General features: G+C 33.8%; 1 protein-coding gene and 1 non-coding gene across 2 annotated transcripts; one reads left to right on the plus strand and one right to left on the minus strand.

Moving 5' to 3' along the window:
• The first annotated feature begins 11043 nt into the window (after nt 1-11043).
• On the plus strand, nt 11044-11179 carry LOC133079180 (small nucleolar RNA SNORA70). The gene has a single exon (XR_009698075.1). It is a non-coding gene; the product is annotated as a small nucleolar RNA SNORA70 (small nucleolar RNA).
• A 14215-nt stretch (nt 11180-25394) lies between these two features.
• LOC133091490 (transmembrane emp24 domain-containing protein 2-like) lies at nt 25395-52990 on the minus strand. The gene is given in 4 exon segments (XM_061190864.1): nt 25395-26163; nt 42860-42980; nt 48591-48897; nt 52905-52990. Coding segments are annotated over 4 exon segments (1185 nt in total). The 3' UTR covers nt 25395-25492.
• Between the last annotated feature and the right edge of the window lie 19099 nt (nt 52991-72089).

The raw sequence follows: 72089 nt of genomic DNA on the forward strand, positions 1-72089 counted from the left end.
TATCTATGTATCTATGTGCCTATCTACATTATGTATCTATTGTCTACCACCTGTGTATCTGTGTATCTATGTATCTATATGTATCCAATTCCCAGCTTCTCTCAGCTCACTATGTTTAGTCTGTGAAATGTAACAGAAATCTTTGCTGTATTTCTGAGAAGTGTCTTCAAAAGGGAAGTGTTATACTCTTCTTCCCCCTTCTCCATCATCCAGCTTGGAATACAGCATGAATTTAGGATTTGTATCAGCCATTTTGGACCATGGGGGTAAGTCCCATGCCTTAGAAAAAAATGCAGGGAGAGCACAGGAAGCAGTCAGCTCTTACAGAAATTGTATGAACCTCTAGGCTGGGTGGAAGGGACAGGGAAAGACACTGACTAAGTCTTGGATCCCTGATGATTTTTGAAGGTTCCAAGTGTGCCTGGACCTATCTACCTTCAGGTTTAATTTACATAAAAGGGAAATACATTCTGATCTTATTTAAGGGATTAGTTGAATGTGTAAATACTAAATTGTTGGATCCTCCGAATTCTTCTATTTTCTTTCCAAAAAAACAAAAAAGGAAAAAAGAGTCCTTGTACTTCAGAGATACATACTAATTAATGAAATGATATAAAGAAAATATTTTGTTCAAAAATAAATTAGTGTGGATGGTGGATATGTAGTACTGAGGGAAGTATGGAAGGATGAAATAAGATTGACCTTGTGCTGATAAGTGTTGAAACTGGGAGAAAGGTATGTAAGGGATATAAGGGTTCATTATACTATTCTTTCTACTTGTGTATGTGTTCAAAAATTTTAGTAATAAAAATGAGAGAATATACTTAAAGTATCCAGAGGTGGAGGAAGTGGAGGAGAAAACAAAGGAGAGATTAAAAAAAGAGACAAGCTGAGTGAGAGAAAGAGAGAGAGAGAGAGAGAGAGAGAGAGAGAGAGAACCAGAGGTCACATGCATAGAAATGGAAATAAAACACGAAAGAAAAATGGCATCAGATTTCTCAAATGTAACATTATTGCTTGTTTACTATAAAGAAATAGCTTCAAAATTATGAAAGAAAAGCATTTTAACTCAGAATTTAAATTTAGTTAAATTATTAATCAAGTGTAAGGGTAGAATTAAGACATTTTTTTAAAATGCAAGTTGAGCTCTTTTTCTTGGCAAGTACAAGGGAAACTGCTTTAAGAAAATGAGAAGTAAACACAGAGAGACACCAGACTCAAGAAACAGAAAAGCCAACACAGAGCAAAGAAAAGGGAAGTGTCAAGATGAGAGCTATTATCTGAATTTAGAAAGCAACCTGGCTAGATTAGGTGAGGTAGCAATTGAGAGATAGTTAGGAGGAAAAATATAGCTGATTGATTAGCCAACACGCTTGAGCTTTCAAAAATTATGTTGGTCACTTGAAACATCTGGTGGAGCAGTTTTTTAAAGTTAGATACATAGAAAACTAAGCAAAAATTTTAAATGCCATTATTAATCCAGTAAAAATAAAAAGTTCTGAAAAGAATATAATTCTCCATTTAGGAATGTACAGCACTTACATTGCCATAGATATGTAAACATTGACTTTATAGAACCCCAAGTTATAGTAAGAAGAATAAGGAAGGAAAAATAGAATAAAATGGTGTAACCATGAAAAAGTAAAATTAATAGATTATTTTTAAAATTGATAAATCAAAAATTAATTTTAAGTATATCATTCACTAATATAGAAGCAAAAATTAACACTAAGAGCTGAAAGAACAGAGCTGGGAATTAGAAAGATGTGGAGAAAGGTACTGCATTATTTTTCCAACATAAACTTTTAAGTACTGTTTGATTTACTTGATAAAATTGTTAAAACATATATTTCAAGTTATTTTTATCAATGAATATATATCTGTATCCAAATATATCTATATGCATTTATGTACATACATAACATATACACATGTGTTTATATATAATATGTATACATGTGACATATATGTACATATGATAGACATATATACACATATGCACACACTCATACATACACATATATACACACATACATACATGTATGCCAGAAAGTGTATTTTTCACTGTTGTAATTATTATGTTATTTTTTGTTTTATAAATTTCTGTATTAGCCAGAGAGGCTGCCAGCTGCTCTTTGAATTTGCAGAAATGGAATGTCATTCTGGTGCAGATCTTCTTTGTCCTGCTCTGGGTCATTTGTTTGACCCTTTCAGTTATGCAAATATGGGGCAAGAAGAAACTCATAGTAGTGGGATTAGGGTGTAACAAGATTTTTTTTCCTATGTGATTTAGCAAAATCCACCTCTATGCAGAGCTCTGGGTTAGAGAATTAACCTATTTGCATAATGGCTCTGGGGACATTCTGGCCAAGGTACCAAGCATGAAACAATGAGTGTCTGATACAAAATTTTTGTTGATGAGAAGAAGAAACTAAACAGGTGGTTTACCTTCAATACAAGAAACAACCTCAGTTTGTTGGTTGGAACGGATTTTAACCCAGTTTATGTCTAGTGCTATCTCTTCCAGACCACCTGCCCAAGAGGAACAGTGGCTGAACTTAAGCTGAACTTACATATAAGGTAAAATAAACTATAACTTGAAATCACAATTTGGGATTGTAAGAACATATTATGCCAGCAATGTGAACAAATGTCACACACTGATTATGCAGGATGAGTCTCCAAAAGTTCCCCTACATGACTGGAAGAAATATTAACAGTGGTAAGCCAATTAAGATCCTACTTCTGTCTCAGTTTGTCAATCAAAGAATTGTTGTCCTCTACCCTGAGTAAGCTGATAGGATCTTTGCCCAATATGAGGTGGTGGGGAGGTCTTGAGAGAGATTGTGAACCTACTAGTAGAGCATTGTGGGCTATAGAAGAGCATTGTGGGCTACTAGTAGAGCATTGTGGGCTAGTAGAGCATTGTGGGCTATAGAAATTAATTGAAAAAAGATCAAAAAGGTATAACTACATATGGAGCCCAAATTGGCAGGGTAGGTCCCACTATTTACATACATGAAGACATATGTTTATATATCCCCATGTCCTTACATCAATTTACCCTATGCCACTTTAGGAACTAAGATGTATAGCCACACCATGGATATCATTACCATTCAGAGTCCTAAACTCTGAAATGTCTCCTTTAATACTACTAACTCTTCTTTTTTCTAGTCACAGTAGTCAATCTTTGAGCCTCTTTCTAATCTTTAAATCAGCAAACTTTTTATGTAGGGTCAGATAGTAAATAGTAAATAGTTTATGATTTCCTATTATAAGGTGTCTTGCAATACTCAATCCGCCATTGTAGCATAAAAGCAGCCACAGGTATTTGTAAACAACTAGGCATAGCTGTATTCTAAGAAAACTTTAATTATCAAAGGTTATTATCCATAATTCAGTCAGGTCAGATTTGTTTGTAGGACTTCATACTGCTAGGAAATTTTTCTTCCAAGCCTGAAAGGGACATATATTATTTTCAATCATAATCCACTGGCTAGAAACCACTCACATGGCCTCAATCTGATTGCAGGAGAATTTGAGAAATGTACCCCTTGTGTGCCCAAGAGTAGAAAACAGGATTAGAGAACATCTACTCAATCTCTGAAAAAATACTAAATGTATCATTTTTTTTAGATTCCACATATTAATGATATCATATGATATTTGTCTTTCTTAGTCTGACTTACTTTGCTTAGTATAATAATCTCTATATCCATTCATGTTGCTACAAATGGCATTATTTCCTTCTTGGAAAAAAAAAATACATATATATATATATATATAACTGAATCACTTTGCTGTATACCTGAAACTAACAACATTATAAATCAACTATACTTAAAAAAATATTAAATGTAGCCCGAACTGTTTATCTTCAATACAATGTCATTATTTCTAAAGATAATTTGGGGTGCTAATACTTACTTGGAATTTTTAATATCCTCTAGTGTTTGTATATTTTGCTTATTAGCTTAACAGGTTAAAACTAATTTCTCCCTAAGATACAAGCATGAACTTAAAGCATGTTTGATTTGAGTCTACGTAAGATAATTTGAACTCAAGGCCTCAATAATATAACAAAAACAAACCAAAATAGTGAAAATTCTATGGATCCGAAACTAGATTTACAAAAGTATAGGAAGATTCTTGATGACTAAACTCTTTTAGTGGAAGATGGAAAGTGAGGGTACCAACTAACACTTCTATTACCGAGACCAAAGACTCCAAGTTCTTAAAAAAAAAAGAAAAAGAAAAAAATAGAGGTTAAATATTTTCCTTGTTGTGATCATTATTTTAATATTTAAGAGTATTAATTAGTCATTCCACATGGGGACCAGATTACATGAATTGATAGGAAAGCTTATATACCATAGAGGAAAAGTTCTAATCCTTAGGCCACCTCTAAATTTTCTGTGCACATCTGGATCCTGCGTATGCTCATTTGGATCAAAAGATGTTGCTGCTTATAAGGATGTGTGTTACATCTTGCATGGCGGACCTAGACGTCTGAGAGCTATTCTAGTTAGGCAGCTTCCCTCACAAATAAACACTGGGTGAGAGCTTCTCACCAAGCACTCATTAAAAGGTAAACTTCCTTGGGCTGGGAGTCAAGTCAATCATCGTTTTCTTGCAAACCCAAAGCTGCCTTTTTCTCTGTTAGAAGCTGTTATCATCTTCAAAGCCATATCAAAACAGTGTTTGTTCTGTGCTTTGATTTCACCCACATGGTGAATTCAAAGACAGGTCTACTTGAGAGTAGAGAGAGACTATTTCAGATGTTTAAGCATTTGTCTTTCCATGTTTGTAAACGTGATTTAAGTGCCTGACGGCTAACAAAAATTCTTTAAATGTAGCGGAATTTTTTTTTTCATGAAACATTCCACCTTCTGTGTTTCAAAATGTTTATGGATGAAATTTCATAATCTTAAACATAAAACTCCAAAAGATTTGTAGAAGGACAATATAAACATAATTTACCTCAAAGTGTTCGTTTTCCTTTTTTTACCCTGATGCAGTCCAGTAAAAACAAACAAAAAAAAGCTCTTTTTGAATGACAATTTCTAAGTACCTGGTACAAATAGTCAATTTTTCACTGGGAAACGAAAAGTCATTAGGAAGATAATGTTACTTAAGGTTCATTTTGCACTGAGGATATTTGACACTATTCACCAGAGATAAACAGATGCATATAATTTACATATGAAAACCTATCAGATAATGCAAAAATTTGTATGTGAAATGCTTCATTCACTGAATTAGCTTGTGATAATCTCTCATTATATGAAAAAGAAAATGATTACTAAAAATGTCTAAATAAATATTAATGTGGTTATATTGTTTTTAAATAAATAAAATATTTAGAGAGAACAATATGCAGAGAGAATCATTTAAAGGTACAGTTGCTATTTTAGCTTTTATTTATCTGAAGAGCCAATAAAGAAGACTTACAAAATTAAATTTGTTGATGAGCTGAAAATATGATTTTAAAGCTTCCTCTCTTGTTGCACCAATTTAAATGATGGAAGAGAAGGAAAAATGATAAAGAATTAGCATGATAAACCTTTCACATCTTGAAGGAGTTAAAGCAATTGTGAATATGGCCAACTTTTGATTATATTGTTCCTTCTCCATTGAAGTCAGAACGGTCCCAAGGATGTGGTAAACCATGTTTCTCTCTTAAACACTTTTCCCCATTTTCTCTTAAGTAGAAAACATTTTAAAGTGTTTAAAAAATCAGGCAGTATGAAAACTGAAAAGGTTTTGAACACAACATTTAGATCACAACACATTCCTACAAAAAAAAAGTAAATTTTGCCAATATTTTATCACTGACCATGTTCTTAATGGAAAGAGGTCACTGCCCTCGAGCAATCTACAGTCCACTCGGGTCAGGAGCAAAGACATGGGGGAGCAAATTAGAACCATAAATGGAAATCATTTTGTACTATTGTTTGTGATAAACTGTCTATATACTTTTTTAGAGATGCTTACCAAAAGATGTTTGGGTGAAAGATAATCTCTGGGATTTGCTTTACATACCTCAGGAAAGAGAAAAGTAAGAGCAAGAGAGCCAGAGCTGGAGAAGAGGTTAGATAATCAAGTCAGCAAAATCTTGATAAGGGTTGAATCTGGTGATGGGTAAAAGGGGATTCATTTACTCTTCTCTATGCTTTTGTGATGTTTGAAACTTTCACATACCAAAATATATTTTTAAAGACTATATTAAGTCATCTGTCAAATATACTAAAGTGTAGTGAGTATATTTCTTGGGTTATTTTAAAATTATTTATTTATTTTTGGCTGTGTTGGGTCTTCGTTTCTGTGCGAGGGCTTTCTCTGGTTGTGGCGAGCGGGGGCCACTCTTCATTGCGGTGCGCGGGCCTCTCACTGTCACGGCCTCTCTTGTTGCGGAGCACAGGCTCCAGATGCGCAGGCTCAGTAGTTGTGGCTCACGGGCCTAGTTGCTCCGCGGCATGTGGGATCTTCCCAGACCAGGGCTCGAACCCGTATCCCCTGCATTGGCAGGCAGATTCTCAACCACTGCGCCACAAGGGAAGCCCTGTTTCTTGGGTTATTTTAAAGGAAAATATTGGTCATTTCCCTTCCATAAATATCTCTCAAGAAGTCAAGTTCATAACCTTTAGTGTGCCATATATTTTTATGATGGTCAATAAATTAGTAATGCTGATGAAAAGCACTGTCTCGTTTTTTTCTCAAATCAACACTATCCTATCCCGCCAGTCTCCACCCACCTCCCCAGTAAAAATGGGTTCTAATGATGTGTAAATTAGCTAGGTTCCCACCTTGTTCTTATTTTAATACTGCTTTGTCAATGTACATGGGTTAGAGAGGAGGAAGTTATATTCACACATATATTAATACATGAGACTGACTTTTCCTTAGACAACCTCTTTATATATTAAAAGATGCTTTCTTTCTATGTTGGCTAGCCAAGATATTCTTTCCTCTTTATTTGCTAGGAATATATTTCAAATTAATGATTTTGATTTGGATTGTATCCAAATTTGTCATATCTGTCGTATTATTATGTGTGAAAGTACTATTTCAATTGGAAGACATCAGCTCTAAGATTACTTTCCCAATCTTTCCCTCTTCTTTGACTACAACTAGGTTATAGAAGAGTCAGCAATACCTCTCGGTTCCTAAATATTGACTCCTGTAAAATGTCATTAATCTGTACTAATTGGAGGAAGCTTAGTTTTAATTAAAGAAAAAAAGTCTGAAAATATATTATTTCAGAAAGGAATAGAGTTCCATTATTTCAAGTGCCTACATTAACTCACATTAACAAAGTGTTATCCGATATACATCCTTGACTTGATTTAATGGTTTGTAATTAACATATCAATCGTGTGGAAATGGTTCCTTCTAAAGTACTTGAGGTTGCTTAGAAAGTTTGTTCTACTAAGTATTTTGAAGGATCCTCTTGTAATCTTATTTACTTTATTAATTTACTTCTATAAAAAGAAATAAATTAATCAATGCAAAAATAACATTCCTGTCAGCCTCTGGTCAAATAATGAATTCTGAATTAGTGAAACACAATTATTAAATTTTTTTTCTCCACCATTAACAAGCTAATTATCATCTCACGGTTTTGCTAAAAAGTTTAATGTATTTTTCTCCATTCGTAAAGGTGATTCTATTGATTGGAAGAAGTGCCTTCTGATTTAATGTTCTTTCCCATTATACAGAGAGAAGGGTTTCCTTGAAACCAACAACACATTATTTGAGAGATGGTTAGTAGTCATATAAGATATATATATAAGACACCCATGATCTTGAAGAAGAGAAAGCCATATTTGGATTCTGCTTGCAATGGATTTGTATTAGTACCTAGTACAGTGCCTGGCATATTAAAGCAATACATTTATATTGACTAAATAATTAATGTTTAGCTTTTGGACCAGTAAAAAAACCACAATTCATTTTCCGTCATGCTTGTACAAGCTAATCCTGCTTTCAATGTAGTCTTTATTTTCACTTCATTTTGTACTTCATTCTATTTTTATGTGAAAAACTCAAATATTTTTCAAATATGAGTTAGAAGGCTAAAGGCAGCCCAATCTCAACAAGAGAGAGAAAGAGAAAGTAAAATTAGATTTCAACTTTGGAAGGAAGGTCTTGGTTTATATCTGTTCTCCTTTGTAGTAAGGCAGGGTTAACTTAATTATTTATGAGCCTTTCTTAATAAGCATCTAACCTCAATATTGGCTTTTCAATAATGACAGACACTATTACCATAAGAGTTACATATCCTTTATGTTTACATCCTTCATTGTTTAGAGATTTTCTTAATTTTTGCATGTCTTTCTTAGTTCATATTTTCTATTCTGTCTTTGTCTTGTTTTTTATCATTTCATTATATATATTTGTAAATAACTATCATATTTCCTTTTGGTATGTTCATTTGACTGAACATGCCTTCTTCTTTTAACCTTTCCTCATTCTCCAAACATTTCCTCAAATCTTTCTTATGAACTCTTCAATTTGTTCATCTTCTTTCCCAAATGTGTCACTGATGTATATACATTTATGTGTATGTGTGATAATGAATGATGCCCTAAGGTATGTACTGTTTTATCTGAGCTTTCATTCTAGTGAATGTGATTATGTGTATTCACATATTTATTATTCCTTTTAATTTCCTGTATTTTTCCTTGATATATTCTGAATTTTTTTCCTCTTTGAAACATTTACACTTAGGTTAACAAATTTACTTATGGAAATATTGATGAATAAATAAATGTGTGAAGTGAAGTGGATCCAAAGTTTATGTCATTTTTGCTCTTATGACCTTCTTAAAAGTAGGAAACATTAATTTTGGACAAAATACCTATATGTGGACTTTTTCCTTTTTTTGAATTTAAATGTTAATAACTGGTAGAATAAGACGATCCTTATTTAGCTCTTTATACCCATAAAGCAGTTCTCAGCACTTTTTAATAATTCATTGAATGTTTTGCTGCAGGGCTGCTGTGTTCTCAAAATTATATAAATCATATGATTGAGAGGAAATGCAAGAATTTATAGTTTTTCTAAAGGAATTTTATATGCATATTGTGTAACACAAAGGTGTCATGAAAATATAAGATCAACATTTTCATTGAGTATATAGTTAACTCAAAGAAAGATAAAAAATTAAATATCTACTTACTTTGTACTTTTTGCATTTATTTTGATTACACACATCTGAGAATCAAGTTTGAGACAAGAAATGTACTTTGACCAAAACAAAATGTTCTGATTAAAGTCAATGGGGGACAATGGAGTTACAATTGATACCTAGGTTTATCTTAACACCTCTCCCCACAAAAAAGAAAAAAGAAAGCATTGATTTTTCAGAATATGCTGCTTCTTTTCTGGGATATATTTAAAAATCTGAAATATCTTTCTCTAAGAAATACTGACTTTCTGAAAATTAAGACAATATACAACAATCTTTCCAACTGATATATCCTAGGGAATCCTCAAATTAGTACCATAATGAACAAGCTACCTTGTAAATCAGTTTATAATCCTGGATGCCTATACATTCTGATGACAATACATTCACATTGGAAAGCATGATTCTACAAAAAAGCAAGCTCTTTTCTATCTTCAAGTGTTTGCTTAAATTCAGATTTTATAAACTGAATTCCCCAAAATGATCTTTTTATCCATCTGTATTGTAATAATTAATACATACCTAGCATCAGAATATTTTATCAAGCAAGAGTTGTGTTAAAGTATAAATGTTCAAAAAGATAAAACCACAATTTTTGTATGAATATAAAATTAACACAACTTAAAAATAAAGTCAACTCTAATTAATAAAGGAACTACTAAACTCTTAAAGGCAATTCAAAGATTTTCAAGATAATGTCTCTATTATATATTCCCACACATAATACATACTAATATAATATGTATTATATATAATATATTGTACATATATATATCCATACATATATATAATCATAAATGCTTAAATGAATTTGCTAAAAATTTAACACTGATTAACATTATAAGGTTCTATTAAATATATTGTTTCAAGTCATAATTTCTACAAAGTAGAAATCAATTGTATCTCTACTGAACAAAATTTATTTGCATTTCTATGGACAAAAATTACTTGGGTTACTATCAGTTTTCTACATCTTAATTTGTAGAGATAGTCCCATCGAGTTATAAATTAACCTAGTCAACAGAAAGGTGATCTAATGTGCGCATCTCTGTAGAATCATAGAATACCCAGAGAACTCAGTAGATAACACTAAGTGCTCCACCAGAAGGACATCTAGTACCTTTGATTTTTCTCTTATTTTGCCTACTTTCCTGGCAGTTGTAATATACATAATCAAACTGTGCAAAATAATTTAGAGTTTAATGATCCCTACCCACCTCACCCTTCATACAACACTTTTTCATTTGAAGGGTAAGTAGTTTAGCATAAAAATCTCTGGGTCAGAAATATTTTATAAAATTCTATCTATTTCATTGTTCTTTTTCAATTTCCCTTATCTTCTTTGTTGTTCTCACAATATAACCATGTTGATCAAACTATTCCTTACAGATTTCTTTTGAGTTCCATAAAATATGTCTTGATATGTTTATCCACTTCTCCACCTAGTGAATGATATTTTTGAATTATGTTTTGCTTCTTTGATGAACCAGTTGGTAGTATCATTTTGAAAATCCTAGCAAGCTTAAATATCAAACCTTCCAATCCCTCATCTTAAGCTATCAATTAAATGTTCTCTGGGATAAGACATTAGGTCAATGACCAAAAATGTATCCCATAAATTTATGTATCATTATTACTTTTTTTCCATATTACTGACCACTTTTTCTCCTCTCACTATCCTCACTGCATTTAACTCCCAAAATTGTGCCCTCTGCTCAACTCTTTTTACGATTGGGAAATTGATCCAAAGTAAGGGCTTAAATTTGGTTAAATCCAACCTTTATCTCCTTCTCTGGTTTATGCTCCAGTCTCATTTTCCTACTTTCTTTACAACAAAACAAGTTTCTTAGTTGCAGCCAATTAAGCCAACCATGGTCTTTTCCCCGTGGGGGGCCCAGCATGCAATGGCTGCAAACAGCAGCCTCCTCGGTAGTGTGTGCAGCCTGTTGCCTGTACAGGATGCCCTAAGGGACCTTGGAGACAGCCCTTTCCAGTGGACATTCATGACTGGCATGCTGTCCTCCATCTAGGCTCCAGGTAGGTATGTGCGGTGCCTTTGGAAAGCCCCAGGACACAGTGGCCAGAGTCCACGTTGGCCAAGTCATAATGACCATTGGCACCAAGCTGCAGAACAAGGAGCATGCGATTGAGGCCCTCTGTAAGGCCAAGTTCAAGTTCCCTGGCCACCAGAAGATGCACATCTCCAAGAAGTGGGGATTTACTAAGTTTAATGTGGATGAATTTGAAAACATGGTGGCAGAAGAGCGGCTCATCCCAGATACCTGTGGGGTCAAATACATCCCTAATTGTGGCCCCCTGGACAAATGACAGGCCCTGCACTCATGAGAGCCTTGGTGCTGTCCTCTCCTTACTCATGCCCACCAATGAATCCTACTTTCCTGTCAAAAAACAAAAACAAACAAAAAAACAACAGACAAACAAAAAACCCCAAGTCTCTTAGAACCTTAGGATCTTAGAGCTGAATAAAACTAGATGAAAATTAGCCCAAACTCTCAACAAATGACAATTCCTAACAGTGGTTGTGGTAGACAGAATAATGCTCCCTCCCCTGAAAAAATAAAATGTCCACTTCCTAATCTCCAGAACCTTTGAATATGTTACCTTATGGGACAAAATGGACATTGCAGATGTGATTAAATCAAGGATCTTGATGCATAGATTATCAGGTGGTCCCAATGTAATCACAAGAATCTTGATAAGAGAGAGGTAAGAAAGTCAGAAAAGACCGAGATAGGGGTGTGCATATCTGGGGGAAGGGGAGTGGTGTGTGTGTGTGTGTGTGTGTGTGAGCTGGAGAGAGGTGGAGAGAGAGAGAGAGAGAGATTTAAAAGTGCTACCCTACTGATATTGAAGATGGAAGAAGGACATAGCCTAGGGAATGTAGGGGGCCTCTAGAAACTGGAAAAGGCAAGGAAACAGATTCTCCTCTTAGAGTCTCCAGAAAGAATGCAGCCTTACCAACAGTGTCTGGTTAAGCCACTAAGTTTGTGGTAATTTGTTAGAGCAGCAATAGGAAACTAATACTATTGCCAAAAATTTGAACCCTTATAGAATCAGGGAAATCATCATTTTCTAAATTAGCCTTTTCCACCATTGAAAGTTTAAATGTTCAGGAAATTTAACTTGAGTTGAATTCTAACCTAGATAGCTACCTGTTACCTCAGATGACAGCTTCTACGTGGTCTCATTGACTTCACTCCTAAGGCGTGTGTCATTTCACAGTGTGGTCATTTTGTATGTGTTACGATCATTTTCTCAGTCTTCCAGTTAAAACCAAAATGAAACAAAAATTTATTACCATGTTTGTTACTTTTGGGAGGTAAAAATCTGTCATCATGCTATATATGTCAGATTTTTCTTTCTTCTTCATTTCCATCTCCACCAGGCTGGTACAAGCCTCTCCCTCAGGCTATGATGATTGCAATGGTCTCTGAACTCTGAATTCTGAACTCTTCTTCATGTCTCCAGTCTGAGGTCTTCTCGATTCAGCCTATATGCTGCTGCCAGTAAATCTTCCTAAATAACTAATTTCAAGTCATTCCCTGGCTTAGGAGCCTGTTTTCCCCTATTGCTCATCAGTTATCAAGCTTTTATACCTAAATCTCAGGTTCCTTTATAATGTCCTTCAGCAGAGCTGGCTTCATCTGCCCGTGGCCTGTGCTGTGCTCAGGGCCACGTGCGTAGAAAGGCCTGATTCTTGCTTAAGGCGCTGCTATCACTATCCCAAAATTCTTAAAAATTTTTGAACACCCACCATTTTTATTATGTATTGGAAATTATGTATAGTATAGCAAATTATGTAGCTTGTTCTGTCCCTGAGTTTATCTACATTTTATTTTGTGATCTCATTCTGTCTCAGTATAGCCTTATTTCTGGAAGGCAGATATTACTTTTGTTCCTTGAATTTACCATCTTTAGCCAACTCCTCTTTCCTAACAGTTGTTATTTTTCTTGGAATGCCCTTTCTCTTTCATTTCATGCTTCTAGGGCCAGCTCAGGCACTGTGATTGTGCCCAAGAATACTGCATTGTACATAGTCTGTGTTCCTTAAATGTCATTTCTCCTTCTAGCTCCATGCCTTCTTCCTTTCCTTACTGGCAACTTTGTCAATGAAATCTTATCCACTTCTTCAGTTCTCACTAATACCTCTTCTCTGAATTTAATTTGCACTTTACTGTTTCATAATTACTCCATGTACTGTAGTATTTTCTCCTGATCTGTGTCATAACTGTGTAAGAACAATAAACTTATCTTGCCTTATTGTGTATCTACCCTGGAATAAGGGTAGTAGTGGATGTATACAAATAATATGTATTTGCTAATGCATTAATCATCTACCAACAGTTTTCCTGTCACTGAATACCTTAAGAATATGGGAAGCTGCTTAAAAACCTTTCTGCTTATATGGAAATTAAGTTAGTTCCAGAAAGGTCACTTACACTTTTACTCCCAGGAAGTTAATATTATTTCCTAACTTCTCCCACAATAAAAAGACTAAATGGAAATACATATTTTTTTGAGCAAGTATCATTGAAACACTTTAACTTGAAGCCATAATATCCTGGAATTTTCTTATAAGTGAATTTATTTTTGGAAAATTAGGAATTACATCTATCTGATTGCTAAATATAACAAAGTGAATTATAAGTTTATATAAAAATTTATATATAGTATACGTACATATGTGTGTGTACATACTGCATATCTGTACCTATGGCAACAGAAAGTAGGGTTGGAGAGTTTTGGTTTTTTCCCCCACATTTCCTATAAATTCTAATAATACTTCCCCTCATGGAGAGCACTATATGTGTGAAGTGAAAGATTTTCATCTGTAATTTGACCTCTATTGTAGTTCATAATAGTGGAGGATCACTGGTTAAAGGGAGAATCAAACTTGAGAAGGTCGGCCTTGGACAGAACTTACCTTCTAAAATAATGGCTATAGAAAAGAAAGGCTGAAGGGTAACAAGATGGAGAACACTGAGGGATTTTCAATTATTTTTGGTGAATAGATTTTTCTTCTGATGCTAACCATTCCTATTGTAAAAGACCTGGCCATGTAAGTGAGATAGAGGAAAAGGGCAGGCTAGGCCATTTGGAACATAGGAAATGAATATAAAGGGTCACAAAAGCTCAGGATGGCAAAACTAAAAAGAAAAAGTTGGTCTGATACTTAAAACACTTCTATGCTTTAAAGAACTTTCTAATGTTATTGTTTGAAAGAAGCATCAATAGCTTATACAAATATGTTCTCTTATGCATTCAGTTTTTCTTATTTTGAAAGCATATAGTTAAATTGGTGTTAGAGTCAACTTGGTGGATTTACTTGTGGTGAGTCTATGCACTTTCTGTGTGGTTTGGTCATCCTTTAATTTTTAACCCAACCGTTAAAAATGTCCTTTTATTCATTGTCATATTGATTTAGGCAATAATCAACTTTTAAAGACTTCCTAGAAAAGTCATCATATCGTTAAAAATCCAGCAGTCTACAAAGCTGGAAGTTGTGCTGATATTCAGGCAGACTCATAATGTAAAGAAATGAGAATCAGGAACTGGGTCAAACAAGTGTTTAGTCTTTCAGGAGCCTAATTCTTTTAATATAGTTATTAAATTTTTAAAATAGGAAAGCTATTGAATTTGTATATTAATTTCATATCCAGACATTTTGGTAAATTATCTTTTTGTATGTAGTGGAAGCAATCTCTGATTTTGGTTTGCAGCAATAACCCTAAAACTGTTCAAAGAGAAAGTCTTTCAGCATGGTCATTAAAAGGCTCTGCATTTCATTCTCTGCTTTGAAATAAGAACTTTTATATTTGAGATTCTCCTTCTCTCTCTTTGAGCTATCCAATGCCATCCCAAGTAACTCTCTGAAAGCACGATGTCAACATTCTTTATTCATTTAAAATTTTTTTATGGTAGTGCTCCCTGGTTACCTAGAATTTTACTCTTAGTGGGTACTTGGCCTAAATAAAGAATCACAAGCTCCATTATTATCTCTTTGACACTACATACCAAGGACTCCTAAATTTTTAACATCTCAACTCCTTTCAGCTACCTCAGCTTTTAAACCAACATCAAAAAAACCTGCACATTTCCCTGAAGTTCTCGTTCTTAGACCCAGCTCCCTGACACCTCTTTACTAAAACAGGGTGATTTGCCAATTAAAAAATATCAACTTAAATGAGTGTAACCACTACCATTACAGTGAAGACATAAAGCATTTCCATCATTCCATAAACTTTCCTCTTGCACCATTGCAGTCATTAACCTTTTCCTACTTCATGGCCTCTGACAAATGCTGATCTGCTTACTATCACAGTACATTTGCATTTTCTAAAAGTGCATATGAAAGGTGTAGGGGATGAAAAATAATTTTCCCTCTGTTCTTCTGAGTTCTTAGCTGAGCTTCCTGTAATAAAATACAGATTATAAAGATAAAAGCCAAAACTTAATAACATATATACCTTATATATGCATGAGAGATAACCAGGGAAAAAATGAGTAACTCAGAGAGGTGACTTTAGAATTCAGACTTAATTACCATTTTAACAGGGACATGCGAGGAGGAATGTAAGTCTCTTAGGGGAAAGTAAATAATTTTTAGGACAGATGAATGGGCCTTTAGAAGAATAGATGGAAGATATGGTAGTTAATCACAAAGTTTGTCTGAGTGTGATGTCAATGTCTAGACTCTCCTTTGATAAGAGTCAATCTTCTGTGGTTTAATGAAATTCCCAAGAAATGGATTTATTGACAGTTGAGTTCCTTTTGGAGGATCTGAATTTAGGCAGATAAGGGGAGGTCAAAGAAAGCCTCTTCCTGCATTTGCTGCTTTTCAAGTGCTTACAGCTCAAAATAAACAATATATTGAAGTGGCATATTTTGAATGGCATGTCCTGAATTTCTACAGTCATTATTTTGGGATGGCATATTCTACTACCCTTCAAGGGACTCACAGTAAGTATGCTTTTGTATCTGGATTCTTTCATTTAGCATAATTCTGTTAAGATCCATTCATGTGTTTGCATATATCAGCAGTCCTTTTATTTTAATTGCTGAGTAGTATTTCATTGTATTCATGTACCACAATTTGTTTATCTAATTTAATTCAGACTTGGGATTTTTCTAGTTTTTTTCTATTATGAATGAAGCTGTTAGGAACATTAGAGTAATAGTATTTTTGTGAGAATGTGCTTTCGTTTCTCCTGGAGAAATATTTAAAAATTGGATCCTGGATTGTAAATTGATTAAATTAATATTTTTACCTATATAACATATAATATTTTTACCTATACTAATTATCAAAGAGTCTATATTATTTTGCACTCTCACCAACAATATATGTGAGTTCCATTTGTTCGACATTTTTAAATACTTAGTATTTTTGGTCTTTAATTTTAGACATTCAACTATATACTAATGATATCTCATTGTGGTTTTAGTTTGCATTTCTTAATAATAAATGATATTGAAAAACATTCATGTGCTCATTAGTCACCTTTATATCTTCTTTAATGAAGTATCAGTTCAATGATTTGTTAGTCTGAATATTGAGTAGCAAGCACTATTATTTCTTTTTCTTATCTTATTCCAGTGGCTAGGACACATTGTATAGAAGTGGGATGAAAAGAAATCTGTACCTTGTTTCTGATATTAAGAGGAAATCATTTGATATTTTATCATTAGTTACAATGTTAGGTTTAGGTTTTTTATAGATATCCTTTATAACTTTGAAGGAGTCGAGTTGCCTTCTAATGTTAAGTTTCTGATAGTGTTTTTGTATTATGTTGAATTTTGTCAAATGACTTTTTGCATCTATTTAAATGATTTTATTAACTTTCTATTTTAGTCTTTTAATATAGCTTGAATTAAATTGATAAATTTTCAAGTGTTAAATCAACTTTTCATTCTTGTGATAAATCCCACTTGTTAATCTACTTTATTTTTATATATTACTGTACATGTTTTCAAATGTCTGCTTATGGATTTTTGCATCTGCATTCATGAAGGATTTTGATCAGTAGTTTTACTTTTGAGTAATGTCTTTGATTCTGATAACAGAATAATATTGGTCTTCTACAATGGTTGGAAAATGTTCCTTCTTTTTTCTGGAAGAGATTGTGGGGATTCCTTATTATTTCTTCCCTTAAAGTTTTGTAGAATTCACCAGTAAAGACCTCTTGGTCTAAAGATATTTTTGTAGGAAAGTTAACTATAAACTCAATTTCCTAAATAGATGTAGAACTATTCTGGTTATCTACATCTTCTTGAATAAGCTTTAGTAGTTTGAGTCACTTAAGAAATTTGCCCATTTGTCTAACTTTTAAAATTTATTGTTATAAAGTTTTTGATATTATTTTATTATCCTTTTACTATCTTTAGGATCTATAGTGATGTCCCATTGCCTTTTCCTGTTAGTGGTAAATTGTTATTCTGTTTATGTTTGATTAGCTTAGCAAGCAGTTGATTAGTTTCATTTACCTTCTTGAAGAACCAGCTTTTAGTTTCATTAATTTTCTCTGCGTTTTCTGTGTTCTATTTCTGCTGTTTGTTATTGCCTTACTTCTACCTGTTTTGGGGTTTAATTTGTTCTTGTTCTGATTTCTTTACGTGGAAGCTTATATGGTATGTAACTTCAGATATTCTAATTTTTATCTCTAGTAGTTTGTTTTTGGACTATTTATATATTCATTGCTTTCCTCATCATATCAATATTAATGATTTCCTCTAACTTTGTGAAAGCTACTTGTGGTACTCTGGACTGGATCTTGCAACAGAAAGAGGACCTTAACAGAAAAACTGGTGAAATCCAAATAAAGTCTGAATGGTAGTTAATAGCAATGTAAAAATGTCAGTTTCTTAGTTTTTACAAATGTGCCGTGGTAATGTAAACTGGTAAAAATGGGGGAACTGAATGGGAGATATACAGAAAACTCTGCACTATGTTTGCAACTTGTCTGTAAATTTAAAATTATTCAAAATGAAAAAATTATATAAAAAAAACTTTCATTGACTTCAATCTAGTTTTTTGTTGTTTGTTTTCACCCTATTTCTCTACCCACACTCTCAGCAAAAAGTCTCAGTTGATGAGAAATGTCACTATTGCCCACCTTTCTCTTACATATACTCTGATATGGCTTCCATGCTCCCTAATTCATCAAAATTCTTCTTATCAAGATGGTCAATGACATCACAATGCTAATATAGAGGTGAGGTACCTGGTATGGAGAACAAGCTCAATAAAGAGATTTTTGGTGTAATAAATAACATTTACACAAGATATTAATTCTACTTAAACAATACTTGTAGTAGTAGACTATGTTATAGTAGTAAATAGGTCTCGAACTCTATGGACTTAAGATAATAAAGACATATCTCACATAAAATTTGATGTGGATCAGGTAACCCTTTACAACTTGAAGCCAGAGGATCTAGAAAAATAGTGTCCCAATTGTTGTATCAGGGCTAGGGAGAGTCGGAGAATTGTGCTATATAGTTTTCAAGTCCAGGCTTGAAGTTCCTACATCACGTGTATCCATATTCCATTGGCCATTCCTGAATCATACATACACAATCTAACTTAAAGGAGGACTGGACAATGTAGTCATCTGTGTGCCCAGAAAGAGGAAATGATTTGATTAATATGTAATATTATCTCTTGCAAAACGTAAACTTTTCTGAGATAAATTTGGAAAGCCAGCCATGCCTAGCTAATAACCAATTGTATGACTGATTGACTCGTTGATAGTTGATCAACAAATTTGGCAGAAATTTACAATTTTCTTCCAATGTCCGTTCCTTTCTTCTTCCACAGTAATAGAAAGCCAAATTTTTTGGTAACCACATGGCTACTCTGAGAAAAGACTACATCATTAGCCTTCTTTGCAACCTGATGTGGTCCTATAGCACTAGGCTATAACGAGAAATGCTCTGTACATCAACTGAGAAGTGGCTTTAATGGAAGGTCATGTGTCTTTATCTCCTACTTACATTTGGCCATGATTTTTAAAATATGGCCAAGTCTCTAGCAACTACACTGGAACATTAGATGACATTGGAATGGAAGCCAAACATGGCAAAGGCATAAGAGATAAGAAGCCTTATTCCTTGACAGCATGTAGCATCTTTCCATCTCTAGTATTTTCTCCCTTGACTCTCTGAATATGGAAAAAATAACTTCTATCTTACTAAGTCAAATTTAAATTTTTTTTCTTCAGTTACTTTCAGACAAACTTAATCATGAAAGATACAGCAAGCAATCAATTGATTAAAAATGATTAACTATACCTACATATAGACTTATATGTTCTAACTTAGGATTTTCAGGTCTCTCATTCATTTACATGCATTGTCATTCAATTTTGCATCAGACCAGAGTGTGATCTCTGGGCTCAAATTGTCTGAATTAGATGATAGATTTACTACTAGCTAGAAGACTGGCAATGGGCAAGTTTTGTAGTGTTTTAAAGTTTACCTTACATTTCTTTAAATAGTAGTATTTTAATCCACATAATAGGTTTTTACTTTTTTTTTTAATTAATTTTTATTGGAGTATGGTTGCTTTACAATGTTGTGTTAGCCTCCACTGCACGACAGCCATACACATACAGATATCCTCTCCCTTTTGGATTTCCCGCCCATTTAGGTTACCACAAGGCACTAGGTGAGTACCCTGTGCTATACAGCATGTTCCCAACAGTTGTCCATTTTATACATAGTATCAATAGTGTATATGTGTCAGTCCCAGTCTCCCAATTCCTGCCACCCCACCCCTTTGGTATCCATACATTTGTTCTCTACGTCTGTGTCTCTATTTCTGCTTTGCAGCTAAGATCTTCTATACCAGGTGTCCCCAACCCCCAGGCCGTGGACTGGTTAGGAACCGGGCCGCACAGCAGGAGGTGAGCGGCAGTGGAGCGAGTGAAGATTCATCTGCCCTCCCCATCACTCGCATTACACCTGAACCATTCCCCCACCCCCGTCCGGTCCGTGGAAAAATTGTCTTCCACAAAACCAGTCCCTGGTGCCAAAAAGGTTGGGGACCACGGATCTATACCTTTTTTCTAAATTCCACATATATGCGATATTATACGATATTTACTTTTCTCTTTCTTAATTACTTCACTCTTTATGACACGTTCTAGGGCCATAATAGGCTTTTAGAACGATTAAATAAGTCAATGCCTTTAAGGTGCTCGCCAGACTTAACAGCACAGAGAAAGTAGTCCTAAAATGATATTTCTTTCACAACAAGTGAAGCAATGGCACTGCCTGTTTAGATTCCTTCATTGATTTAAACCAAGGTTATATTCAGATAATAATATATTAATATGGAAAAATTAACAGTCTTTTTTTTGGCTTGGATAAATTTACTAATTTTATGAGGCCATCTGATGCTACTAAGTTAGTCGTATTTATGCTATTGTCCTTAGAAGTTTGAGTAATACATGGTGGTGCATTCCTTTATATCTCAAAATAAGAAAAGTATGCACAACATTAAAGATGACAAATCAAAAACAATTAGGTTTAAAATTAGATTCGTAATAGAAAAATCTGATCCCTGGAAAAAACTTGTCCCGCTGCGTGTGTGTGTGTGTGTGTGTGTGTGTGTGTGTGTGTGTGTGTATGACATCATATATACCAGTTCTTCTCAAAGTGCGGTCCCTAGACCTGCAGCATAAACAACATCTGGGAACTTGTTAGAAATGCAAATTCTCTGGCACAACCCCAGACTTACTGAAAGAGAAAACTGTGTTTTAAAAATCTTAATGATTTTAGTGCAGGCTAAAGTTTGAGAACTACGGATGTCTATCTTTAGCTAAAATACTAAGGTTAACAAAAGATTTCAGTTTATACAGAGCCATCAAGCGAATTGGTGATCTTAATGAGAATTCAGCTTGAGTTCCAGCAATATTTGGTTTTCCTGCATGAATTTAACCCAGCTAAACAATTTATATTTTATTTATTTGTTTTCTATTATGTCTTCCTTCATTATGTCCTAAATTTATTCAAAACTTTACGTGATAAATTCTTATGGATACTTTGGTAAAAACATGTTATAAATATCAAATGATTTAAATTACATGCAAACAAATAAATTAAAAAATGATATTACTCTAACCCTGATCAAGCTGCTTTGCTTTTCCACTGGTCTTAAGATACACCCTGCATGTAACAACTTGTTAAGATCATCCAAGAACAACTTCTTCATGACTTGATAAAAATTAAAGAGATAATAGAATAGTATAATAAAATACAACAGTACACGTAAATACAATATCTAAAACAATAGTCTCTACTTGTTGAGTATCCTAGAATTTAGGTCTGAGAAACCTCTCTGGTCATCAGCTGCCTAACAGGATGTAGCTCAAACAAGGTTCCTTTTAATATATTCCTTCAGTACATGCTAGAACATATATTATTTCAGAATATAAAATTTACTTCCCATTCAGAATATTAGTTACAGAAAATATTTTCCTCATGGCTTTTCCCATTCTTTTTCAAGCGCTCCATAGATCTATGGATTTAATTTCAAAGTGTTTGGAAATTTTGATGGAAATCTTTAAAACTTGAATAAAGTAAAATGGGGCAAGCAATAATAATATGTGGCAAAATGTCACTAATATTAATGTAGTTTGTCCAAAATCTTCAAGCATTTTGATATTCTCTGAAAAGTGCTTTTAGTTTACTTAAAACCTTACAGCAAAGTTATTAGTGTTTTCTCTATCACTACTATATTTAACCTGCGCATCCTGGAATACTTCCCTCTGTGATTACCAAGGAGGTTGCAGGGTGGGAAATGGTGAAGATAAATTATACTTATCAATCACTCCATGACTGGTGGTTTGTTCCAACCTTTATCCCCAAGGCACTGCTTCTTGAATGTAATTAAACATCCTGTATCCATAAAGGCAAAGTATTTTACATCAGTTTTTAAATTCAGTTTAAGAAATAATATTAAACATCTTTTAAAGTAAAAGTTTTAGTATGAGGCAAGTGTTTTAATATTTTGTTTTTAAAACCACGTGAGCTTAGGTATTTAATATAACAGATATATATATTAAATATGGTAATATCAATTTTGCATAAAAAGCTAAATATGTTTATATCTGTATATAGGCATATGCATTCTAAATCCAATCCAACTTTTGATATGGTTAAAGGTATTCAAGCTTTTTCAATATTCCGAATTGAATGTATTACATATAGACCTCTATATCATGTAACAATACTCTTTTGTATGTTTGACAATCACTTTTCTAGCTCCTTTAATTATTGTTTTCTTACTGTACATCATAGAGGAGATGTGGAAACATGTTAAATAAATTTGTAAAGCACAAACCTGCAAAATATTCCTATTTGTCACTGACTATGTGATAGCAAAATTATAATCAGATATTTAATTAATATTTTATACTGCAGTATCCAAAATTTGCCATGAAATCAATATAACATATGAGATGCAACCAGGTTACATAACACCGCATTGCTTTCCTTTTTGCATATAAATAAAACAAATCTGAATTATACAAAATCCAGTAAAAGTTTTCATTCTTTGGAAGAAAGACTCCATATTCTTGGAACTGAGGGTATTACAGTGAAGAACTTAGATAAGGTCCTTACTCTCATAGTCTACAGGTTCTAGTGTCAGGTGGGGATGAGGCGGGGGGAGTAAATAATTGATTATTTAAATGGGAAACGTTGAAAATGATAAAGTGCTATGAAGAAAATAAAAGGATAATAAGTAGAGAATCAGCGGTTGGTGATGAGAACCTTAAAAAACTTTAGATGTTTTGGTCAAGGAAGGCTTTTCTGAGGCAGTGAGAAATGATCTGAAACTTGAATAATGAGAAGTTAGCCACACCGGTATTTTGTGGAAGAGTATTATAGATAGAAGAATAACAGATAAAAGTCTATGGAACAGGAACAAAGTATCAATGGAAAGAAGAGTAATTTAGATGAAAAATAATTATTATGAGAAACAGTACAGAGTCAGAGCAGTACCTCATATTCAGTATTGGGAACAATAGAAATTGAACTTTTATATAAACTGAAGTTAACCTGAGCTCACTTCTAGCCCTATCCATGACCTTGACAATTATTATGACAGTGATGGCTTGAAAGGAAAACCAAGCCCCCTGACCAAGGAAAAGCTTCATGGAATGTTTTAACAGTATTTTTACAGCTATAGAACACTCTAGTCATATAACACAAACATTCAATATCAAAACCCGGAAAAAGAAAAACTAAACCCAAATAATTAGACCTGCAGCAGGAAGAAAGGGGATTACTAAAAATATAAAAGGAAGAATTGAATTATGAAACAAAATGTTAAGAGTTTCATGTTTGGGTCATTATGGAATTAGATATAAAAGCCAACAAATAAGCAAACAGTGAGATGTTAAGGAAAATAATTCCTCAAAAGTTGGAAATGAGTACCAAAGTTGACAAAAGTAACATTAGCACCTGAGACTTCATAGAAATTCCAGGGAATCCACTGAACATCTCAGAAAATATGAAATGAAGTTTAAGATTATTTACTATGAAGGAGGAGTTAACGTTTATTCCTTGTTAACGTTATACTTAATACAACGTAATCTGACTAATTTTGCCAAATGTCCATTGTGTCTACTCATGTCAAATATCAATACTTGTGGATTGATATTTGTAGGAAAGCAATTAGTAAAATTCATAATTAAATACAAATAGTGATATTACCTCAATAGTTGCTAAAAACATATTGCAAGATTCAACATTCATTCCTGATAAAATTTTTGAGATAGAATGTTACTTAATACAACAAATGTATTTATCTCAAACTAACAGCCAATCTCATGCTTGACACTGAACTTTTGCATAGATTGCCATGTCATAAGAAGTCAAGGGGGCTCTTTCATGGAACTATTTTTAAACCTCATTTGAAACTGATGTTAACCGCATTTATTTATTTGTTTTTGTTTTTAAAAAGAATTGTTTATTTACTGAACCTGGGGCCGATTAGATACACAACCAGTTTTAAATTTACATCTTTTAAATTAATTTTGAAGTGTTTTCACACACACATGCACACAAGTTGGCATGCAACAGTTGTCCTAAGGTAAAACACAGTCACCTTAAACTGTTGAAAGTATTTTCACCCAAGGTTGAAAAATTGTTTATCCTGAACATGAAAACCTGTAACAAATTTAAATTAATTATATAAAATTCGTTACTAGTGGTTTTCCCCTTGCAAAGATCCAAAAAAAAATGTACAAATAACTAATATACATCAGTCACAATATAATCCTGGATCATCCCCACACCAAAAGAAAGACCCAAGGAAAACAAAAACAAACACACTAGTACTGACAGTAATGTTCAGTGAGCTAATTAAACAGTGGCCAAAATGCCACTGATCAAAAATAAGATAGTGGTTGTATATCACTGCAAAGAAATCAAGAGGCTTTTAACCCTTTGGCATCAGAAGTCCAGATTTTTCCAATTATGTGAAGGCATACCTCCCACATGCCAAGAGTAGAGAAAGTGGATGTGCCAGCATAGAAAGAAAAAGGACTACTGTTCACTGCAACACCCAGAGAACTGGCTTTAATAGAGACTTCTTACAAGGTTAGGCAGAAACCAAAAAATGGTTCTTAGCTGCTTGTGTCAACAATTTTAAGTGGAGGTGACTGAGTTCTAAGGTTCAAAGTAAAACTTTAAAGGGGAAAAAGGTTGTTGGTTTAAGTCTTATCTTTAAAGCAAAAACAAGATAGACAAAGTAAAAAAGTACCAACTTTGTAGCATCCTCTAGTCACAGAGCTCTGCCATTAGGCTGGATAGAAAATGTCAAGATTCAGATTGTTGTTTCTGATAAGGACTCAACAAAATGAATCTTTAATGACTTGAACTGCAGGATAAGGGATCCCAAGAATGCAGTCATTTTTAGTAAAGTACTGTCAATAAAGTACTATCCTGAACAAACTGCATTTTATTATGAAAGCCAAAGGATATAAAAAGGACTATACATCTATATTCCACTTACAGTGTTTGAGTTCTGGAAGGACCTGTATAATGGAGGAAGAATTCAAATATGAAATCATGCCAATCAAATGTCAAATTTTCACTATAACTTTCCTAAAAAAAGTGTTTTCCCCCAATATCTATTAATCACAAAGAAACTGAAGCTGTGAATGTACAGTTTAGAAAATAAAAACGTTGAAACTAATGACATTATTATGACCAAGACATTTGGTAAACAGTGAATTATGAGTTTGGGATCATCAGGAAAAGGCTTCTTTAAACAACCCTCCAGACTTCAAAAAATCTCTTCAGGTAGTAGATCTGTCCCAATGTCATGGCAACTAGAACAAAAGCTTCAAAGAAGGACCAAAGGACCACTCTGCTGTTTGTGTTGTCATTGATTGCCCTGTGTATTCTCTCCCGAACTTCCATGTATTCCTGTTCATGCTTTACAGCTGTCATCGCCACTGTGAGCTCATTAATCATTTCTTCTAGCTTGTTCTGGTGAGCTTCTGTTCCCATGTCTTGTCCTTTGGGGGCCTCCCCAATATCAATGGCGAGCATCACCATCTCTGGAGTCATGGTGGACATCCTACCGCTGAAACAAAACTTAAATGTTCCATCCATGTGAGCAGCAAAGGTGTATTTCCCACCGGACTCCCGGTCTCCTTTATAAATTCCTTTATTATCAGGCCCTGCAATCTCCACGTCGATGTCCAGGAAGCCGCCCTCGGCCACCTAGAAGATGAGGCCCATCTTGGTGCCCGGGGTGACCCGCTCGAGGAAGCACTCCTCAGTATGCGCGTCGATGCTGACGAAGTAGCCCGAGACCGTGGCCAGGAGGGCGGCCCGGAGCGCCAGCAGCCCAGCGAGCGTCACCACGGTGGGGCTGGGGCCGAAGCCAGGACCGGGACTGCCGCCTCCAGAGCCGCCGTCGCCGCCGCCGCCTCAGCTCAACCGCATTTATTTGAAAAAAATTAACAGAAAGATATACTCGGAAAAAGGAAGCAAACTACCATCATTTGTAGATAATATGCTTATATTCCTAGAAAACCAAAAAAGAATCATCTGACAATGGCTAAAAATGAAACGAGTCAAGCAGAGTAGCCAGCTTATAAATGATGTATGAAATCGGTAACTTTGTTATATATCAACAATAAACCACTAAGTATATGCAAAAGTTGATATTCTTAATAGCAACACAGAAAACCACCTAGGAACAAAATTTCCAATAAATTCATGGAAACCATACAATACAAGAACAATAAAGATACAAAATTCTACTAAGAAAAAATAAAAGTAGGCTATATGGAGAGCCACATCTGTTCTAGATTGGGAAGACTCAGACTATAGTTATGCCATTTCAACTATAAATTAGCCAATAAATACGTTGATTCTAATGCAAATATCCAGCATGCTTTAAAAGAGTAGACAAATTGATTCTAAAATTTGTTTATCTGTGGATATAACCAGGACATTTTTGAAGAGAAATATGGATTAGCAATTGGAGATGAGGCAATTTTGGAGGAGGATTGACCTGTCAGAGTGAAACTGAATTATAATACTACAATAATCAAAACAAAGTTATTCTAGCACCTGTTAGGTGGTAAACAAGGCAATTAATTAGAAAAATACTGAAGCGTATTTAACTATTTATAAGAATTTATTATACAAAAAAGGTCTATTTTCAAAGTCCACAAGTATTGATATTTGACATGAGTAGACACAATGGACATTTGGTAAAATCAGTCAAATTACATTGTATTAAGTATAACTGTGGCAGGATAGAAAGTAATAGTATGTGTTTTGACATGGAAAAAATCATCTGTGAAAACATAAAATATAAAATTTGGTAAGTTTTGGGAAAAGTATTTTCTATTTTAATTTAATTTTTCTTTGGCCTTTTTATTGTAGTTTTTGGCAGTATTCTTACACTGTACAACTATAAACAACAAAAATGGAATTACCTGAACAGCTAGTCATTTATATCCATGATTATCACTTACAAGTGTTCCCATGTTATTTCAATCTCTATATTCTAACTAGGTGAAAATCATGCAAACTATTTCAAAATGACTTGATCTGAGAGCTCTCCCGTCCTCTTACCCTGACTGCTAGTGGTTGTCTATTTCAAATACGGAAAAAAAATTGAAGTTCATAATTTTAACTTCTTAGCAACCTTCTTATATCTGGGAAATGTATATATCATAGTTAAGATTAATTCTCTGTGTCATCAACCCTGTCTTTCACTAGTAATGACATTCTTTTAAGGAAATTTGATTATACAATTTCCCTTCCATATTGATTTCCATCAACAATCTGTTAGAATGGTGAATGAAAGAACTGAAAATACTTGGTAAATTATTAAATGGGCTGTGCACTTTGCACCAAAAACTTAACTATATATAAGGAAGCATGCACATTCATTTCAAAGAAAGTCAAATTTGAATTAATGATTATAGAAGAAATGATAAATGATTGAATAAAATAAAATTCTCCTTGAATGGTAAGTAAAAGCTATGTGCAAACATGGATTGAAATGCAGTATAGTTTTTTTTCAACAAAGAAATATGATACATTTAAGACTTCCTTATTGCCATTGAAAAAAATGCTACAAAGGGGAAAAAATGCTTTATCTGGAAAAGTCTGGGGTTATAATGAAATAATATTAGATTAATATTTCAAAATTAATGTTATATAAAGTTTCAATTTGGATTTCTTTGATGTCAAATTTTTACTAACATATCTTTGTTTCATCTTTTATTTTGAATCATACTCGTTTGTCTACTAGCAACAATACTTGTTATAAGATATTTAAATATATTTATATACATATAATAAGATATATGGAATATATGTATTTGAATATATTTGTGCATATATGTATATATATAAACATCATCTTTTGCCTCTGTGATCCCATTAATCATTTAGGTGATTTTTCTTTCCAAACCACATCGTTTTGTCATTACATGGACATAGCAGCAAATATAAATACACTCACACACATATACACACACACACACACAGATTAAGGTAATCCTATAAAAATCATGAAATTAGTGCTGATTCTCAAGATTTAACCCACTATAAAAAAATACTTTACTACAAAGAAGACAGGATCAGTTCTTAACTCCCCTTGTAAAATGATGATACTTTCTCCATACCTGAGAAATATTTTTCCTGAATGAATTAGAGACAAATTTGGTGACTTAAAACTGATCCCTATTCAACAAAGATGATAAAGGAGTTAACTACAGGCCAGACATCTTATCTGTAAGAGTTCTCTGGGGGTCAAGAAATCACATTCATTTTGCAGGATTATTTCAGGTGGCACAATTTCTCAATTACTGTTAGATGCCTCAGAATAGAGACCTAAATCCATCTAAAACTCCTGCTGCAACGATGACAATTCTGCTGAGGTTATCTCTGCATCTGCTGTGTGACCATGTTCCACATTTACCTTTAAGTTTAAGCAAATTATGAACAGCAACCCTGCTAAAGCTGTCATCAGTGAATATCATCATCATCACATAACTGTTTGGACTTAAGAAAAAAGTTCAAACTGTAAAGGATTTTGGAAGCAGATGGTTGAAGAAGAGAATCTGGAAGGACTTCCCAGGTTTCTCATCTTTAAAATGTCATGCCATGGCTCTAATGTCAATTGTGCTAACACGACAGAGAATGAAATCTAGGCTCAGAAAAGAGCACCTGTAGTCTAAGGTCACTGAGGTAGTGGCAGAGTTGAGGCTTGCACCCAATTTACAGTGGCTCCAAATTTCACTGCTCCTTTCTGTGTGAATGACTTATTGCATATCACAATCTGTTCTTACAACATATAATTTATGGTTTTATGACTCCTGTTGACAGCCTGTGAAGGTTTAAACTCGTCAAGCACTTGTCTTTGACTTTCCCTCTAGACACAAACTAAGAGTTGGGTCAAACTAGCATCTCAAACAGCTAATCATGCAACATGAAAAGCCTGCAGAGGAGTCAGAAAGTTCCCCCCACCTCTCAGCCTTTACAGGGGTCTGGAATAGCATGGTTTCAGATTCCACATAGAAGATGACCTGGGCATTAACATTGCTCTGCCAAGTTGATAAATTTAGCAAGACTCTAGAGGTGCAGAAAACTTGCCCAAGAAGACTTATAATTCTTAGAAAAGATTTGGCAATAGTGGTGTTTTATAGAAAAAGTTTAGAGGTATAACATGGTAACTTCTAACTTGGTATGATACTGCCAAAAAATCGTCATAAAACACAATCAGACATCTAGAGTTTTGTAAAACCATTAATAACTCAGTCGTTTCATTTGGGTTGGAATATTTATTTAAATATTAAAACACGTAATATTAGCAAAATGGAGTTCACAAGAAATGGCAAAAGAGTCATATTTGTTGAATGATATGAAGGTATTTGTTTCAGACACTTATTCGAAAATGTTCGTTTCACCCTCAAATGGTATTTTTTAAAAAATTTAAACTTGGCCCATAACAGCAGTTCAGAAAGTACCGAAAGAACTTTTGAGAAGCAAGAAGCTGCATCGGCCATATCTGCAGAGCAATGGAAGAAATCTGTACTCCCTAAGCTTTCTGCATAGCCAGGATCTACATAGTGGCAAACTGAAACAGATTTGTGGCGTTTCCTTAATGTAGTTGACTAAGAATTTGCTTTGAACCATTATATAGAGAATTCGATTCCTCTAGTCATAATAATAGGTGAGACACTGTTAAATGGACTGGGAAGTGTGGAGCAGTGATAGCCAGATGGAGATAAATGAACTGTACAGAATTAGGGTGATAAAAACCAAACCTAGGCTAGACCTAGGATAGAGAGAATTCTATTCATTACTTGAGACAAAGGACCTCATCAATATGAGAAGGACGAGGAATTAAAAACAAACCTCATAATCTCACTGTGTTTACCTCTATACATTATTTAAGACATTTACATCAATAAGCATAATATATATCACCGTATAAGAAAATGTATATACTTTGGTATATAATCTTTGTAAGCCTTATGATCTATAGGGCTAGCTAAATCATTCTCAATGTTTGTGGTGCTTCTAGCAAATACTGAATAAAAAGAGTTTTGTCTGGTGTTGTTTTGCGGAAGTCCTTGAACAATTGTATACTCAATTATAAATACATTTAAGAATGTGGTTTCCAGATACGTAGATGAGGTAAACTAGAGCTTTTGCTACATAGTACTTTTGAGGAAGGCATTTTGCATACCAACTTCTCTGTAATTTGAGTTACAAAAGAAGCCCTGAGTGCTGTATTGAAAGATACCAGATAAAAACGAGAAAACACCCTAGTAGCTTCAAACATAGAGATTTTGATACAAATATTTGATTATATGTGTGATACAAGAGTTGGAGAACCAGTGAAGCAATCTAAAGACTAGTAAACAGAAGGAACTAGATATCACTCCAAAGGCTAGAGGAAAACAGGTAGAAATGATGTTACTAACCTGGAAGCTAGGGTCATTCTATGGGATGTAGAGCCATGGTGGAGACTGCCAAGTAGGTGCCATAAACACAGGGAGAGACATTATCTGGCAGGAACTAGAGCCACCATGGTGACTCAGACACTTGTGACAACATCAGTGGCAGCACGGGAGAGGAGGTATACCTTGATTTCTCTTCTCCTAGTCTCTAATATTCTACCAGTGCCTCGCATTGGCTAAACCTAACTCTAAGTCATTTGGCAAAAGTCTGCATGAATGCAGTTCCCTGAAATAAAGAGCAGAGCAAATAAAAGACTGAGATGTGAGAACAATACGCAAATGGCTGGCCCAGAGGTTGTACAGTTACAAGGGGACATGTCAAAAGTATCTTCAGTGTTACACTTATTGATTATTGATCTGTTCCATCAATAATGGATTGAATTTCATATTGCACTCACAGCTATTAACAAACATTTGTATCTTTTCTAGCCTGCCACTTTGAATATGAGAAAATTCCCAGAAGTTATCCAATGACTGATGGCTTTTAAGTACCATATGTTCATAAGGAGAATTTTTTTTCCCTTGTAGAATTATTTACAGACAGATTGTATGTGTAATTACCTATAGATTGACCAAAGTTTGCACATATGGACGGGTTTTTGGATATTTAAAAACTTCTCTTTCTTATATTTTTGGTTTTGATTTAAACCACACTGAAGAAATGCTAATTTATAGATTTTTCTTAGATAATGGGGATATGGTGTTAGCTTTCAAGGAATTCAGTGGACAATTAGGCTTGTTATTAAATACTGGCTCTCATTCTGATAGGTAACCTTAAAAAAATAAAGACAAGTAGATTGGAGACAAAGCAGTATGATCAAATTAAGCTGCAAAATTCCATGCAAGCTTCTCAGAGGAGAAGATGTTTGAATTGAGACTTCAGGCATGAGTGGAGTAGAAGAAATCATAATTCAGAGACATGTGGAAGTGTAATTTTAATCTGGTATTTTATAGTTTATTTTTACTTTATTTCTATTACCCAAATATTAAATGTTCTTTGTAGAATAGCTAAATAATACACATATGGGAAAAAAAGGCTCCATTAATCCTACGAATTGGAAGCAAACATTCTAACATTCCAATGTGCATCTTTCCAGATTTTTTATGCGTATATCAATTTATATGTAGAAAAAAATAAAGTAATTCTTACAAATGAAACTAAATTATGCATTTCATATTGTGGTTGTTTTCAAATGAAATATATTATGGATTTATCTGGCAATACTTATAAGCTCTGTGTCTCATAGATTGAATAGTTTTTCAATGCATACTTTCTAAAACTAATCATATTTTGTTAGATATTTTGGTCACTTCTAAAAATTCAATATTATGAGCAATGCTCCAATAAATTTCCATATTCCTTTTAAAGTATATAATTAACTATATTTTTAGTATATATTCCTAAAAGTATCAAAAATATATACTCAGAATAAAAGCATTTTATATACCTTGCCCTAAGAAAATCTTACCAATTTATAGACAAGTGTGAAATTTTTTAGAAGTTAGGGAAGAGGGTGATCTTTTAATTACACACATCAAAACTAGGCATCATAGCTTATTGGTATGTTTTCTTATGCAAAAGTAATTTTTCAACGTTCTTAAGCAAATACTGTCAAATTTCATTTTTAAAAGGGATACCTGGTTGGAAACTTGAACAGTGATTTTTACAAGCAAAATGTTCTTTAAAAATCTGCACTATTCACAGTTGTTTATGCCCAGTTAACCAATGCTGAACATTTAATTACAAAAGCTTTGCTACTCTATATTTAAAGGTTTGTAAAACTTCTTGCTGTAGCTTATGTAAAAAAAAGAATTGTCAGATATTTAGAATTTTGAGGAGAAATCATTGTAAGATTAAGCACATTGACACGAGATGGTAAGAAATGATCAAAAAACGTTAACTCAATACTTCTTTTCTAATAATAGGACAGGGGTATTAGTTACTTAACAACATTTTTTCACACTGCATTTGCCTCCACATTCCTGTCTATTCCTCATGCCGGGCATACCAATTGGGAAAGCAAGCTACCTTTGCTTTGAAAGCATTCTTCTATTTCTTCTTTCCTTCCTTCCTCTTTTCCTTCCATCCTTTCTCCCTTTCTCCCTCTTTGCCTCCTGCCTTATGTTTTCTTTTAATTAATTAATTCATACTATGTTTTAAGTACAGAAAAAAATTAAAATAGCCTATAATCTCACCAGCCAGATAATCTCAGTGATTAATTTTAAATAAAATGAACAACCTGCCAAGAAGGTCAAACAGCACACAACAGTACCAAATGAGAAGCAAATATGTCTTCTTTCCATTTTCCAGACCCTATTTTTTGTTTTCAAAGTTATTCATCATCAATTTTTTTCTTTTACACCTTTCCAGAAAAATAATATGCATGTACTAGCATATATGTAAAAATAATCTCTCTATTCCTATGTTTATCTATAGGTGGACATGCATATCTTTTTTTTAAAAAACAGAATAAATCATACAATGTGCACTGTTCTAAGCTCTAGTTCTAGAGAACGTTGCATAACACAGATAGATCTACACATGCTTTTTACTAATGCCAAATTATTCTGTTGTACAAATATATACCATAGTTTATTTAACTGTATCAAGGGATATTTGGGGATGAATTCTGATATACCCAACACCCTGCTGAGAACAACTTTACTTGAGAAAATAAGGACGCAATTTAGGGCAACAAATGACAAATAAAAAATAAAAATTATGAGCTCTTTAAGAGTAAGTTTATTTTGTTCAGGATGGGAATTCCAAACCATTATCTTGAGTTTCTCATTACTACGTTTTTGCCTCAGATTCCAATGAATAATTTTCTTAAGTAAAATTTAGATCTCTAAATGATCCTGTAAAAGTATGTCTTCAATGAGTCTGCAAACTTACCAATGTCTTTGACTTAGACAAAACATAATTGATATTACTTAATTTTTGGATCTCACAGGGCATAAAAGGATTCAATTTTTGGTCTTAATCAGTATTATCTCCAAATCAAGAAAGTTAACTCCTCTCAGCATGAATGTCTTAGAAAATAGGCTAATTAATAGACTTGAACGTATGCTCTAAAGCAGATATTTTAACCATTTGGAAGTGGCATGTTAGATTTTGTTTTAGTACAATTGCCTAGGTAAGGTTTTTGCCTCACTCTCCTATGTTAAAAGATTGAAATTTAGATGCGGTCTAGATCATGGATAGTACAGCTGTATCTTTTATAGCACCCGAAGCGCACTATGCTTTGTGTTTTTAAAGACCAATTCTATTTGCTGTTTCTTGGCATTAAGAAATACAGTAAAACAGCATCCCCAATCACGTTACTTGTTCTGCTATGAATTCTGTTTGCTATGCTGCTATTGCATTCAATATGTGCATTTACATTTAAGTTAACATCTAGAGTTGGATAAAATGATTTGGAACATTTTACATTTAGTGCTAAAGAGAAGACATTTGATATTTATTCGCACTTTGCTCGCCACCAGTGATTTCCAGATCTAAAATCACATTACATTCTGTTTCACATATAGTGGCATTTCCTAAGTGTCCTGTCATCATACTTTACTATTATTAAACCAATAACACTGGGTTATAATCTCACTAGAAGTCCAGAAGGAAGACTCTAAAAGAAAAAAAAGAAGGCTGAAGGGCTTAAAATATAGATGTAAATTAAATTATTACAGACATTTTTGTATAGTTCTTCCATAATATTTAAAAATTTAGAAATAACAATATGGTCCTTAATGTATGCTCAGCCAGGGTCAATGTCTTGACAGAAATGTCACCAGCATATTAAATAAAATTCCATTTCTTTGTATAACTACTATATATGTTCTCAAGGTCCTTGTCTCAGAGCAAAGTTGAATAAGACACATTTACTGCACGTCTGTAGAACTGATAGAAGAATATGGACATATTTTAAGTGTTCAAATCTCTTTAAGAAGATTACAGGTATACTGAGACAAAAAATTCATGATCCTAAGATTCACTGTGAAAAATACCACTTGGAGAAAAAATACTGCCCTTAAGGATGTATACAAAATCAAATAAGAGGAAGGAAAAATGATAAACAAATAACAAACAAAAAGCAGCTTTTCTATCTTAATAGAAAAAGTCAGCTAGAGAGAATGTAATAATTAGCCATAGTACTTACCAGCTACACATTAGAATTTTCCAAGTATTAAATCTGCATATTCTATGTAATTACTTATTTTAGAACCCTCTATAGCTTCATAGTGCTCTATGTTTTAATTAGAGCTCTAGTTAATTTTAATAATGCTCGAGAAAATTCATATCTTCTCATTTTAAATGTATTTACTTTGTATTTCTTTGTCTTTTATCTCTCTTCTCTCTACCTCATAAACATCTAATCTTTTGACAAAAGCCCTTAGATATATATCCACCGACATATAATATGTAGTGCTTCTTTGTTTTTTACATTTACATAAATTTCACTCTGTTTCTAATTTCATGCATGCACACTCTCTTTGGAGAATGTACCCATATATTGTTTTATGTTCTTTTGGTCCATTGCTCTATTTGTCACAGATTTTGCATAGTATACTTAAGGTATACATTTCTCTAGTGATGAATATCTGAGTTGCTTATAACTCCCTACTAACACAGACAATGCTTTGATGAGTGTCCTTGTTCATATTCCCTTATGAACACATGTTGGCATCTCTCTGGGATATATATCTAGAGATGTGGACCAGGAGCTGCATGATCGACATATAGTTAATTTCATTAACTAGAACCAGATTTCATTCCAAAATAACTGTATCTATTTGTTCCAGGGACACATGTCCCACTGCTTTGTGGTATCAAGTTTATCGTATATTAAATACCAAAATATATACATTGATCTCTTTTTGAGCTCTTTATTCTGCTTGAGTTGTCCAGTGTACCCATACTGTTTTTAAAAGTAAGGTTTTGTAGTATGGCTTAATAGCTGGTAGAGTATATTTTGGAAATTAGCCTGGCTGTTTGTGGATCTTTGTCTTCATAATCCATATAAATATATACAATTTTGACCATGATTTTATGAGATATAATATCTTTATAAATTTATTTTGAGATATAATATCTTTAGTATATTGTCCTTTCTATAAGCATGGTAAATATCTTTAATTATTCACTAATTTCCTTTAATTGAATTAATTTTTTTTGTCATAACATATTTATACTCCTAGAAAAACATGATATTTTATTTCTCATATTTTCTAATTGGTTTTTCTAGTACAGAGGAAAGCTATTAAATTATTTTTATTAGTTCTGTAAGTTTTTCTATTGTTTCTTTTGGTTTTCTACAATAATAATTACATGACCTACAAAAAAAATGAGACTTCTATTTCTTTACTTCTAATTCCTGTACCTTTTACTCCCTTTTCTGACTTCTAGTGTTTTCGAAGACCGCCAATACTAAATTGTGGCAGTGATTCTAGGCTTCTTTGTCTTGTTTCTTATCTAAATAGGAATACATCTAATTTTTTTTTATAAAGATTGGTATCAATATTCTCCATATACTTATTAAAAATACTATTTTTCAAATTCCTTCTGCTTGGAGAACTTACTTTCATTTTACTTGCAGTACAGATCTTCTCTTAATAAGTTCTCTGAAGTTTTGTTTGTTTAATTTCTCAAATTTCTTTTTCCTTTTCAAAAGATACTTTTACTGGGTTTTGAATTCTGTGTTATTTTTTCTTTCACTACTTTAAGGATGACATTTAATTATTTTCTGTATTACATAGTATCTGAGGAGAACTCTGTTTCACATCTTATTCTGTTTTTGTCCGTGCAATATATCTATTTTCCTTTAATTTACTTCACAATTTTCTTTATATTTGTTTTCAGTAGTTTGTATGTTATATGTGTGTGTTATGGTATTTATCCTGTTTGGAGTTCTCTGAGCGTATAGATATTTGGTTTAATATGTTTTGTTATTTTTTGAAAATACTCAGCCATTCCTTTTACAAATATTTTTTCTCCTCCATTTTCTTTTTCCGTCTTCTCAGACTCAAATTATACATAAGCCATTTGATACTGTTCCACAGATCTTGGATGCTCTGTTCTAATTTTTGTTTTCATTTGTTTATTTGCTTATTTATTTATTTATACTTATTCCCCTTTGTATTCCAGTTTGGATAATGTTTTTCAATCTATCTTCAAGTTCACTGACTCTTTCCTCAACTCAGTTGAATATATGGATAACTTTGACTAAAGCAATCTTAATCTGTTACAGTGTCCTTTACTTCCAGTATTTCCATTTAATCTTTTCTTTCATATTTCCATTCAACTTTTGTTATAGTTTTCAATTGTCTGCCAAAAAGTTCCAAGAGGATTTTGACAGAGTAATCATAGTATTTTAAATTACCTGTCTCATAGTTCCAACATACACATCCTTTACTAATCTTTTTCTGTTGATTGTTTTGTCTTTGACAGTGTATTTCTTGCTTTTATTTATTTCATAATTTTTGCTTGATTGTTGCATGTAATGTGTCGAACTTTAGAGCCTGAGGTGAATGCTATTTAGACCCAAAAACATACATTCTTCTTCTCCTTAGCCATTAGTTCAAATATAGAAGGCCAAATCCTTTCTTCGCTTACAGACATATTTTAGCTCCTAATCTGACCGTCTTTAATTCTGCCTATTTATTTCAGAGTAAAATATAATTGATTAGATACAAGCTTTCTTGGTTACAATCACACACTAGTGCATCCCTAAACTTACTATTTTGTCACAATTAGTTAGATGACTCAGCATTTTTGTCACCTAAAGCAGGGGTGAAATGTGTAGTTTAGAAATTATTTTCTAAATTCATGCCTTAAGAAGAACTGTAACCATTTTGTTTTAGCAATAGTGTGTATCATCTCTATGATCAGCCCACATTGTTAAAGATACCATGACTGTGGGATGTATTAATAGCAGCATCACATGTAATAACCAGATTCTCTGAGCTTCCTGGATCTGTGGTTTGGTGTCTGATATAAGTCTGGGGAAATTCTCAGTCATTATTGCTTCAAATATTACTTCTGCTCCTTTCTCTCTTTCTTTTCCTTCTGATATTTCCATTATGCATATGTTATACCTTTTGTAGTTGTCCCACAATTCTTGGATATTCTGTTCTATTTTTTCCAGTCTTTCTTAAAATGTCCATCTGTTTGTTTGTACTATCCATCTGTTCTTATATGTTATCTACTTTTCCCATTAAAACCCTTGCCATATTAAGTTTTTTTAACACTTGGTCTAATTCCAACATCCCTGCCACGTCTGGGTTTGACTCTTATGCTTGTTCAGTCTTTTCAAACTGTGCTTTTTACCTTTAATATGCCTTACAATTTTTTGTTGAAAGATAGACATCATGTACTGGGTAAAAGGAACTGCAATACCTAGGCCTTTGGTAATGTAGTGGTAAGGTGTTGGGGGAAGGGAAGCATTCTATAATCCTATGATTAGGTTAGGTTTCAACCTTTTGGTGAGCCTGTGCCCCTGAACAGTGAGCTTCACCAGTGCGTCTCAGTTTTGTTTTTTTTTTGTCCTCTGCCTCTCCACCTCTGTTAGGTCAGACCAGCATTATTAGAGGGGTCTAGAGCTAGAGTTTGGTATTTCCCTTCCCCCAGATGAGTTAGGTTCTGATAAAATCTCTGCAGGTTAGGCTTTAGTAAAATAGTTTCTTCTGAGAGCAGGGCTTGTTAAGAAGAACAGAATACTTCAAAAGTATTTCAAAATACTTTTCTCCCCCTCCTGCTGGAAACTCGAGGGGATTTTTCCTCAGTATTTGCTGTAAGAAAATGGTACAGCTCCTGCAGGTAAAACTCATAGAAGTGTGAGGGAGTCCCTATGACTGGGTCCCCCTGGAGATCCAAATAGACTCACAGATTCGGAGGAGAAACTAGTGGTTGCCTGGGGTGTGTGTGGGTGGAATGGATGAAATAAGTGAAGGGGATTAAGAGATACAAACGTACAAACTACCAGTTATAAAAAAAAAATAAGTCACAGGATGTAATGTACAGCACAGGGAATATAGTCTGTAATATTATAATAACTTTGCATGGTGTGTAACCTATATCAAATCACTATGTTGTGCGCCTGAAGCTAATATAATATTGTAAGTCAACTATACTTCCAATACAAAAAAAAAAAGGAGCTGTTGATTCTTTTAGTTTTATCAGCTTTTTCCTTGTTGTTAAGACACAGTGGTGATTTCTAAACTCCTTACATGCTGGATCAGAAGTGTGAAATCTGACAAAAGGAAATTCATTCTTGAATAACTATGTTGAATGAACATTGTTAATTGCATGGTTTAGATACTGTCTGGCCTTCAGGAGGCAGTGAGACTAGATGGATTTCTGAATGTAATTCCCAAAGGTAACCAACAAGTTTTAAAGGAAACATTGTATAAAAGAATTTTAAGTTGTAAGTATTCTTACTATTGGGCAGGTATAACCAAAATTCGAATACAATGTTTCTGATGTTCTAGAAGGATTCTCCAGGAAAGTTTTGAAATGCATACCTATACATATTTTTTAAGAATTACAAAGATAATATCACAAGGACAGATGATTATATCTCATACTATCAACACTAGTAAAATAGTTCTAGTGTCTTCTTAAAATTCTACCATAACATTGAAGCTTGATAGTTATGCTTTGAGGACAAATCATTTGTGTCAAATTGTGTCTTTAGAGTAAAAGCAAAACTCTGTGGATGACTAAAAAATATTTTCAAGAAAAAAATACTACAAAATAATGAATCAAATAGCATCGTCACTGTTGTTAGTAAATAGAGATACTTATCAGAAATAGTGGGGTTAGAATTGTATCTGCCATAAACAATAGAGAAATAGGGGTGACTTTATGAGGATAAAATTTAACTCTAAGGAAGAATTATTAAAATCCTAGCACTGGAAATTAAAGTATCTGAAATAAAATATTTATTGAAAAGGCTTAACAGCAGATTAAACACAAATTATCTAAACTGAAGTCAAAGAAAAAAAAAGTCAGAGCACCAGAGAGATATTTAGGGAATAAATGTACTTGGGATCAGAGGGAGAGGAGAGAGAGAATGCAACAGAAAGAATATTTTGAAGATGTCTGAGAACTCCCTAAAATCGCTGCAGGATCTCTATTCTATAAAAAAATGTGTGCCAATAAAACTCAAAAAAATTGTTTTTTATTTCATTTAGTGAAAAAAATTATATAGCGTTATCTTTGCCTATTTCAGTCATGTAAAAAAATTGGCTATTTTCATCAACCTAATATTATTTCTTCAGTCAAACAGAAAAACCAGCAGAAGTAAATCAAAGCTAGATTTAGATAATTCAATTTGTTCATAAACAAACAAATAAATAAATAATCACAACAAACAAAAATCAAGAAGCCTGGGATATATTTCTCTATATTGTCTTGTTCCATTTGGGTTGCTCTAACAAAATACCAGAGATTGTATGGCTTGTAAACTACAGACATTTATTTCTCACCGTTCTAGATGCTAGAAGTCCAAGATCAGGGTGCCAGCATGATCAGGGTCTGGTGAAGGACCTCTTCCAGGTTGCAGACTGCCAACTTCTCACTGACTCCTCAATCCCTCCCATGTGGGAAGGGGCAAGCAAGCTCTCCAGTCCTCTTTAATAAGGGTTCTAATCCCATACCTGAAGGCTTCACTCTCTACTCTCTCCCAAAGGCCCCACCTCCAAATACCATCACATTAGGCATTAGGATTCCAACATATGACTTTTGAGGAGACAAATTCAGACCATAGCACACATGTGCTACATTCAGTTAATTAAATCAAGTTCTTATACATCTTATGTATCTCTTTAATTAACCATTTTCTCTCCATACCTACTAAAAATTATTTATGTTAAATTGTCATCAACTTTTTCTTGGATTAAAAAAGGAGGGGGGCAGGGTTAGCAACTTGTCTCTGACCTGTCATTCCAGTTGGAACTGGGAGAATGACCAGGGAGAAATGATTTGGTTAAATCTTGTGAACATGCAAATCACCACACTTGACAGCATTAATTAGTAGAAAGATAAAGGAAAGTCCTTGTCTATGGCTTGCTTTTAGCAGGACTTGCCTGTCTGTCTCTGATTGTTGTGAGTCTGATTTGATAATCCGATTCTGTGTTTCTTAGATTAGTGCTGTTAGCAGAATTATCTTTATTTTTTACAAATAATGATAGCTAAGACACTTTTTAGCAAGAAAAAAAGGGATTAGAAATGCTTTAGGATAATTTAATGCCTACTTATTGTTGGTGGAAAGAAGACTTGAGGTAGATTATGAAAGGCAAATTTTATCAAAGAATTCAGGAGAAATAAGCTTAGAACCATGGGCTAAATGAATAGAGTTCCAGGCAAAAGGCAAATGTACAAAAAACGTTTTCCCTCGATAATGTGACCATCTCTGGTGAAAGTTAGATCTCTAATACACAATGCTGGAAAAATGAGAAAATAAGAAACAGACTTTTTTTTGGAAGTCTTTCTGGTCATATATTACATACTTGGTGCACTAAACAGCTCAGAAAAAAATGCTATATTCAGTTGCAAAATAACTCAGTTAAGACCACTGGTTACTTAAAACAATTATACAAGTACCTGGAAGCAAAACTTAGGTGACCATAGAATTCCAAGCATATTCTGTGAAAGAACTAGACATTTTAAAGAGAGACACCAGTAAAAAGAATTAACAGCCAATAGACACTTCATCAATTTAAGATACTGCCAAGTAGAATAGACTAATGGCCAAGTGGCCACATACCTTTGTGATAGATGTTTCTCCATGGTATAGCAATTATGTTGCCACAGTGGGTGAAGATGATGGTTTGGGGAAAACCTTTGGAGGGTTAATTGCCTCAACTTGCACTGACTCACAAGTGGAATTCTCCTAAAGTGATAAGAATGTGCTGAGCATCCACCTAGCTTGGCTTTATCATGATCAAGGGTAATGCACTGAACTTAATGCCATTGATACAGACTATGATACAGGATGTAATAAAAGGACTATCTATCTTGAGCAACTTAGGTACCTTGCTCTTAGTAGGCTAAGAGAATATTCAGGAAGTACTGTGACTTGGGATGTGTGATGAGAAAATGATACACATGGTCCAACTGAGATATGGCACAAAAAGAAGAAATGAAAAGACTAATGATGGTAACAATAACCTATTCAACTGGTGGCTTTTGAAGAATGTGTTGAAATAAAGAACACTGACAAGACTTCTACGAAGAAATTGATAGCATATTTTTAATGCTAAGGAGACGAGAGATCCACTCTGACCCAATCCCAACCTATTAAAACATGATGCCAATTGTGTCTTATTTTTTTCTAACCTGGAGGAGTTAAAATCTAATTAAGATAATCAGGATTTAGACTGGAAAATACTTGAATGGGGTGGGAGGGTCAGTTTACTCTTTTTCTTAAATCTATTGAATCTAAAACAGATTGAGGGGATGAGAGTTGCTTTCCTCATCCATGGGTGGTGTGGTGGGAAACATGGGCAGCATCTTAGGCCTTATAACAATTTGAATGGTATTGCTTGGAAATATTTTATAAAATCATTTTAGGATTGATGGATATGGGGCTGTATGTACAGTAATCCTTACAGGGAATAGAGATGGCACTCTGAAAGGTACAAGTTAAACTGGCAGGGCATATCAATTACATAAAGAAGGGAACTAAAGTTACAAATTGAAAAGATTATTCTCTAGTCCAGTCACCTTAACCTGAAGGTATAACAGTATTGGACATTTTGGAGCGTGGAGCATTTTTTGCCATTACTCTTTTCATGGGAGTTATCAACTAAGCTTCTCCTTTGCCTAGTTTTAATTGGCCTTGCTAAATGGGACGTTTTGTAATTATCCATGCCCTTCTAGGTAGTAGAAATTAGGCAATCCAGAATTTTAGGGGGCAGCATAAGATCTGTGTTCTAATTAAGGAAATGGCTGAAGTTGGAGTTTGATTCTCCCTAATTCTCTTTTCAACCGTATTTTCCAGTCAGTTTACAAGGCAGCTCCTGGAGACTCATGGTAGATTGTCAAGGATTAAAAACTTTATTCCTCTGAACATTTCAGTTGTACGGAAGTATACCCATATAGTGCCTACATAGTATTTTTTTTTTTTTTTGGCCACACCTCGTGGCTTATAGAATCTCAGTTCCCTGACCGAGGATCCAGACTGCTCACTCCGCAGTGAAAGTGCGGAGTCTTCACCACTGGAGCATGGAGGAATTCCCCTTACAAAGTATTTTAAGTACTATATAGGAAATACAACAGTTCAAGCAGAATTGGTCAGTCAATATAGGTATGGTTAATGATTTATTTAAAATGCCAGTTTTGAATCCCATCCAGGCACAATTTGCATTCTCATGAAATGGAATCCACTACGCTACAAGGTTATTTGAATTCGCCACCATAATGCCATAATCTAGTGAGGTGGCACTTGGACTTGATAACCATAAAAAGCAAGTTAGTTCCCTATGTTGATAAAATAATAATTGCTCTCTTCAAAGGAGGAAATGTAGGGGGAGTTAGAAACTGTAGTCACTCATATGACTAATAGTGTTTGTGAAATAAACCCACCTAGAATTCAAGGGCAATTCATTTTGTGAAATTCCTGAGAATTATGTGGTGATGGCAACCAGAGACATTCTTCAAAATGTGGGGACTCAGTTACCATCTCTCAGTGAACTTGTTTTAAGCAAGAAGCTCAGGGATTAGCGGTGTCCAGACTTTGATAAAAATGTATTCCTTATCCAGGAATCCTTTTCACAAAGCTAAGAGAATAATAGCAGAACCTGAATGGGGCTCTGAGCAAAACTGAACATTAAAAGTCTTATTAAGAGTGACAGCATAGGCAGTCCCAATCAACCCTTATGGCTCAACTGAGCAGGTACTGCTAGATCTGTTTAAAGCTAGAACACGTGAAGACTAGAGCACTTGGCAGAAATTGAATAAGGCTACCCCGCAGATACCCCTAGGTTTTGAACACAAATGCTGCCATTTGAATGAACATTTCTAGCTTGTTACTGGGAGTTGGTCAAAAGTGCCCCCATCAGAGATGTGCATCAGGTAATTGTAAGGCTAGAAATAATAATTATGTCTCGGGAGAGGTCAGAAAAATATTAGAATAGAGATTGAAGTACATGGAGAGGGAGTGGAAAAATTCAGTGTTAGTGCATCATATATATGAGCAGATTATTGCCTCACTGCCAACAGAGCCAACAATTGAGTCTCTTAGGTCCTCCACACCCCTTTCAATTTGTAGTCTGAACCTTCTGACTTTTCCCCAGCTGAGGCAAAGCTGACTGCTTGGTCCATGGATGGGAGTTCCTGAATTGAAGGGACACATTGCCATTTGGAAATCAGTCACACTATCCCCTGCAGAAGGTAAAACCTTGGTGGAAGAAGTCAAGGGAAAGCCTGCAGTGGGCAGACCTGAGACCCACTTAAAATGCAGGAAAAGAGAAGTTAGGCTCATGCCTCAGGGGAATATTTGAATATTTGTAAGCTTTTAAACTATAGTCGATGACCTTGGATTATATACAGGCAAATGGGTCTTCTAAAAAACATGGCTTCATATGGGACTCTTATTTATGGAAATCCCTGTGGAATTTAGAGGAATAATTTAGACGCACCTTGTAGATGCCAAATAAAAATACCAGTTGCCAGTTCAGAAGTCAAATGGAATGCTAAGGCAGAAATAGCTGAATCCCTAGGGCAGGGATGCAGATGCTAAGGCCATGCACCCATGGGCTGAAATGGCATATTCACCTTGCCCCTGATGAATTCACTAATAAGAAACTACACCCACTGCCAACAAGGAAGGAATTACTTGAAAATGTCTGTGAGTAAAAATTTCCCCCAATAAAGCCTATATATAGTTGACAAGTATATTATATTAAACATCTACACGAAGGGTTACAAGCTGGGTTTAACTGTAGTTGATATTTAGTCTAAGTTTTGCTTACCTGTGAAAGGGGTAACCTTGGATAATATGACATAATTAATAGTTAGGAACAGCAAGTTTCTATCAATTTACCTGGATACATTTCTTATAATCAGGGTTCACATTGTTATGGGCAAGAACTATTCTAAGCATTTACATATATTAATGTGTAATACGACAGCGCTTCTCCGAGGAACACACTATCACTACCTAAACTTTAGAGCTGAAGAAACTGAGTCACAGAGAGGTTAAGTGATCTTCCCAATGTCATGCAGAAAGTTAGTGGTAAAGTCCATAAAGGCTGCTTTGGAGTCTCTGCTCTTAAGCAACATGCTGTACTGCTTCTCCACAGTCAAACACTGATCAGAATTTTTAAAAATCAGTTTAGCAATATATACTGAGAATCTTAAAAGCAATCATTTTCTGATACATTTTTATTACATCATTTTTTGTTACACAGGAAAACAAGATTCAAAATAACGGCTGGTGAAATGGAAAAAATTATGCAAATTAAAATAAATAATAGACTAATAAAGCAAATAAATTAATATGTAGATATTAAAAAAAACTTTAGAATTTCTGATTTTAAAATTAATAAAAAAGTAGAAACACAATTCCATGCTCATTATGATTTTACTGTATAAATTTAGCACTTACATTTAAAACTAGAAGTGAATGGTACAAAATGTTGACAGTGAATGTATGTGGGTTGTGATATTATGAGTCATTTTTTTCCCTGTTTTGATTTTTATCCATTTACCAAATTTAAAATAACAAACCCATTTCCTTATGTTTTCCTCCATATACATTTTATTTATTTATTTATTTTAACATCTTTATTGGAGTATAATTGCTTTGCAATGGTGTGTTAGTTTCTGCTTTATAACAAAGTGAATCAGCTATCATATACATATATCCCCATATCTCCTCCCTCTTGCGTCTCCCTACAACCCACACTATCCCATCCCTCTAGGTAGACACAAAGCACCAAACTGATCTCCCTGTGCTATGTGGCTGCTTCCCACTAGCTATCTATTTCACATTTGGTAGTGTATATAAGTCCATGCCACTCTCTCACTTCGTCCCAGCTTACCCTTCCCCCTCCCCGTGTCCTCAAGTCCATTCTCTATGTCTGCATCTTTATTCCTGTCCTGCCCCTAGTTTCTTCAGAACCATTTTTATTTTTTTTAGATTCCATGTATATGTGTTAGCATACGGTATTTGTTTTTCTCTTTCTGACTTACTTCACTCTGTTTGACAGACTCTAGGACCATCCACCTCACTACAAATAACACAATTTCATTTCTTTATATGGATGAGTAATATTCCCTTGTATATATGTGCCACATCTTCTTTATCCATTCATCTGTCAGTGGACACCTAGGTTGCTTCCATGTCCTGGCTATTGTAAATAGAGCTGCAATGAACATTGTGGTACATGACTCTTATGGAATTATGGTTTTCTCAGGGTAAATGCCCAGTAGCGGGATTGCTGGGTTGTATGATAGTCCTATTTTTAGTTTTTTAAGGAACCTCCATACTGTTCTCCATAGTGGCTGTATCAATTTACATTCCCACCAACAGTGCAAGAGTGTTCCCTTTTCTCCACACCCTCTCCAGCATTTATTGTTTGTAGATTTTTTGATGATAGCCATTCTGACTGGTGTGAGGTGATACCTCATTGTAGTTTTGATTTGTATTTCTCTAATGATTAGTGATGTTGAGCATCCTTTCATGTGTGTGTTGGCGATCTGTACATCTTCTCTGGAGAAATGTCTATTTAGGTCTTCTGCCCATTTTTAAACATGACTCAATTTGAAAACCACTTTCTTTTTTACATTAGATTGAGTCAAATTTGCTTTTGTAAGATGAAGATCATTGCATTTACTGTGGGCTTTGAAATAATATTACATTCCAACTATCAAACTGACTTCTTCAACACATTTATAAATGTTTTACAAACCATTTAAACAATCTCAAACATTTTTGTTTGGTTGAGTCTTTACTGTGCACTTATGATTTTTGTGACACAAAGAGAACTTTGGATGACAGATATTATTATCGGATTTTAGTTCAGTGTTATAAATGTTTGATAGAATTCACCTGTGAAGCCATCTGGTCCTGGGTTTTTGTTTGTTGGAAGATTTTTAATCACAGGCTCAATTTCAGTGCTTGTGATTGGTCTGTTTATATTTTCTATTTCTTCCTGGTTCAGTCTCAGAAGGTTGTGCTTTTCTAAGAATTTGTCCATTTCTTCCAGGTTGTCCATTTTATTGGCATACAGTTGCTTGTAGTAATCTCTCATGACCCTTTGTATTTCTGCAGTGTCAGTTGTTACTTCTTCTTTTTCATTTTTAATTCTGTTCATTTGAGTCTTCTCCCTTTTTTTCTTGGTGAGTCTTGATGGGACTCTCTGTGTTTCCTGGACTTGATTGACTATTTCCTTTCCCATATTAGGGAAGTTTTCAACTACAATCTCTTCAAATATTTTCTCAGTCCCTTTCTTTTTCTCTTCTTCTTCTGGGACCCCTATAATTTGAATGTTGGTGCATTTAATGTTGTCCCAGAGGTCTCTGAGACTGTCCTCAATTCTTTTCATTCTTTTCTCTTTATTCTGTTCTGCAGTAGTTATTTCCACTATTTTATCTTCCAGGTCACTTATCCGTTCTTCTGCCTCAGTTATTCTCCTGTTGATCACTTCTAGAGAATTTTTAATTTCATTTATTGTGTTGTTCATCATTGTTTGTTTGCTCTTTAGTTCTTCTAGTTCCTTGTTAAATGTTTCTTGTATTTTCTCTATTCTATTTCCAAGATTTTGGATCATCTTTACCATCATTACTCTGAATTGTTTTTCAGGTAGACTGCCTATTTCCTCTTCATTTGTTTGGTCTGGTGGGTTTTTACCTTGCTCCTTCAACTGCTGTGTGTTTCTCTGTCTTCTCATTTTGCTTAACTTACTGTGTTTGGGGTCTCCTTTTCACAAGCTGCAGGTTCATAGTTCCCGTTGTTTTTGGTGTCTGCCCCCAGTGGGTAAGGTTGGTTCAGTGGGTTGTGTAGGCTTCCTGGTGAAGGGGACTAGTTCCTGTGTTCTGGTGGATGAGGCTGGATCTTGTCTTTCTGGTGGGCAGGACAGCGTCCAGTGGTGTGTTTTGGGGTGTCTGTGACCTTATTATGATTTTAGGCAGCGTCTCTGCTAATGTATGAGGTTGTGTTCTGTCTCGCTAGTTGTTTGGCATAGGGTGTCCAGCACTGTAGCTTGCTGGTCATTGAGTGGAGCTGGGTCTTAGCATTGAGATGGAGATCTCTGGGAGAGCTTTCGCTGTTTGATATTACATGGAGCCAGGAGGTCTCTGGGGGACCAATGTCCTGAACTCAGCTCTCCACCTCAGAGGCTCAGGCCTGACACCCGGCCAGAGCACCAAGACCCTGTCAGCCACACAGCTCAGGAGGAAAGGGAGGAAAAAAAGAAACAAAGAAAGAAAAAATTAATAATAAAATATAGTAAAATAAAGTTATTAAAATAAGAAATTAAAAATTATTTAAAAGAATAAAAATAATAAAAAAAAGAAAAAAGAAAGAAGAGAGCAACCAAACCAAAAAACAAATTCACCATTGACAAGAAGCACTAAAAACTGTACTAAAATAAAAACAAAACAAACGGACAAACAGAACCCTAGGACAAATGGTAAAAGCAAAGCTATACAGACAAAATCACACCAAGAAGCATATACATACACACTCACAAAAAGATAAAAAGGAAAAAAATACATATATCTTTTGGGAAGTCTGAGGTCTTCGGCCAGCGTTCAGTAGGTGTTCTGTAGGAGTTGTTCCACATGTAGATGTATTTCTGATATATCTGCGGGTAGGAAGGTGATCTCCATGTCTTACTCCTCTGCCATCTTGAAGGTCTCTTGCCGCTGTCCTCAGTCCGGCCCTTGATCGCCGAGGCCATCCGTCGGTCCCAAGAGCCTCGGAGGGAGGACGAAAGAGGTGTCCCCGTGGCTGGGACAGGCTCTCAGTGAGGCAAGGGGAAGGACCCGAGTGAGGAGCCGAGGCGGATACGGCTGCTCCTGCCACGGATGCCACCGATTCCCCAAGCCGGAGGTGTCGTAGAGGCCGTGTCCTCGGGATTGCACTTCCCGGAGCACAGCGCTTGCCTCTGGTGCGGTGGCTGAGCACCAGGATGTGGCAGGCTGGGCCGGCGAGGCTGGACTCTCTTTTCCTTTTAAATAGAAAATAATTTCTTAATAATAATTCCTTCTATTCCTCTGTGCAATGAATATTAACAGCTTCTTATATACATTGGTTGCATGTTGGTAAAATGAATCGTTTCCTATCTATATTGATGGCTTTCTTAGTGGCCAACTGGTCCATCTCCATTATTCTGTAGCTTAAGGATATATTTAATTATCCATGCACACAAACCATTTGAGTAATATTCTCCTAATACAATGAAATTGTGTCTTTGTTGGTTGGTTTTGCTTTAAAAATGACTTATGCTGTATTCAACTCTAATTTTCTATTTTCCTAATATGGAAGGTAAGAGAATAATGGGTATTCAAGTAGTTCCCAATAAACTGTGAAGATCTCTTACTGATAAAGATCTTCTCTTCCTGTGAAGTTCAGGGCCTATATTCCACGTTGGTACAACAGGAACTGAAACATGGATTATATTCCCTGCCATGTTTGAAAATGCATCTTTTAATTTTATTGTAATTCTTAGGAAGCATCATCGCCGGGCATAACCATAATAGGTAATTTTCATGAAGCATATTAGAAAGTATAAAGCTCATCCTGATGGAATATATGCTAAGGTCATCCCTCTAGGTGAGGGAAATATGATAATTATTCAATGTTTAAATATCAGGGAACAAATGAAGTTGTATTAATATCATTGGAATAACATATTTATTTAATATCACAATCAGTTACAGGGAGAAAAATGTGTCTGAATTTTCAAGGAATTATTCGTTTTGAAATGCATTTTTATATAGTTCAGAATGTTTTTTAAAATGGTAGAAACATTTGAAAAATATAAAGAATAGTATAGTTTAATATGTTAACAGTACATATTTGTAAGGTATATTGCTTGCTATGCAACTCAAAAGAAAAATGTAATATATACTTTCACTGGTAAAAATATCTTTCTTATAGAGGATGTTTCATAATAAAACTTTCTTAAACTCTAATCCTTAATCTTTCAAGCAAGTGCAATGTTAAAGCTCTTCTTTCTGTAATAAACTCTAGGTGTGGTTTAAAAAATTAAGGAAAAAGTAATTTCTTTTGGTCCATATGCTGCTGGATTTTATAATCAAAACAAACAAAAATATTTAACACATTTTCTGTGTTTTTCATCACCAAAACAAGAGAGTTTTGGAATATTGCTCATTTATATTATACACTATCTAAACAATACCATTTTAATGTTAATAACATGGTTTGCTATTTTGACTTTATTGTTTAATAAAAGTTAAAAAGGAAAATAATTGAACTTATTTTATCTGAATGAATATACATGTTGCCATAAAAATTATAATAATATTGAGCATTCAACATTTTCACTAACTAGAATTGAATGTCTCCTTTTTTGTCATATGCAAGGTTAAATGATACAAAAATTAAGTTTAGGGAAGCCTTCACTGTGCCAGTTTTTACCATTACAAAATGTCCTGTGAGAATTGGAATATGTTTTTCTTATCTCAACATGACAAGTGTTACCACTATTGATGACCCCAAATAATGATTCTATTATCTAAATGTTTTTGTATTCAAATAAGACATTTAAAAAATTGCTACTGACTTGCTGTGTGACCTGGAGCCATTCACTTAACCTCTCTGTTTTTTGATAGGAATCAGATTAAGATTAATTATCCATGCGTGCTTTGCTAGCCCAGAGAGATAATGAGAGAGAATCTGTAAACTAAATTAGATGTTAAAATATGTCATACACATTCAAAGTGTTATTCCAATGTGTAATCATATACAGTAAGGTCTGTCAGCATTTAAATTAAATGATAAGCTTAGATATTTAAAAGTGGTTTGTGTGGAATTTAGAAATTAAAGGAAGACCAGAGTTTCCTCCAATTCATAATCCATATTAAATGGTTAGAGGGGAGAACAAAACTGGAGATGAAACTTTTATTCAAAGTTGAATGTGATTTTCCTACATTTAAAGATCTTAGTTTTCTTAGAATGACATTATTCCTTCTAGAAAGGGGGAAAAAACTTTTCCTTGAAAAACTGTCATAGGTCAAGTAGTTATTAGCAATCTTTGACACCGCTGGGGAATCAAGATTCCTGATTTCTAGTCTTAGCTAAGGAGATAATTAATTAGCTGTGCCTTGAGGAATTCAGCTACACAGTTTGAACCTCACTTTTTTAAATTAAAAAAAATTATTACATAAGTTTCAGGTGGACAGCACTTATCATTTGACATCAGTATATACTACAAAGTGATCAGCACAAGTCTAGTTACCATCCATCAGCATACATTTGTCCCCCACTTTACCCATTTCTCCCACCCCCCACCCCCCTTCCCCTCTGGTAACTGCTAACCTGGTCTCTGTAACTATGAGTTTGTTTTTGTTTTATTTTTTTGTTCATTTGTTTTGTTTTTTTAGATTCCACATATGAATGAAATCATACTATGTTTGTCTTTCTTACATGTTTGACTTATTTTGCTTAGCTTAATACCTTCAAGGTCCTTCCATATTGTTGTAAATGGCAGAATTTCAAATTTTTTTTATGGCTCAGTGATATTCCATTATATATATATATATATACATATATATATATATATATATATATATGTGTGTGTGTGTGTGTGTGTGTGTGTGTATATATATATATATACACACACACACACACATATATACCTATCTTCCATATTCTTTAGCCATTCATCTATCGATGAACACTTAGGTTGTTTCCATACCTTGGCTATTGTAAATACTGCTGCAATGAACATAAGGGTTACATATATCTTTTTGAATTAGTGTTTTCATATTCTTTGGGTAAATACCCAAAAGTGGAACAGCTGGGTCATATGGTACTTCTTTTCTTAAGTTTTTGGGTAATCACCATACTGTTTTCCATGGTGGCTGCTCTAATTTACTGTTCCACCAACAGTGTATGAAGGTTCCCTTTTCAACACCTCTTCTCCAACAATTGTTATTTCTTGTCTTTTCGATAATAGCCACTTTCTTAATCTGAAGAATGACAGGGAATTTACAGCCAATGGCTTCTAGAAGTAATTTCAGAGTGAAAATTTTATGACATAAATCATTCAAATTATTCTTATAGCCTTGTCAATTCTACCTGAATAATAAGAATAATAAAACACATACATACACACATTGGTTTAAAAATAAGAAATAGATTGAGAACCAACTCCCTGGGTTGTATTTTAGATGGTACAAGATTTTATATGCATAGTCCCTTCAAGAGGTAATAGAATAAACTTGTAAACATCTCTTAGAGACATACTTGATCAGGTAATTCTGAAAAGGAACATTTCCTTATTCCATGGGTGATATTTCCCTAATGCTTTGAGTTTGATCTCATTGTGGATGACAGCCATGTTTTCTGTGGCGAGTACTTGGGTCTAATATCACATGCAAAGGCCTGAGGTAGTTGTTTCATTTGTCTAATTTAGCACTTCTATATTATTTTATCATTGAATTTTACCAATTGCATTTAGAAGCTTAGTCCTTGGATCAGCCATAGTTTAACATGTCCAAATTCCAAACGTTTTTTGTTGCTCTTTGAATCGCAGGTGCCTTCTTAATTTGGATTTCTTCTACCGTTAGGTCTCTGTCATGCTTACTGTTTTCCAAGTACTCCTTTCCATTTCATATAGAATTTTCTATGATCAGCTGCATTCATCTGTTTGCGCACCTACTGCAGTTTCTTCACCATATGTGCATTCTTAATAAGTTGCTTGTGGCCAGTCAATCATGAACCATTTATAATTTAAGCCATTTATAATTTAAGCCTTACCCACATACCAAAGATTTCACTGTTATTCATGTGCTCCTTTATCTGCTTTTACTTGCAAACTAACTATCATTCGCTCCACCAGAAGCAATCATCCACCATCTGTCAATCTGAGACTCACTTGTCTTGGAAACTGAAGCCTGGTGTTTATATATTGCAGGTATTATGAGCACTTCTCATCTGACACCCTTCTCTCTCTTCTCCATTCATTTTTTCTATTGTTAACAAGCATACTTTATGATGTTTTCTATGCTTTGTGACTTGTCCTCTAGGTAGATATTTTCAGCATGACTACGTCTTTGAAAGAAAAGTGGTGTCATCGTATTCACCTTGTCATATTTAAGTATATCTCAAAGCAATGGGAACTTCACCAGAATTAGAAATACAGCAATAATTCATTGTATGGAATTTTTCCAATTTTTTATAGGAAGAGACTGGATATATTAATTACATGAAATAATTAATATTACATGTATTAATTAATTGTCAAAGAAAGTTTATTTTTATCCTGAAAAGTAATTCCATTTTTCTTATCCATACCTTCTTGTGTTGTGTTCACATTAATTTTTTAGATAAAAAATAGAAATAAGTAAATATCAGCATGAAATCCATTTCTGTATTCCATGCATTAATATGTGAGTATATGTAGGTAGGAATAAATATCAAATTAAGGTAAAAAATGGTATTATCTGAGGAGAGCCTTCTCAGAATTGGAGGTGGGGAGCTTCTAATTTGGACCACATCTGAAAACCTGAAAATACACCTAAATCTAAAATGGGATAGATATTTTGTATTAAAAATTGTATGTAGCATAGATCCTTGTCTTCTTTAAGTAAAAGCAATTAATACAATAACCACCACCACGCATTGGTGAGTTAATAAAAACTTTCAGTGAAATACTTTTTTGCACCATATTTTTACATAAAAAATCTTCTCTTTTTCATTTTCAAGACCACTACCAATTTCCAAGAAAGAACTGTGAAATACTTAATGAGACATTTATCTGGTCTATGTATTTTATATTTAGCTGATAATATAATGAGGTCAAGGTACTAGAATGAAACATCCCTAACATTTCACATAATTTTCCACTTCCTCTCCACCATTTTTGGTATTTTGGCAGAGTATTTTAACTTCTTGATGTTTTGAACTTTACCACTACCGTCAATAATCACTCTGTTAGATGCAGCATACTGTTAAACCTCATCCTGAAAAATACATTTCCATTTATCTTTGAGTATATTATTAAGATGATTTCCATCTAATAAACAAAGCAATATGTTTTAAATTTGATTTTTTTAAAAATCCCGCATGAAATGTTTTTTTGACTGATGTTTCCTCATGCACACTTTAAAACCATATTGCAAAAAGCAGACTTTCTTATTGTTTTCCAAGTCTTTTATAATTTTATACACGTGTCTCAATCTCTCCTTCTCTCTTAAAAAAGTTATCCATTGACAACCCTGTGAAAAGGTAAAATACTTCCACTTTATATTTTATATTTTCCAAACACATGAAAGCATTTATTACATGTAGTAGCAATCGAAAATCAATACGTTAAGCAAGAAGCACAAAAATTCTCAGTGATTTTTTCATTCTTTATACATTTTAACATTACTTTCAAAGGAAAAATTAAAATATTATAGAAAAAATATCCAATCATTCTCTTAAACATATTTCTCTTCTGAGAACATTTACCTTATTCCATGTTCTTCTTATTTCATATGATCAGTCTCTAATCAAAGATTGACATACTTTTTTTCTGTAGTAGGAAGCAATTGTTTCTCTCCTCTACACTCTGCCAGAATAAAAGGGGAATACATATGAAAGTCCTATACAAATTTTAAAACATTAAGCAAATAAGGTTTTCATTGTTTTATTTATTTTCAAAAGGCAGCTTAACTTAGAGAAACATGTAAGAATCAAGTACAAAAGTGGCCTCTCAACTTTGCTTCCCTAACAAGTTACCTCTTTTCTGCCTCAGTTTCTCAATCAATAAAATGGGGAATAAACCACACTAAATTTCCTACAGGACTGTTGCAAGTTTGGAGGTGATATAGTAAATTTGGTAATGTAAGCTGTGAACTACTGTATCCATATGAGGAATGATTATTTTACTTCTATTTATAGAGGAGTGATGTATATGCTAAACTGAAGCCTGAAGAATGAAGAATAAAGAAACCAACATGTAGGAAGATTGGCATCAGAGTACAGCTTTCATTTGATCTTTTGTTATTTCACTCTTTACAGCATTCTACAGATTAAAAACAAAAATTTAAAAAATCCGGTTGATAATCTTTCTAAGAGTAAGGGAAATATGTAATATAGTATTTCGTCAATGCTTTTTTTAATAGGATAAGCAAAAGAGAGTAATTACAATTTTACCCAGTTGATAAAACACTGCAAAAGAAAGTGCAATCATATCTACTATCAAAATTTCATGGTTCCCAGATCGAAACACTCTCTTGTTTCCTGATTCAGCATGGAAATCTAATGTTTTCCTTTCCTTGGATGATTTTGAGATACAATCGAGTGCACAGAATACATTCGAATACATTTGCAATTTAATTCAAGGATTCCCCTTTTTTTTATTTGGGCACAAATGTCCAAAGGCACTAGGTTAAAAAAATTACTAAGAAAGTAAAAATGGATGAGCTAAAGTTTTAAAATAGTATGGGATAAAGCAACAGTTTGAATAATCATATACTTCATGATTTTGGATTATTTCATGAAAACAAGGTATGTGATAGAAGAGTTACAAAAGGAGAAACTATCAGAAGTTGGGTCTACACAGTCAAGTATAGAGAAAATCATTACATATCAGGAATAGAATTTTATTCTTAGAGACAAAAGAATAGTTCCAGGACAACTGAGAGGGGAAATTCTGCATTGTGTTCATGAAACACAGCAGAGGCCTCCAGGGAAAAGAGAAAACTCCACAGAGGTTGCCAATATAGAGTTGGCCTGAAATGACAGAGGACACGGCATGTGCATAAAAAATGTTTAAAATGTGCTCAGGTAAATTCCTCTCTGCCAAAATGAAATTCAAGTAGGAAGAATTAATTCCCCAATGGGCAACCCTACAAATTGATTTTTAGGACCCCTTCCAATTGTACATAAATAGGAAAGTGCATGTTAGTAGTTGAAGATGGATTTTTCCAATTGTATTGGGAACTTCCCTATGAATAGAAGCACATCATTGGGAACTGTCAGGGAATAAACTGCACCGGAATATTCTAGATTGACAATAAAAGGTCATAGTGAACCTTAGTAAAGTTCATTTGACAAGTTCTTAACAAACTGTGAATATGCAGGATAGCATAAAATATTGAATAATCTCCCAATTTGATTTGTATTATTATTGTTAAATCAGCATATTCAGCTAGCTTGAGCTTTCAAAATGAAACAATTGAGTATTTAAAATAAATTTGTATCTGCGTCTTTATTCCTGCCCTGCCACTAGGTTCATCAGTACTGTTTTTTAGGTTCCATGTATGTGCGTTAGCATAAGGTAATTGTTTTTCTCTTTCTGACTTACTTCACTTTGTATGACAGACTCTAGGTCCATCCACCTCATTACAAATAATTCAATTTTGTTCCTTTTTGTGGCTGAGTAACATTCCATTGTATATATGTGCCACATCTTCTTTATCCATTCATCTGTCTATGGACATTTAGGTTGCTTCCATTTCCTGGCTATTGTAAATAGTGCAGCAATGAATATTGTGGTAGATGTATTTTTTGAATTATGGTTTTCTCAGGGTATATGCCCAGTAGTGGGATTGCTGGGTCATATGGTAGTTCTATTTTTAGTTTTTTAAGGAACTGCCATACTCTTCTCCACAGGGGCTGTATCAATTTACATTCCCATCAACAGTGCAGGAGGGTTCCCTTTTCTCCACACCCTCTCCAGCATTTATAGTTTGTAGATTTTTTGATGATGGCCATTCTGACTGGTGTGAGGTGATACCGCATTGTGGTTTTGATTTGCATTTCTCTAATGATTAGTGATGTTGAGCATCTTTTCATGTCTTTGTTGGCCGTCTGTATGTCTTCTTTGGAGAAATGTCTATTTAGGCCTTCCATCCATTTTTGGATTGGGTTGTTTGTTTTTTTCGGTATTGAGCTGCATGAGCTGCTTGTAATTTTTGGAGATTAATCCTTTGTCAGTTCCTTCATTTGCAAATATGATGCTTTGTGATGACCTAGAGGTGTGGGATTGGGAGGATGGGAGGGAGGCTCTAGAGGGAGGGCATATGGGGATATACGTATACTTATAGCTGATTCACTTTGTTGTACAACAGAAACTAACACAACATTGTAAAGCAATTATACTCCAATAAAGATATAAAAAAGTAAAATAAATTTGAAACTTTTTTGTAATAAATTAATTACTCTTTGGCTCAATTGTCTGGCATTTCATTCAAAAGATTTAGTCAGCTAATGGTAGCACAATTCTGTTTAATGTATAGTAACAGAGTCTTAATTTTACTTTTTCTGCTTTTTTACTTTTCAGTGCTTCTTTAATATCTTCTGTCTAACAACTGTGAAGTGGTCAAAAGGCAGGGAAGAGGAGAAAAGCGAAGAGGAAGAATCCACAGGGTGTAAATAATCCACAAACAGGCTAATTGGTCCCTGGATAATTGGTGATTCTCTGCAGCAGCAATGCAATTGAGATTTCCAGAATAATGAAAATACTTTATTTATATCTGTTCAAATTTTGTTTTCAAGCATAAAAGTACCAATAAGACAGGCTTAAATATTTGATCAGTATCTCTAATCTATACTTACTTGCTAAATATTTGCATATTGCTATTGTCTGCCTTAATCATGCAGTTGTATTTTCATTCACTTATAACTGAACAAAATCCTAACTAATATGGCACTGGAAATAGGGACTAGAAACCATCTATTCTCTGTACCTATTTTTTCTTCTGTGTGTTGGGATTCTGGCTCAGCTCTACCAGTGACAAGCTGTATGACCTTGTTCAGTTACTTTATCACCATTACACAATAGTCTTTTCATTTCTTAAATTAGAACACAACGTTAAGGTATTTACACACTCACAAAAACGTATAAAGGGTGCCTATTTCATGAAAGGCATCACGACTGGCCATGAGAGAAATGCCATGAATAACTAAGTCACAACCTTTGTTTTGAGGAGCTAACATTTTGGTAAGAGAGAACATTATGAAGACAAATAACTAAAATGAAAAATCCTGCAATTTCTACTTACAAATTTGCAAACAAAGTACAATGGGTATTAAGAGATTAACTTCAACTTAGAAGGGAACATAAAAGAGTGCATTATTGGGAAAATAGTATTTGATCTGGACCTCCAGAGACTGTTAAAATTTTGACAGCCTAGGATGTTATAACTGATGGGAAATTACAAAGAAAGGAAAAGAAGGCACAAGCTGTGGAGCCGGAAAACACAAGTAATGTATAGGGAACTGTGTGTGGTGTTGTTTGGTGGCAACATTTAGTGTATGTAAATGAGTTGGACATAGGTTGAAAAGCAAGCTGGGGCTTTGAAGTTCAGGAAGAACAGGATTTGATAGTGAATATTTTTTCCAGCAGGGTGATTGTTCTTCAGAAATATTTTACTTGACATAATGTGTCGTGTTAATAAAGAAAAGAGATTCTAGGTGGGTGGAATTAGTGAAGAGGCTATTTGAGGGATCTTGTTGAAAAGCTATTGGTAACTGAACTAGGGTGGTAGTAATAGAAATTGTAAAAAGGAATAGATGTAAAAGATATTCCAGCTACAAAAAGCACACAACTGAAAGTGTAAACAGACATGTTTCCCAGGTAGAGAGAGAATCAAAAATACTATTTCAAGTTGGTTGAGTGGAGAAGGATAGTTCCATTAAATGAAATAAGGAAATCCAGAGAGGAGTCAATATGTAGCTAAGTTATCTATAATTGCACATGTTGACTTTGAAGTTCCAATAGTTAACCAGTTGGTCACTGAATAACGTGTAACTGAGTTTCCAGGGAGAATTTGAGGTTGGAAACAGTACCTTTGTTCAAACTATAAAAGTGATGAATTTGATGAATTCATCAAAGAAAATAGGTAAAGAACAAAGATGCGGTCTGAGAATAACACCACAATTTGGAAGTTTAAGAATAAAATATGAGCCACATAACAAGAGTGGTTAAGGTACCAAAAAAGAGTACAAGTAGTAAATGGTCCCAGAAACAAATAAAGGAAAGAGAAAGGGTGTTTAAGTGTTTTATATATGGCAGAGAGGTAAAGCAGCTAAAGAAGCAATAGCAAATACAAAACTCACAATAGTTTAGAGAATTCCCATAGAGTGGGAGTAAGCAATGCTAAATTTAATCTCTAAATGTCGACCTAGACTTCTATGGTGAATAATGTTTAGGATCAAACAAAAGTGTATACAAAATTTTAAGCTTGGTTGATGGGAGAGTACTGATGCTATTAATGGAAACATGGATGTGATAGAGTGCTAAATATTAACACAGACGCTTCTAGTCTTTAATAAATAAAAAAATCTCAACTCTCTGTGATGATTAATACAGCTACTGCTTCTCGTTGGATCACTAGGAAATCCCTCTAAATGTCACCTGTATCTATATGATATAACATGTATTTATTTTATAGTGAAGTAAAAACATTTATATCCCATTTAAATTCCTAGAACACTGACCCAATATTCAGTGCATTTAAGTTAAAGATAGATTTTTGCAAGTGTAGCGGATTCTTGAGGTAACATATGTTGGAAACTCTAGTTTAATATCAACTTGATTTCACAGCTTCTTTGGTCTAGAGAATTCCAGGACACAGGAAGATTCCAATGTCTACAAAGGCTTAGAAGTGACAAAGATATCTGGGGTCTTTTAGACAAAGACCATTTCAAGTCTATCATATTTCCTAGATAACAAGAGTAAATACATGCTTTAATGGCTTACAAAGACCATAAATGGTTTTGTATTTCAAATCTACTAAATAGAGACCAAGGGACACTGTTTTCAACTTGTGCCTACGTGACAGTACGAGGGCACAACATATAATTTAGCTATATTTGTCTTGATTTCAAAGAAGGATATGTACTTAACTATTTTTGGTTTGGAATTTTTCTCTTTTGATTTTCCATCTTTAACAATTCTCCTTGTGAAGCACTGTCCACAGTTCTATACTGAAAGGAGCATAATTCACTTAAAAGGTTATTTCTGAACTGTGACCACATTAACTTGATTGCAACACAGAGGAAGTATACATGCTGGAATTAATTTATTTCCTAAGAAACTATGGTATGAGGAAGAGAGGTATCCATGTGTTCTCCCTCTTAGTTCCATCTTATGCCTTTCAGTTGTACCCTTCAGTATTTTGTGCTCACACCCATCATTCTTTTTTTTTTTAACTTTAAAAAAAAAATAAATTTATTTATTTATTTTCGGCTGTGTTGGGTCTTCGTTTCTGTGCGAGGGCTTTCTCCAGTTGCGGCGAGCGGGGGCCACTCTTCATCGCGGTGCGCGGGCCTCTCACTGTCGCGGCCTCTCCCGTTGCGGAGCACAGGCTCCAGACGCGCAGGCTCAGTAGTTGTGGCTCACGGGCCTAGTTGCTCCATGGCATGTGGGATCCTCCCGGACCGGGGCACGAACCCGTGTCCCTTGCATTGGCAGGCGGATTCTCAACCACTGCGCCACCAGGGAAGCCCACACCCATCATTCTTGTCAAGCACACTTAACCTCTGAGCTCATGACTATTTCTCATTTTTCCCTCACTGCCATACAGTTAGACACATTCCAATTCCACATCTTTGGTAAAATATAAGAGCTAAGATCCACTGAGTATTTTCTGAGTGTCAGGCATTGTCGTGAGCATTAGAAAAATCCACTCAATTAATTCTCAAAATAACCCAAGGTAATAAATAGTCTGACTCCATTTTTGATGTTAGATGGCTGACAACTTTCAAGCCCCACACCACCTCTCCCCTTCTGCCCCGCATCTGGGCAAGCTGTGATAAGAAAGATCAGGTTAAAAAAAACAAGAATGAAAGAAAGACCAGGTACTCCTTCTTTTGAATTGACTCAAGTTTTCCAAGGATCCACACCTAAGAGGGGGCAGGATCTGCATTTAAACTCAGACGGTCTGGTTTCAGAGCCTAGACCTTCGCTGTTACACTAATCTGCCTAATTTCTTCCAATAGAAATATTCTTAAATGAACATCAATAATCATGGTATTATACCTGAATATATTAAAATACATTAGGATAATAAAATGAATAATGTGAGCTTATAGGTTCACTGCTGATATTATATGAACAGAAATGTTCTTTGTGGTAATACCTTGTATTTTATAATTAAAATTCTGTATAAGTGTGAAATATTTGAGGCTAGTTTAGCTCTCTATAATAAAATAAATAAATAAAAACACTTTAGAGGCTCAGGGGACTTTCACTTATTATTAACTGTCAATTTAAATTTATTTTGTTATATTAATTTATTAGGCTTGATAACCTTTAAAGATACAGCCACCTGAGCTTAAGTTTATTTTAATAATCTAATAATTTAAGTCACCTGAGTCAGAAACTTTCAGTGACATAAGATTCTAGCCTAGAAGATTTTTTCTGGCTTTCTGTTTTAGCTGCTCATCTTCAACAGTCAACACAACCCAATCTTTACTAGCACTGTTAGAATTGACATTGGAATCTGCAGCAGTATTTGTCTTAATCCAATATTTGTCTCATTCCCAGTTCTTACTCTCAGTATTTACCTTATTCCCGAGTGTTTTAATTTTTGTATTTGTTATATGCCTTTTCTTCTCCCAGAGACTCATCTTATCAGGTTTTCTCTCATTGCATCTGTAAATGACGGTGCAGCGTATGCATGTGTAATGTGGGAGATTGCAAAGTTCCAAATAATGACTAGATGAGCTCAGCAGGTGAATTCAGAATTACCAAGTCATTGCTCTCAACTTCCATGACTTTAAACAGCAGTGATGAATAGTCATGGTGTATGGGCTTGGCGAGATCTCAGGCCTGGAAAAAAAGGTAACTGCTTATAAATCGTTGGGTAAAGTAGCTTCAACTTTAGTCCCCTTCCTTCCTTCCTTCCTTCCTTCTTTTGACTCTTCCCTTTTATTTCCCAAATATAAAGAATATTCTTAGGAGAAATTTTGTACTGGATGATTTAAACTATGCTAATATAGACCAAGAGAAGGGAAAACATTGTGAATTTCATTCATTGTACAGTTAGAATCAATTCATAGAACAGCAAAATAAAATAAGGTCTTTATCTTTTTAATATAATACAATAAAAGCAACAATATAGGATTTATCATAAAAATAAAATCAAGGAGTAACCTTCATGGTATCGGACTTTTAATCATGATTTATGCTAAATAATTGATAATTTTAGCAAATATACCATAGTCAATACTGAAACAAAATAATTTGGTAAATTTGTTATCTTACAAATTTAGTTTCCCTTTCCAAAAAATGAGTGGCAAAAAGCAATTTTAATTTGCAGAAATAAATGTACCTGATGTGTGTGTGTGTTTGTGTGTGTGTGTGTGTGTGTGTGTGTGTGTGAACAACCTTTTTTTCAGCCTGATGGGAATGATACACTTGAATAGAAAAAATTATGAGGTGGGGGTAAAAGGGTTGAATTATTGGGGGGAGGTGATTTTCTGATAACCATAGAAGATCTACACAAGGAAAGAAGAGAGATGAAATCTGAATATCTAATGAAGAACATGAGTCTTTCTTCTATTGAAAAATTTTAAAAATGTGATTCACAACACATATGCATAGTTAAAATCTACTTGCTGAAAGGGATAAAATATTTTTTTGTATTATGCTTCATTCAATGAAATTTGAATGGGTCCAGGTAAACTAAGTTTAAACAGCATTGCTGATTATATATAAATAAAAGAATAAGGAGATGTTCTCACATTGCACCAGTTGCAAAATTATGAAAGGAACCACCCTGGATTGTCCTGTTGAAGCTCCATGGTGAATCACTCAGATTTAAGAAAGGTACTGTAAGGGATTTCTATGTCCTATAACAGGTTTCCTCTCTATTCAAACCTCCAACACCTCCTTCCTTATCCCTGTTTTCACACCATGTATTTGGGTGATAAAATTGAAGCAAATACTAAAAGAGAAAACTCATTAACTTACCTTTCTAAGCCATTTATTGCAAGTAAGTAGGCATTTCCAGGATTTCTTAAAATTTTTGCATGTGTTAGAACTGTGCCTTCTTCCAATCAGCCTGGAATTGGAGAATGGATAAGGGAGAAGCACAGTGGACAATTTCTAGAAAAGGGGTTGATAGGAAGAGACATATTAAGACACTTCCGGTATTGCATAATGAGCAAAACACTGAATGACAAACTAAAATCTGAAACAGAGATGGAGAATGTGAACTATACAAGGAGGACTCAAGATCATGTGTCACCCTTGCAATTTTCCTGGAGATTGAGAGACCAGCACTTGTTGGTAATATTATGAAAAGTTTGTATCTCATCTAGAATACATATTTCTGGGTCCAAGTGTTACTTATACCAATAGGTGATGCTATATTAGTGATGTTGTCAGCAAATTTTTGGATTGTGTTCTCTATCAGTTAAAACAAATTTTGAGTACACTTAATAAACATATTTATTATCCATTGTTATATTAAACACATATTTATATTATAAAATATGCAAAAATGAAATTTGGAAAGGTGTGGAAAAATTATGTATGACTGTTTGCTCTCCAGTGGATTGTCACCACACCCCTTCTCACCCCAAGAATGTGCATACCTGACTTTGAAGACCATTAATATACAGCAAGCATCAGCAAACCATAGACTGAATGCCAAATCTGGCCTGCCATTTGATTTTTGTACATTTCATGAATTAACAATGCTTTTTATACTTTAAAATGGTTGGAAAAAATCAAAAGAAAAATATGATTTTGTGACATATGAAAATTATATGAAATGTAAATTCCAGTATCCATAAATAAAAGTTTATTGGCCTAGAGTAACATTCATTTGCTTACTTAACATCTATGGCTGTTTTCTGGCTATAATGGCAAAAATGAATAGTTGTGACAGAGACTTTACAGCTCACAAAACCTTAAGTATTTACTGACTCTTTACCAAAAAAAAAAGTTTGCTGACCCTTGATTTAGAGGATAATGCTGTGTTCCGTATAAATCCCTTCCCTTCAGATCAGACAAGCTACCTTTACATTCAAGACCGTTCTCTTCATCAAATTGTATACCTCTTTATTTTCCTTCTATTTTTTAATATTCTAGAGCTGACACCTAAGTCAGATGATCCCAACAGTTGATAAAGTGCTGACTCATATGAAACTGGTTTTTACTTTGAACAAAAATCTAGAAAACAAACCTAGAACAACTAGAAGCATTCATGGATTTTCATTGCCAACAACATCAAAGAATGTTTTCCACATTTTCACTCTTTCTGTGCCCCTTCTGATTTATTATTTATCCTTCTCATCTCATCTTCTTCAGGTATGCTGACCTGCAAAGTGGACTTCCTTGCTTTCTTGGCTTCCTTGTTCTTGACCAAAGGGTGACACCAGAAAAATACTGGGCAAATGGTTAAGGTAGGTATTTCCTAGTTTCTTCCCTAGGCTGCTTGCATCTCTGCCTTTGGCCTGAGATTATGGAGATAAAGGCAACTTTGTAGTTCAACATTTCTTTGGGTATTTTAATCTAAACCCTACAAATGCACATTTACATTTTTTAGTATATTATTTTTAATGTTGAACCAAACTTACTTTTTAAAGAATATATATTCTAGTAATATTTACTAATTTTCTATTGAGACTGGCAAAGAACTGACTTCCAAGCTAAGCCTCCACAAAATGGAAAATAGTAAGTATTAATATGTATAATTGGTATTTCTTTTAGAACTTACAAAATGTCAAGGTTTCTCCTTTTATAATCTTCTGGATCGCCCCCCAGTTAAAAATGAATAAAATTTTTTCTCTATAACAAAAATCAGTATACAAAATATTTAGAACTTATATGGACAGGTATATATTGTATTTGCATGTTAGTATCCATATGACATTCTTGTTATGTTTCATACATTTAGAAAGAGAATGAAATGATGGAGAAATAAATAAAATGGATTAGAAAATTGAATAGTTGACAAATATACTTTATGTTTCATGAATGCCATATCGCTGATGAATATAAGGGACTTCTCTCACCTTTATTTCCATAAGAAAGAATATGCTATTGATGAATAATGAGCTAAATTGGGTCATGGAGTGATGAGAAGGAGTCTAGTCTAAGACCTCTATATTTCATGTCACTACTTAGAATAGAGCTTGTCTTCTCAGAATAGAATTTTTCTTGAATTGGCTAAAAAAAGTCATAGAGTCCCTGAAGCTGTCTGCACTACCATCTGGGAAGGGAATTAACAATCTGGAAAAATATTCTGTGGTGGAATCCTTTGCAGTTCACTATGGTGGAACAGCACAGACCAATTGCATTTTAACAGATGTGCAAAATCTCTTGCAAGTTGCCTTTTGTGTTTCCATGGTTTCAAACGAAATAAGGTACTGAATTTGCTGTGTAAAACCAAAGGTGAAAAATATAAATTCTTCAACTGCAATTTTTATTAGTCTTTCATAGGATATTGCACACCCACAACAGATTGTTAAAGTATACTCATATTAATGGAGACACTAGCGTATAGTTATATTAATGAATAATGTTTATTTCATTTAAGAAATTCATCATCCAACAAGGTGACAGTTAAAATATGGAGCTGATTTAAAAAATTAAAAGTAGTGAAAGACCTAAAATTATCTTTTTAAAGGGGCCAGACTTAATAGAAAAAAGTTAACCGATTAAATGTAATAATTGCAAGCAGCTAGAGCCCTGATATATATAAATAATTTTTGAATTTGGGATCTCTAGAATTTTCTAATAATTTCTTCAGATATTTTATTAACTTTTTCCTTTTTTATAATATCCTATCATGCCTTATAGAGTGACTTCTTTCTAACCTGAGCAATTTATTTAGCTAATGAAACTGAAAAACAAAAGAGCAGAAAGAAGACACCAAAATAATATTCTCTAGACTCGGTCTTCATCTCTGATGTAGCCCACTACTTTTCCTTTGTTAAAAAACTGTCTTCAATAAGTAGCTTTTATACAATAGACTTTTTTACATTTCTATTTTATAAATAGATCATTACACTCTTGTAAAATTGATATGTTAACTCTAGAAATATACTTAATTCAAATTTTATATTCTAAACACTGAAATAAACAAATTTGACTGAATATGAAATTTTTAAAGATTTGTGCCTTTAGTACAGTAATTCTATTTCTATAAATCAGTTCACAGTAAAATGCAGACATTTCCATGCAAAAATATAAGGATTGTTCAAAATTTAACTTTAGCAAATTTGTTCAAATAATCTCACAATAATTGCAAAATATCAGAATAAATATAATGGGGCAGAAAATCATGAAAAACATTGAAAAATTACTCCAGCAGACAACCAGTTATTTTAAAAATTTTCTTTTCTTCAGGATTTTTTCTTCACACAATCTAATTTAAACTGTGTGTATAATTTTATAATATGCTTCTTTTGCATGTTACAAAAATTATTTATAAACATAATTTTAAATGACTGCATATTATCCAATTATAAGAATTTTCATAACTTTACTTGACATATTTTTATACTAGGCTGTAATTTGTTGTTTCTAATAGGAAAAGATTGGAGATTACCTTATTGCCTTCTACTTGGGAGTAGGTTCAACAAGTTTTGATGTATTTCAAAATTTAATATCATGCAGTCAGAATCATTAATAGTGTGAATTATTAATAATTAATGTTATAGTTGAAATTACACTAGTTAAATGTGAGAATAATACAAATCCACTCTAATTAATAAACCTATTTTCTTGTAAAAAACAATAGACTCTGGGAAATTTAAGCAAGAGCAGGGAACAAGAGATTCTGGTTTGAGAAATATTCAAACAGGACCAACAATCAAAATCAGGATTGGTTTGATACCACTGGCACTGCTCCTGGACAGACATACTAATTTTCCTACTCTGTTCCCCTACTACTTTCTAGATTGGACTCTGATCTTACATCTGGAATGGCTGCCATTGGAATTGGAATGGCTGTCTGGAAACTGAATGTATCTGCCACTACCTGTCCCCAGAATGGGCTTTTGTGGTCTTTGCTTCTTCACATCGCTAGCTTACCGCTCAAAATCTGAACTGGTGAGAAACTTGGCAGAACTGATACTTCAATAACCCAGAATGCATTGGTCTCACGATGGAAAATAAAACAACTTTGCTGAAAATAACTTCATACACAAAAATTGTATACCACTTAACATGATAGTATAACATCAACACAGGCCATATTGCAAATTAGTGCATCCAAGGACTCCAGATAGAAAAATGCAAAGACCATATAATAATATATTTAAATTTTAATTGACATAAAATAGAAACCACAGTAAAAAGTAAGGTACTGTGAAAAAAGAAAAGGTATAGTTTTAAAAAAAGATAGAAAATTTATACATGGAAGAGTCTTAAAATGGAATTTAAAAAGTCCATTGATATAAAAAAATTATATATTGGACAGTAAAACATGAAATTAACAACATGGAAGGCAAGGTAGAGGAAATCTTCAGTTTAAGGTCGAGAGGTAAAAGAGATGAAAAAAATATAAATGTGAAAAAGACATAGGACAAACAGGTCTAATTTAGATCTAAGGGCATTTAGGATAATGTAAAGAATATTTAAAATATAATGAGAAGATAGAGATAATGATTTAGTATTAATTAAATCATGAATCTTCAGATTTGGAAAATATACATCTTGCTCATGATTAATTTAGAAATTCACAGGTAGATACATACATTGTATTAAAACTGCAGAACATAAAGCATAAAAAGAAAGATCTTTAAAAATTCCATTGACAGATGAATGGATAAAGATGTGGCACGTATATACAATGGAATATTACTCAGCCATAAAAAGAAACAAAATTGAGTTATTTGTAGTGAGGTGGATGGACCTAGAGTCTGTCATACAGAGTGAAGTCAGAAAGAGAAAAACAAATACCGTATGCTAACACATATATATGGAATCTAAAAAAAAAAAAGTGGTTCTGAAGAACCTAGGGGCAGGACAGGAATAAAGATGCAGACGTAGAGAATGGACTTGAGGACACGGGGAGGGGGAAGGGTAAGCTGAGACGAAGTGAGAGAGTGGCATTGACATATGTACGCTACCAAATGTAAAATAGCTAGTGGGAAGCAACCACATAGCACAGGGAGACCAGTTCGGTGCTTTGTGACCACCTAGAGGTGTGTTATAGGGAGGGTGGGAGGGAGACGCAAGAGGGAGGGGATATATGTATACGTATAGATTCACTTTGTTATACAGCAGAAACTAACACAACAATGTAAAGCAATTATACTCCAATAAAGATGTTAAAAAAAAAACCAGGAAAAAATTTTAAATTACCTTTACAGAATAACAATCATACTAACAAGTGTCTTTACACAGCTGATACGTTAAGATTCTTCAGTAATATATAAAGTGCTGAGAAAATAATAATTATATTACAGATTCTATATGCTTATAAATTGTTACTCAAGAGTGAGGGAAAAATAAAGACATTTTCAGACAAAAAAATACTGAGAGTGTCCCTCATAAAACTGCATTAAATGATATTTTTCATGAAGAAATGAATCAAGAAGGAAGAAATGGGAAACAGGAAGCATGGCAGAAGAGGGAAACTGGCAAATATTATGAAAGGATGTCTCTTGCTCATGCTTTACATTTCCATGCTGACAGACGTCTACCATGTTCTGGCCCTTTGCCCCATTCTCTCAATTCCAGTAGTTAGTGAGAGCATGAGCTACAAGATAGGTGAGTTTTTCAAATATTGATAAACTGTGTTTGGTTCAGCTTCTTTCTTTCCTTTGGGACTCTTCTTGCCTGCAAAATAGTCGTAGCCAGTTCTGTTATTCCAAGATATAAGCAATGTAGGCATCTGTGAGAGAAGTTTGTAGTTTCCCTGCACTGTCTCTGACTAGAGGGGAAATGCAATTTGGAAGAGAGCTAAGAAGACTAGCTGACACAATAAGCTATGTTGTCCATTTAACATCACTAGTACTATATAATGTACTAAACTACCTGACTCCAGATTAGTCCCTATCTGCTTGACTTTATCTCTTAATTGGTTTCAAATTGGTTATTTACAAAGGAAATATTATCAACTTCCAGTGCAAAGACTAGTAATTACAATAAATTGACACAGAGAGCCATTTGGGAAGCAAAATACCTGGAATTGAACCATATTAACGGGAACTTTAAAATTCAGAATTTGGTTTAAGGGATTGTTGCATGAGATTTAGACCTTGTCAGGACACCTGGAGCTTCTGATGGCTCTCTACACAGTATTTTTATTTTAAGTTAAAGCTGTAGGCATGGACCTTAGGACTCATGAGTGCTTGAATTACAATCTTAGCACATGGATGTTAGAACGTGACAGCCTTAGCAAACGCGAGACTGGCTTTCTGAGTCCTTAGCAATTAGAAACTGCTGAGTCAAACATACAAAAAAAGAAAGTTGATATGCATGCTTTTTAGACGTTAGAGGTTTTTTGTTTTGTTTTGTTTTTTTTTGCCGTATTTGCTGGCAGAGAGACCAGGGACTTTAAACGGAAAAACAGTTTTGTGTTATGTTCATTAAGAGCCCTATTGAACATATAGCTTTAACGTGTAGGTGTCAGGCAGTGCTAGATGAACTGTCCCCATTTCTCTTTATCTTACATGTTGCTTTAAACCACATTTGAGGCCAAGAGAAGAAACTCTGAAAGAGACTAACCTTGGATTTTTATCATTAGTCTATATGTTGAGAGGAAAGGGGAGGATGTTAGCACTAGAATACACTTACAGATTTGTCAAAGGATAAAGATGACAAATGAACTGTTATAAGTAAAAGTATGTTTACAAATGATATACAAGTATGAAGGTAATCAACTAGAAGAAAATTTCAAATAAAAAACAACGAGAACTAAAGTAGTGAAGTGATAGATCATATAAATTTTGGGGTGTATATATATACTTATATACATAGTTATATATGCATATATACATATGTATTTTTATGCATACACATATATATGTACATATAAATACAACAGAACTAAGACCAAACATATCTGTCATGACAATAATGGAAATAAGCTTTAGTTCACCTAAAGCTTAAATAATAAAGAAAATTGTTCAAACTGATTCATAAAATTGAAATCTTTGCTATTTACAAGAACCATAACTAAAGAAAAATGATTTAGAAACATTAAAAATAAAATTATGGGTAACATGTTCTAGGCAAATGTAAACAGAAAGAAGAAATATATTGTGAATTTGTTATCAATTAAGATGAATTCAGGAAATAAGTGCACGTGAAGTCAAAGGTTACAATTTACAAAGAAGGCATAACAATTATGAATATATATTTTATACATACAAAACCTAGAAGCTACTTTGATATAGTGAAAGTTAGATGGGACCCAAACAGAGACTAGTATTGTTAATAGTAGACTTTAATTTATCACTATCAGTCTGAGTAGGTTGATAATACCTATAAAATAATACCTATATAATTAACCAATGATTGTACACCTTCATAATAGAGAGCATGTCTTCTTTTCATGAACCCATGGAAAATATACAAACATTGAAGGTATATTTGGTCATATAGAAAGTCTCATTTTATTTTGTTGAATGCAAAAATACTGGCACTATGATAAATAACACTACAAGTAAACAAGAAATTAATAACAAATCCTAAGCAAGTTTTTTCCATCTGATCATTACAAAGCCATTTATAAAATGACTCTTCTGTCAAAGTTTTAATGTTTTCTAAAATCATTAATAGTTTTTAGAAAAAAATAGGAAATAAATACTAAAATCTATGAGATACTGCTAAAGTAGTACTCAAAGGAAAATTCTTAGCCAAAATAATTCCTTCCTTCCTTCTTTTTTTCCCCCTATATTTCTTTCTCCACATCTCCCTCCCTCTTTCTTCCTTTTATCCTCTTTTCTTTCTTTCCTTCCTTTTTAAAGCCTGTGTTCCACACTTTTTACAAAATCAAGATTGGGATTCTTTGTTTTCATTTGTGTTTCCCTAGTATACTTTTGCCCATCTTTCATTTTTAATCATTCTGAATCCTCTTTTCTTTATATGCATCTTTTATATTCAGCCAAGTTAGGTTTTGCTTTTTTTTTTTTTTTAGCAAATCTGAACATGATTTTCTTTTAATTATGGAGATAGATCACTTAATTACTAAAATGACTCATTAATTCATTTTCGTTTGCTTATATTCATGTATAGAAAATAAGTGAAACTTTTAAATATATAATGTAATATACAATTAATATACTATAAACATGCTTTCTCCATGTTTATTTTTTAGTATATATTTCAATATTTCAGAAGATTTTCATCTTTTTCTAGGGGTACCTTTATATAATACTCATAGTTCCTATTTATTAAAATATATTTTCTATTAATTCAATGCTATCTTTCAGGTAGTCCCTGAGAGAATAATAAAAGTTCATTTTTACAATGATTATCACATCATATACACAATATTATATTATTATAATCTTCTCTATAAAATATTTTATACTTTATTTTCTACTAGGAGTAATAATTAGATTTACAAACAACGTCTTCTTTGCCTTTCTTTCCTCACCAGTTATCTAATTTACTTCCAGTTAATATCTATGAATAACTCTCATAAAGGTTATTTTACATTTACGTACCCATACCTTCTATCCTTATCTTTTTGTTTGTTGAATTATATAAATTTTTCATTGCTTGGCACTTTCATAGTACTCTATCATTTTTACCTACATCATTTAATGTTATGCATTTATTAATTATATTCAATTCTCAACACCAAAACTTATGCCAAGACTGCTTCTGTGATATTTTTGTCTGATAGTTATCCTCTTGAAGATTCTCCAGGAAATGCTTGTCAGAACAGTGTTACCTAAATGCATAAATGTACATAACATTGGCTTGAACTTATAAGTGGCTTGATCTTTTTGTCTGGTTGCTTAAAAAACTATTTTTCTCTATCTTTAAAGTCTAATAAATTCACTAAAATCGGTCTTGGCATTGATTGTTTTGAGTGTCCTTTCTGTAGTACATGGCAAGTCCTTTCCACTTGCACATTCAATTTCTTTTTCAGAAAGTTTTGTTGCATTATAATTTTGAGAATATGCTCTATTCAATTGTTTGACTTTTTTTCTTCAAGGACCTCAATTATACACAGAGGATTTTTTCATGTCTTCTCTCTTCCTTCATTTTCCTCATAATCTATATTTTTTCTCAAACATTTTTCTTTTTATTATCCTTTATTT

This window comes from Eubalaena glacialis, chromosome 1, assembly GCF_028564815.1.
Source record: "Eubalaena glacialis isolate mEubGla1 chromosome 1, mEubGla1.1.hap2.+ XY, whole genome shotgun sequence".
In the NCBI taxonomy this organism is placed as follows: domain Eukaryota; kingdom Metazoa; phylum Chordata; class Mammalia; order Artiodactyla; family Balaenidae; genus Eubalaena; species Eubalaena glacialis.